At 43.1% G+C, this 72,089-nt stretch overlaps 1 protein-coding gene across 1 annotated transcript; it reads left to right on the top strand.

Annotated features, from left to right (window-relative positions):
* The first annotated feature begins 34,766 nt into the window (after positions 1–34,766).
* On the top strand, positions 34,767–53,472 carry LOC137374115 (galactosylgalactosylxylosylprotein 3-beta-glucuronosyltransferase 1-like). Its single transcript, XM_068039880.1, has 4 exons — positions 34,767–34,878; positions 46,976–47,502; positions 48,576–48,872; positions 53,386–53,472. Exons 1-4 carry the CDS (start codon positions 34,767–34,769, stop codon positions 53,470–53,472), a joined length of 1,023 nt encoding a protein of 340 aa, XP_067895981.1.
* The last annotated feature ends 18,617 nt before the right edge of the window (positions 53,473–72,089 follow it).

Here is a 72,089-nt window from a genome sequence, read left to right as displayed (position 1 = left end):
GAATTGTCACTGTATATTTTTCATGGCTCTGATACCCTTTCTGTAACGGGGTGCCCAGAACAACAAGAGGATATTCTCCGCATCCTTGATTCATTTTCTTGAGACAGATGCTCCACTGTACCCAAGTCTTGGAAACTTTTTCTCTCAGTGACTCCATCCCATATTTCAGACTGACCCTCAAAATGACTTGTCCTCTTATGGAACTAATCAGCAGGGGAGACTTCTGGCACTGACGCAAGCACACCAGGGTCCATCACATATAGAGACAATGCATCTTCTGTATCTTGTGCTACTCACCAGTTGACAGAGCAGTAACTCACTACTGCTAATCCTCCAGAAAGGGACACACTTAGAAATCAGGCAGGGGAGTTCATTGGTTTGTGCACCAGGGAAACTACATAGAACATCTCTGCCACATGTTGCCCACTAATTAAAATGAATTCAATATATTTTGCTGTCTGCCTTTCCTTTATTGTGCAAAAAGTAAGTGGCAATTGTCCAGAAAACAGGCATAAATAACTAGCTATCCGCTGATTGACTTTAAAATCTATCTATTTACAAAGTGCCCAGTTGCAGACCAGAATAACCATGCAATGGAATCCGTAATGTCATGTTTCCATGCATGCAGTGACTGGTCTGCTGCTGTCGGCTGCTACATAGCATGGATCTCTTGCCCTACCATGCCTTCCGTTGCTTGTCCAAGTACAATGTTCAGTACAATTTCCTCATGGTTGGCTGTAATGAGCAAAAAGCTGTGCTTTTATTCTTGTCACTTTTCTATGAATCCATCTTTGAGAAGAATCATTTCTCAGAGCCATGCTAACTAACCACTGAATAGTAGTCCATTTGAGATTTTTATTACTTTAACACATCACTTGTTTTTTTGTTAGAAATTTGCTGATAAAGGAAATATGGCTGCACTCATGAAAAGATAAAGCGTACATTTTGTGAGGTATCCTGCCTAGTTCCAGTGTATCATATTTGCCGGGCCATAAGATGCATCAGACAATAACACGCACCAGGATTTTAAAAAGAAATATTCAGGAAAAAAAATTTCAGTGCATATAGGTATTTAATATTTACATTTACCATTACAGAATAAAAACAACAATGCAGCATGAAGTTTTACTATTAACATTTATTATATTGAAGAACTGCAGGGTTGTTGTCTAAAGATTTTAGGTACACACTGGCCATGAATGAGACATCATGCTCCCAGTGCACGCTTGGAAAATTTAGTCCAAGTAGGTAATCCTGGCAGAACCATCCTGCTGGCAGCTTATTTTGAGCCTCAGCCCTGATATATAATTGTTTATTTCTGGAGTAACTATCCACCCAATTTCTGTAAAAGGGTCTCTACTCTGGCTAGTGGCCTCAGTCTCTAGGGTGTTATTGCCATGGATTTCCTCAAGGGTTCTTCTAATGAGCCACAATAAACACAGTTTCCACCAACCTTCCCCAAAGTAACATTGGCCATTCGAGTCAATCCCTGAGGAAATTCTCAACATTAATGCCTTTTTCTTTCTGGTTTCCTTAGCCTGAACTATAGCTGTCGCCCAACATTCCACCAAAATTTCGTCCTGATTTTCTTCTTTTACAGGGTTACTCCTTGCCCTGGTCCTTTCTCCAAATTCACAATTCATAACAAGAAATACATTGGGTGGTCCTGGGGCTATAATCTACACTGGTTGAGTGCAGAACCATAGAACCAGAGAAAAGTTACAGCACAGAAAGAGGCCATTCAGCCAATCATGTCTGCGCCGGCTGAAAGAACTTGTCGCCCATTCTAATCCCAGCTTCCAGCACCTGGTCCGTAGCCTTGCAGGTTACAGCACTTCAGGTGCAGGTCCAGGTACCCATTAAATGACTTGAGGGTTTCTGCCTCCACCACTGATCCGAGCTGTGAATTCCAGACACCCACCACCCTCTGGGAGAAAACATTTTCCCCTCATGTCCCCTCTAATCCTTCTAACAATCACCATAAATCTGTGTCTCCTAGTAATTGACCTCTGCGCTAGGGGAAACAGGTCCTTCTGTCTACTCTGTCTAAGCCCCTCATAATTTTGTACATGTCAATTAAGTCACCCCTCAGCCTCCTCTGTTCTAAGGAAAACAACCCTAGCCTATCTAATCTTTCCTCATGGCTGCAATTTTCCAGCCCTGACAACATTCTTGTAAATCTCCTCTGTACTCTCTCCAGAGCAATAATGGAATGTGGTGACCAGAACTGTACGCAATACTCCAGCTGTGGCCTAACCAGTGTTTTATACAGTTCCAGCATTACATCCCTGCTTTTGTATTTAATACCTTGGCCAATAAAGGAAAGCATTCTATATGCCTTCTTCACCACTTTATCTACCTGTCCTGCCACCTTCAGGGACCTGTGGACATGCACTCCAAGGTCTGTCACTTCCTCTACCCCTCTCAATATCCTCCCATTTATTGTGAATTCCCTTGCTTTGTTTGCCCTCCCCAAATGCATTACCTCACACTTCTCCGGATTGAATTCCATTTGCTACTTTTCCGCCCACTTAACCAAACCATTGATATCATTTTGGAATAAAAGCAAAATACTGCAGATGCTGGAAATCTGAAATAAAAACAAGAAATGCTGGAAATACGCAGCAGGTCTGGCAGCATCTGTGGAGAGAGAAGCAGAGTTAACATTTCAGGTCAGTGACCCTTCTTCAGAACTGACAAATATTAGAAATGTAAAAGATTTTAAGCAAGTAAAGTTGGGGGGGGTGGGGGGCGCAAGAGATAACAAAACAGAAGGTGTTGATAGGTCAAGGTCACAGAGAATAACTGACCAGAAGGTCATGGAGCAAAGGCAAACAGTATGTTAATGGTGTGCTGAAAGACAAAGCGTTAGTACATAAAGGGTGTGACTAGACTGTAAAGCACAAAGCACTCCAAGCATAAATATAAAAAATAATGTAAAAAACGAACAGTGGGTAGGCACAGTAGAAACAAACTAAACACACTAAAAAACCTAAAATAAAATAACCAAATAAAAAAGAAAAAAGAAAAAAATTACAAATACCCTTATAGTTATTTGGTTTTGAATAGAATGTGTGGGGAAAAGACAGTCAATGGAAATGCTGTATGTTGTTGAAAATATTTCAGTGGTTGTTTTCTACAATGCAACGCAGCTTTAAGATTCTTCCCCAAGCAGTTCATGAAACGCAGCACGTTGAAAACAGAGGGGCTGGGAGGGCGAGGCTGGGACTGCGCGGTACACATCCAGCAGGTTAGCACAATATAATAGGAATCCCACAGCAGATTAATGGTGCAGCAAACAAACTGCTAATGCAGTTGGAATCTGGTACCGCCGTCGATGTAGGCATAGAGGAGGTGGGGCATTGCAAGATGAGCTGCAGCCATTAGGAAGTTACATTCCCCTCATTTTTGCAAATTACATTCCCCTCATATCATTCTGGATATCATTTTTGGGGGGAGATGGTGGTGTAGTGGGAATGTCACCGGACTGGTAATCCAGAGGCCTGGGCTAATGTCCTGGGGACATGGGTTCAAATCCCAAATCGGAAGCTGGTAAAATTTAATTTCAATTAATTAAAAAATCTGGAATTGAAAGACAGTCTGAGTAATGATGCCATGAAACTATCATCAATTGTCGTAAAAACCCATCTGGTTCACTATCTCCTTTAGGGAAGGAAATCTGCCATCCTTACCTGGTCTGGCCTACATGTGACTCCAGATCCACAGCAATGTGGTTGACTGTTAGCTGTCCTCTGAAATGGCCTAGTAAGCCAATCAGCTCAAGGACAATTAGGGACGGGCAACAAATGCTGGCCCACCAGTGATGCCCACATCGCAAGAAAGCATTTTTAAAAATTCTGGAGTCTATGGCTATCGTCTTCACAATCAACTGCATGGCCAATTTTTGTGTCATCTGCAAATTTCCCAATCATGCTCCCACATTTAAGTCCAAATCGTTACTATATACCACAATCAGCAAGGAACCCAACATTGAACCCCGTGGAATGCCACTGGATACAGCTTTGTATTTGCAAAAACATCCGTCGACCATTACGCTTTGTTTCCTGTCACTGAGCCAATTTGGGATCCAATTCGCCACATTCCCCTGTATCTCATGGGCTTTTACTTTTCTGACCAGTCTGCCATGTGGGACCTTGTCAAATGCCTTACTAAAATCCATGTAGACTACATCCATCGCACTATCCTCATCAATCCTCCTTGTTACTTCCTCAAAAAATTAAATTAAGTTGGTAAGACACGACCTTCCCTTAACAAATCCATGCTGACTATCCCTGAGTAATTTTTTTTAATTCATTCATGGGATGTGGGCATCACTGGCTAGGCCAGCATTTATTGCCCATCCATAATTGCACTTGAGAAGGTGGTGGTGAGCTGCCTTCTTGAACCGCTGCAGTCGATGTGGGGTAGCTACACACACAGTGCTGTTAGGAAGGGAGTTCCAGGATTTTGACCCAGCAACAGTGAAGGAAAGGCGATATAGTTCCAAGTCAGGATGGTGTGTGACTTGGAGGGGAACTTGCAGGTAGTGGTGTTCCCATGCATTTGCTGCCCTTGTCCTTCTAGTTGGTGGAGCTCGCGGGTTTGGAAGATGCTGTCAAAGGAGCCTTGGTGCATTGCTGCAGTGCATCTTGTAGATGGTACACACTGCTGCCACTGTGCGTCGGTGATGGAGGGAGTGAATGTTCGTAGATGGGGTGCCAATCAAGTGGGCTGCTTTGTCCTGGATGGTGTCGAGCTTCTTGAGTGTTGTTGGAGCTGCACCCATCTTGGCAAGTGGAGAGTATTCCATCACACTCCTGACTTGTGCCTTGTAGATGGTGGACAGGTTTTGGGGAGTCAGGAGGTGAATTACTCGCCTCAGGATTCCTAGCCTCTGACCTGCTCTTGTAGCCACAGTATTTATATGGCTACTCCAGTTCAGTTTCTGGTCAATGCTAGCCCTTAGGATGTTGATAATGGAGGATTCAGCGATGATAATGTCATTGAATGTCAAGAGAAGATGGTTAGATTCTCTCTTGTTGGAGATGGTCATTGCCTGGCACCTGTGTGGCGCAAATGTTACTTGCCACTTATCAGCCCAAGCCTGGATATTGTCCAGGTCTTGCTGCATTTCTACACGGTCTGCTTCAGTAGCTGAGGAGTTGCGAATGGTGCTGAACATTGTGCAATCATCAGCGAACATTCCCCACTTCTGACCTTATGATTGAAGGAAGGTCATTGATGAAGCAGCTGAAGATGTTTGGGCCTACGACACTACCCTGAGGAATCCATGCCTTTCGAAGTGACAGTTTATCCTATTACTCAGAATTGATTCTAATAATTTTCCCACCACCGAGGTCAGACTGACCAGCCTATAATTATTTGGCCTATCCCTCACACATTTGTTAAACAATGGTATAACGTTCGCAGACGTCTAATCCTCGCCCTTATCTAGTGCTGGCTAAAAATGTTCTCTTGAATGCAGTTCAAGAATTTTGTGCCCTCTGTACCCTTCACACTGCTTGTATCTCAGTTGATGAGTCTATGACTCTATATTAGGGTAGTTAAAATCCCCAACTATTATTGCCCTATTGTTTTTGCACTCAGAAATTTGCCAACATATTTGTCATTCTATCTCCCTCTTACTATTTGGGGGTCTATAGTACACTCCTAGTAGGTTGGCTGCCCATAGTACCATAGAAAAATTATGGCACAGAAGGAAGCCATTCAGCCCATCGTGTCTGCACCGGCACTTTTTTATTTCTGAGCTCAACCCATATGGCCTCATTTGATGATTCATTTCGCATATCATCCATCCTCACAGCTGTAATTGATTCTTTAACCAATAATGCTACACCCCCTCCTTTTTTATCCCCCTCTCTATCCAGCCTGAAAGCTCTATATCCAGGGATGTTGAGCTGCCATTTTTGCCCCTCTTTAAGTCAAGTTTCCGTTATAGCAATGATATCATGCTGCCATGTGTCTATCTGTGTCCTCAGCTCATCGGCTTTATTTGCTATACTCCTTGCATTTAAATAAATACCTTTTAACACTGCCCAGTTCCTGTGCTTTAAACTATTTAACCTTTGCTTCTTCTGTCATTTGGAGTCACTCGCTAATTTTCTGCCTCCTGTTCCCTGCCCTGAATTTGTCCTATCTGAAACTGCCCTCAGGTTCCCATCCCCCTGCCAAATTAGTTTAAACCATCCCCAACAGCACTCGCAAACCTTCCTGCAAGGATATTCGTCCCGGTCCTGTTCGGGTGTAGACCGTCCAGCTTGTACAGGTCCCACCCTCCCTATAACCAGTCCGAATGCCCCAGAAATCTGAAGCCCTCCCTCCTGCACCTCTCCAGCCATGCATTCATTTGGTGTATTCTCCTATTTCTATACTCACAGCACGCGGCCTTGGGAGTTATCTGGAGATACTACCTTTGCGGGCTTGCTTGCTAATCTCTTTCCTAACACCCTAAACTCAGCCTGCAGCACCTCATCCCTGTCTCTACCTATATCATAGGTACCAATATGGACCATGACCTCGCCCTCCGGAATGTTCTACAGCCGCTCGGCGATATCCATGGCCCTTGCACCAGGGAGGCAACATACCATCCTGGAATCACATCTGCGACCACAAAAACACCTATCTGTTCCCCTAACTAAAGAATCCCCTACCACTATTGCTCTCCTGTCTTTTTTCCTCCCTCCCTGCACAGCTGGTGCTCTGGTCATGACTCTTGCTGCACCCTCCAGAGGAACCCTCTCCCCCATCGGTACTCAGAACTGAATACCCGTTAGAAAGTGGGATGACCTCTGGGGACTCTGCTTTCTTAGGTGGATGTGAAAGATGCCACAGCACTATTCAAAGACGAGCAGGAGAGTTATCCCTGGTGTCCTAGTCAATATTTATCCCTCAACCAACATCATGAAAAAAACAGATCATTTGATCATTGTCTCATTGCTTTCTATAGGCTCTTGTTGTGCACATGCTGTTTACTGCATTTCATACAATACAGCAGTGACTACATTTCAATTGAGACATTTTGAGGTCATGGAAGGCTCTATATAAATGCAAGTCTTTACTTTTTTTGTTCTCTTTCATTATTTTGCACCTCTATCTTTCAGAAACACAATTTATTTCTCTGATACGATTTTAACTGCTGCTTCCAGAAAAGTTTCAAAAAAATGCTTGGAAAATAGCTATAAAGTCTGTAAGGAATGGTTCTGATCATTATGTGTAAATGCATTTATAAATAACTTGTCTATGATTTTACAACAGGTAACTCTCTTCTATTCTGTAAGTGGTTACCCACGTTTTCTACTAAGCTAGAGAAATTCATAATGAAAGCTAAATAAAGAGTTTTACTACGAGAGGTTAACTTTAACACATACAACAAACTATGAAATAAAAACTGAAAGCACTGGAAAAACACAGAAAAGTCTGTAAGCACCTTTGAAGGAAAAGTTGAGTTGATATTTCAGGTGTAGACTCTTCACCATAACAGGTGTAGGAATGACTAACATATACCTTTGAGACACTAAACAATAATAAATAACACATTCGCTATAGCAGCAAATGTTTATTGTCTTTACTTTGACAGACTTCAGAGCCGGCACAGTGCATTGAGTCACAATCTCATCATTGCCATCCACCATGTAAACAGCGAATGTCACAGTGATTGAACAAATAGAAGAGTAATGTGTAAACAAAGAAAAAAATATTGGGCTGGGTTTTAAGAGCCTGCCACCGATCTCGGCAGTGAGAGCAAAAAATGATGCGGGCCGCATGCCAAAGAGCTGCCGCAATCTGCCACGCAGCGGTTCATTTAAATATCTGGGACGTCCCACCCCACCCCCTAATCACGTGGAGGATGCGGGCTGCTGTCGCCATAAGTGGCACCAGCTGCCTGTGCGCAGTCGCAGGTGCCATTTTTAAAGGGCTGCCAGCTCTGCCGGCATATTTAAATCTTTAAAGATACACCCCCAGAATTTATCAAATAAATTTCTAACGCACCTTCCCCCCCCCCACAATAACAATTACATTAGGTATTTATCCTTCTCCCATCAGAAACACTTACCTTTTAAATCTGACCTTCCCCCCCAGACTGCACAAAATTGAAAGTTCACCCCTTCCCACCATCCCCTACACCCATTCCGTTTATTTGACCCTGTCCCCCACTCCGCACTGAAAATCTTAACTCCTCCCCCCTCCGCACCAGCATCACGCTGGCTTTCTCCGGATGGGGAATTGAAGGCATGGGAGTGACGGCTGTCATGCCGAAGATTCCAAATAAGTTTATTGAAACTTATTTAAGTCATTCAGTTAAATATTTAGATTCAGTTCCCGTCGCTCTGCGGCAGGGGGGCTGCCATGGAGCCTCGCCGCTGCTGGGAGGATCAGGCCGGGCCCTCCCGGCATCGGACTCCATGGTGGACTGATGCCAGACCCATATCCGGCACCCCCTGGCACGGAGCCCAATGTCATGCGCTTGGTAAAATCCAGCCCATTGTTATTGCCAAAATGTGAAATTTGATTCGGAACAAACTCAGTCATTACCCTGTCATATATGCTACAGCAAACATTCTTTTTCCTGGTTGAAGAATCTATTCATTGTAGGCTGTAGAACAACCCAAACCTTGATCAACTGAACCCTAAATGAGAACAAGTACATAGCTGGTGCCCCTACATATGCAAGAATTCCTGTCAGCAACATGTGGCAGTTGATCACTAATAACACTAATTCAAGCTCTGCCAAATGACAGGGCATAAGTGTTTAAGTGCAATAATCCCAGTCTGCTGTATTCTGCTGGCAAAGGTGCTATTTATCATCTGAATACCAATGTTTACATATACAGAGTTTAGCATATTGAATATCAGCAAGGTTAGTTCTGTATTTATTCAAATAAAAGCAAATAGCAAAATCTTTTCATACATCATTTCATTATGACATAGGAAATATTTCCATATTTTATTTGTTTGTATTCAGCACCAGGGTTAAGGAAGCAGAATGTCATTTTACTAAGTTTCACAGTATGTATATTTAAAAAATATTGATGATGAAAGACAAACTGTTTTAGGTGTTATAGCATTTATGCAAACTAATATCTCACTGATAGTGCAATGCTTTCCTAATGGAGTAACAACCTTAAGTGTTGTTCAGACAATTGTGTGAGAATGATAAACTGGAAAATTCTGATATTGCAAAGGTTGCGAGTATATAGAAAGTTAATTAATTCTTAAGGTTAAAATAAGATTGAAATTTATTACTTTGTGCTTAGGGTTAAATAAATGGCTTTCTATTTTAAGTTATACCACATGAAACCAGCCTGAATAACATCAATTAAGTAAATAGTCTGCAAACAGATTTGAGTAAAGTACTGTGTTTGTTGAAAACCATCTAACTCTAGAATTACCGAGACATTAAGTAACAAATGCTAACACTGAGTTCGACCATTATTTTTCTTAATATAAAACAGAAAATGCTGGAAATAGTCAGCAAGGCAGGCAGAATCTGTGGAGAGAAACAGAGTTAATGGCCGGAATTTTACATCGGGTGGGAGGCCCTATCCATCGGCCAAAAAGTCAGGGCAAGTCCACTTCTGCTGGGCCTGGGCACCACGCCAGGATTTTACACCTCCCAGGTCCTTAATTGGTCTTGGGTGGGACTTCCACCCCTCGGAGGCAGCAAGTCCCACCTCCAAGAGCTGTTTGTCAATCAGCGGGCCGGCAGCTCTCAGTCCCAGCAGCGCCACCGGGAGCAGTGACCACTGCTGGGACTGCACCCAGCCAGAGCAGCAAGAGGGAGGAGGAGGCCCTTAGAAACATAGAAACATAGAAAATAGGAGCAGGAGTAGGCCATTCAGCCCTTTGAGCCTGCTCCACCATTCATTATGATCATGGCTGATCATTCAACTCAGTAACCTGTTCCCGCTTTCCCCCCATATCCTTTGATCGCTTTCGCCCCAAGAGCTATATCTAACTCCTTCTTGGAAACATACAATGTTTTGGCCTCAACTGCTTTCTGTGGTAGTGAATTCCACAGGCTCACCACTCTCTGGGTGAAGAAATTTCTCCACATGTCAGTCCTGAAAGGTTTACCCCATATCCTTAGACTATAATCCCTGGTTCTGGATTCCCCCACCATTGGGAGCATCCTTCCTGCATCTACCCTGTCAAGTCCTGTTAGAATTTTATAGGTTTCTATAAGATCCCCCCTCACTCTTCTGAACTCCAGCGAATATAATCCTAAACAACTCAATCTCTCCTCAGACGTCAGTCCCGCCATCCCAGGAATCAGTCTGGTAAACCTTTGCTGCATTCTCTCTATAGCAAGAATATCCTTCCTCAGATAAGGAGACCAAAACTGCACACAATATTCCAGGTGTGGCATCACCAAGGCAATTTATTGGCCACCTAAGGGCCTTGATTGGCCTGGCGCAGGCAGCCTGTTTTTTGCCACTGCTGCCCCTCGTAATATTGCAGCAGGGGCGGGAAGGCATTGGGAATGCCCGCCGCCGGCCTCCGACTCAACTTTACAATCCCCGCCCACCACCAGCCTGCTCCTGCAGGGGTGTGTAAAATTCCGGCCAATGTTTCAGGTTGATGATCTTTCATCAGAACTTTCATTAGTGTAGGATTAGTATAAAATGGGTGGTTGATGGTCGGCACAGACTTGGTGGGCCGAAGGGCCTGTTTCAGTGCTGTATCTCTCTAAACCCTCAACCTTTCTTCACAAGACATGCCCTCCAGTCCAGGCAGCATCCTGGTAAATCTCCTCTGTACCCTCTCTAAAGCTTCCACATCCTTCCTATAATGAGGCGACCAGAACTGAACACAATATTCCAAGTGTGGTCTAACCGGGGCTTTATAGAGCTGCAGCATAACCTCGCAGCTCTTAAACTCAATCCTCCTGTTAATGAAAGCCAACACACCATACGCCTTCTTAACAACCCTATCAACTTGGGTGGCAACTTTGAGCGATCTATGGACATGGACCCCAAGATCCCTCTGTTCCTCCACACTACCAAGAATCCTGTCTTTAAGCCTGTATTCTGCATTCAAATTCGACCTTCCAAAATAAATCACTTCACACTTTTCCAGGTTGAACTCCATCTGCCACTTCTCAGCCCAGCTATGCATCCTGTCAATGTCCCGTTGCAACCTACAACAGCCTTCCACACTATCCACAACTCCAGCAACCTTCTTGTCATTGGCAAACTTGCTAACCCAGTCTTCCACTTCCTCATCCAAGTCATTTATAAAAATCACAAAGAGCAGAGGTCCCAGAACAGATCCCTGCGGAATACCACTGGTCACCGAGCTCCAGGCTGAATACTTTCCATCTACTACCACCCTCTGTCTTCTATGGGCCAGCTAATTCTGTATCCAGACAGCCAACTTTCCCTGTATCCCATGCCTCCTTACTTTCTGAATGAGTCTACCATGAGGAACCTTATCAAACGCCTTGCTAAAATCCATATACACCACATCCACTGCTCTTCCTTCATCAACGTGTTTTGTCACATCTTCAAAGAATACAATAAGGCTTGTGAGGCATGACCTGCCCCTCACAAAACCATGCTGACTGTCTCTAATCAAACTATGCTTTTACAAATAATCATAAATCCTGTCTCTCAGAATCCTCTCCAATAATTTGCCCACCACTGATGTAAGACTGACTGGTCTGTAATTCCCAGGGTTATCCCTATTCCCTTTCTTGAACAAGGGAATAACATTTGCCACCCTCCAATCATCTGGTACTACTCCAGTGGACAGTGAGGATGCAAAGATCATCGCCAAAGGCGCGGCAATCTCTTCCCTCGCTTCCCGTAATATCCTTGGGTATATCCCGTCTGGCCCCGGGGACTTATCTGTCCTCATGTCTTTCAAAATTTCCAGCACATCCTCCCTCTTAACATCAACCTGTTCGAGCATATCAGCCTGTTTCACGCTGTCCTCACAAACAACCAGGTCCCTCTCACTAGTGAATACTGAAGCAAAGTATTCATTTAGGACCTCCCCTACCTCCTCCGACTCCAGGCACAAGCTCCCTCCACTATCCCTGATCGGCCCTAACCTCACTCTGGCCATCCTCTTGTTCCTCACATAAGTGCAGAACGCCTTGGGATTTTCCTTAATATTACCTGCCAAGACTTTTTCATGTCCCTTTCTAGCTCTCATAAGTCCATTCTTCAGTTCCTTCCTGGCTACCTTGTAACCCGCTAGAGCCCTGTCTGATCCTTGCTTCCTCAACCTTAAGTAAGCTTCCTTCTTCCTCTTGACTAGCTGTTCCACATCTCTTGTTATCCAAGATTCCTTCACCCTACCATCCCTTCCTTGCCTCATCGGGACAAACCTATCCAGCAGTCACAGCAAGTGCTCCCTAAACAACCTCCACATTTCTGTCGTGCATTTCCCTGAGAACATCTGTTCCCAATTTATGCTCCCCAGTTCCTGCCTAATAGCATTGTAATTCCCCCTCCCCCAATTAAATATTTTCCCATCCCGTCTGCTCCTGTCCCTCTCCATGACTATAGTAAAGGTCAGGGAGTTGTGATCACTCCCACCGAGAGATCTGCCACCTGGCCTGGTTCGTTGCCAAGCACCAAATCCAACATAGCCTCCCCTCTAGTCGGCCTATCTACATATTGAGTCAGGAAACCTTCCTGGACACACCTGACAAAAACTGCTCCATCCAAACTATTTGCACTAAGGAGGTTCCAATCAATATTAGGGAAGTTGAAGTCACCCATGACAACAACCCTGTTACTTCTGCACCTTTCCAAAATCTGCCTCCCAATCTGTTCCTCCGTGTCTCTGTTGCTATTGGGGGGTCTATAGAAAACTCCCAATAAAGTGACTGCTCCTTTCCTGTTTCTGACTTCCACCCATAATGACTCAGTAGACAAACCCTCCTCGACGACCTTCCTTTCTGCAGCTGTGATACTATCCCTGATTAGCAATGCCACTCCCCCACCTCTTTTACCTCCCTCCCTATTCCTTTTGAAACATCGAAACCCCGGAACATCCAACATCCATTCCTGCCCCTGTGATATCCAAGTCTCCGTAATGGCCACAACATCGTAGCTCCAAGTACTGATCCATGCTCTAAGTTCATCACCCTTATTCCTGACACTTCTTGCATTAAAATAGACACACTTCAACCCATCATACTGGCTGCAACTTTGCCTGGTCAACTGTCTAACCTTCCTCACAGACTCTCTGCACTCTGTATCTGCCTGTTCAACAGCTACCCCATCCACTGATCCGTAGCTCCGGTTCCCATCCCCCTGCCAAACTAGTTTAAACCCTCCCGAAGAGCTCTAGCAAACCTCCCGTCCAGGACATTGGTGCCCCTCCAGTTCAGATGCAACCTGTCCTTCTTGTACAGAAGGTATCCCAATGATCCACATATCTGAAGCCCTCCCTCCTACACCAGCTCTGTAGCCACATGTTCAGCTGCACTCGCTCTCTGTTTCTAGCCTTACTAGCACGTGGCACCAGTATCAATCCTGAGATTACTATCCTGCTCGTCCTGCCTTTTAGCTTCCAACCTAACTCCCTATATTCGCTTTTCAGGTCCTCATCCCTTTTCCTAGCTATTTCATTGGTACCGATGTGTACCACAACTTCTGGTTGCTCCCCCTCCCCCTTAAGAATCCCGTAGACTCGATCCGAGACATCCCTGACCCTGACACCCGGGAGGCAACATACCATCCGGGAGTTTCTTTCGCGACCACAGAATCTCCTGTCTGTTCCTCTAACCATTGAATCTCCTATCACTATCGCTCTCCTATTCTCCCCCCTTCCCTTCTGAGCCACAGAGCCAGGCTCAGTGCCAGAGGCCTGGCCGCTGTGGCTTTCCCCTGGTAGGTCCCCCCCCCCAACGGCATCCAAAACGGTATACTTATTATTGAGGGGAACGGCCACAGGGGATCCCTGCACTGTGAGCCTATTCCCTTTCCCTCCCTTGACGGTCACCCAGCTACCTTTATCCTGTAACTTAGGTGTCACTACTTCCCTATAACTGCTCTCTATCACCCCCTCAGCCGCCTGAATGATCCGAAGTTCATCCAGCTCCAGCTCCAGTTCTGTGAGGAGCTGGAGTTGGGTGCACTTCTCACAAGTGAAGTCAGCAGGGACACAAGTGGTGACCCTTATCTCCCACATCCTGCAAGAGGAGCATGCAACTGCCCTAGCTTCCATCCCCTCTGCTCTAAATTGACACAGAGATTAAGTAAAAATAAAGGAAAACCTTACCTTACCAAACCCTCCACACAAGAGTCCTTTTTTTTTGGTTAGAGGAGGAGGATGGATGGGAGACACTACAGGTGTAGTGTTTCGGGTTTAGCCACTGCCCGAATATATAAGTTCACTTACCCAGCAGTCCCCGTGTCCGCGTCTGCCGAATCACGAAGTAAGTACTTTATAGTGAATATACCTTCCCAGTTGCCCCCTGGCTCGCACTCTCACTGCTTCCGCTGTTCTGCTGAAGTGTAATTCCATTAGTGTATTCTTCACAAGTAGCACTGAAAGAGAACAGCAAGTACAATGCTTGCTAATTTGGAACAGTGTCAATCTCACTGCATATCCATGGTGGCCCTACTTAATTGTTCAAGCAAGCTCAAGTTCATACTGGCACTAATGCTGGGAACTTGCCTTCAAACGGTTTTGGGGAAAATTTAAGGAATCCAGCAACTTAGGGATGATGGTTAAGTGTTCTTTCTATCTTTCTTAAGGCTGCAAACATTTTCGATGTCTGGTTTAAGTTTTCTGGGAAGCTGTATTGGGATAAAAGAATTGACGATAAAACCCAAGGGAGGTACAAAGTAGAGAAAGAAGAGGAGCATCCAAACTCCATTTTCTCAATTGCAAAGAGGAATTGCTGCAGCATAAGATGGTGTGCAGAAGATTTATCTGTTTGGTATCTAGAGAATACTTTTCAGAGAATAATAGTGATGCATACCTGGTTGTTTTCGTATCTTCACAATGTTCCTTGAAGAACAATGGGAAGTAGTGGAGGTTTGCAGGCTGATTAACAGTCTGACAGGTGAATGCTCCTTCCAAAGCCATAACCATTTTTATACCGGCTGATAGGGTGGTTAGTTCTATACAGCTGTGGTGAGGGGACACTCATAACTTGCCGGATATCAATGCCGAATTTACAGTCAGAGCTCATGTCTTTACTCGCCAGAACTGTCTGGAATGAGATTGGAAACTCACCCCTTCTGACTTTGAGACAGGAATGCTGCCGTGAAGCCAAAGTCTCACCCAGCATATCTGCTAAGATGTACCAGCAAAAATGTAGAATGAAGGGGTGACATTCACTGCCATTGCTAGTGTCATCCCCATAGGTGTCCTTGAAACAGATGGAATTATATAGATATTATAATATCAAAGCAGACTGGTTTGATGTTTATTTTCCACACGACCAGCAATTCTAATCCCATGTACCATTTCTGCTCCCATATCCCTTTATCCCTCTTTCCTTCAACCCCTACCTAACCTATTCTTAAATGTTGGCATGGTCTCTGCTTTAATCAATAACATCAATATTACCTGCTCTTCTCCACAAGTATGCCTTTGTTCATTGTCTATCAATACAAGCATAAAGTACATCATTTGTGGTGCTATAAACCACCACAAAAACAGAAAATGCTGTAACATTCAGTAGGTCCAGTGGCATCAGTGGAGAGAGAAACAGAGTGAAAATTTCAGATCTGTGAAGTTTCATTAGAACTGAGAAAAGTTAGAAATGTAAACGGTTTTGAGCAAGTGAAAGGGGAGAGGATGGGAAGAACAACAAAAGGGAAGGTCTGTAATAGATAAAAGGGCAGCAGAGATTAAATGACAAAAGGTTTCATGGTACAAAGCCAAAGGAAGTGAGAATGGGACAAGTAAAATAACAAAAGATGTGCTTGAATGAGGTGTGAGTAGCAAGATAGCAGCCATCCAAACACAAAGTAAAGGGATTAACAACAAAACATGGGAAAAAACTGAACCAGCCCAAAAAAAATCACAAAACAAAATGGTAGCAGAGGTTACGATCTAAAACTATTATACTAACGTTGAGTCCGAAAGGCTGTAAAGTGCTCAGTTTAAAGATTAGGTGCTGTTCCTGGAGCTTGTGTTGAGCTTCATTGGAACACCATAACAGGCCAAATACAGAAAGGTCAGAGTGGGAGCAAGGTAAAGAATTGAAGCGACAGGCGACAGGAAGCTCAGGGTCCTGCTTGCGGACTGAACAGAGGTGTCCCACAAAGCCTTCATGCAGTCTGCATTTGGTTTTCCCCAATGTAGAGGAAATGATATCATGAGCAGTGACTATAGTATTCTAAATTGAAAGAAGTACAAGTAAATCACTGTTTCACTTGGAAGGGGTATTTGGAGCCTTGGAAGCTGTAATATTACTTATTCCTTTGGTGAAGACTCATAAGACTACAAGCAATATCCAAAGTAAACATGGGTTTTATTATACTTTAACTGGAACATTATATTTTATATATACCTATATATATATTTAAAAAAATAATATACAAGCTACATCTAAACAAGTCTCACTCGGTTGGGCTTCACTCACAACTCCCTGATCATGTGTGACAAAACATCACTTCCTCCAGTGATCTTCACTCACAGCTCCTTAAGGTGGTCTGCTCTTATGGTCATCCCACAACATCCCCCTTTTTTTCAACAACAAAAACTTATCTACAATAAACAATGATGTTGCAGTTTGGACTAACCATACATGATTAAAACAAACGATTATTTACAAGTAAGCAAATTTAACACTCCCTAAAAAACAGAGGAGGTTTGCTTATTCATCCCGATCTTGTCATTGTGAACCTCTTCCCTTGTTTGAAAAGCTTAGAAAAATGATGACTGGCAACATCACCAATCACCAGTGATCCCTCTGGCATCTGGGTACATGCCACAATGAACTGAAGCCTGGGGAGAGACTCCCGGTCATACCACCTCTCTGTGTCAAGACTCCCTTCCTTTGTGTCGTCGTTTGCGTGGACTGACCCAATACACTCGACCATGTACCATCTTCAGTGCATTATGAATCCATATATTGTGACAATTCATAGACCTCGGCTTACTGGAAGTCCTGCAACAGCTGGTCCATTTGTGTCCACAATATAAAACATTTGTGGTAGCCATTCGGAGCTCCCATAGCTGCACTGTAATGTTACAGTTCCAATGCACTTGATTGGAGAAACATTGTAGGCAGGCAGTCAATCTGTAGTGGGTCATACCATGGATTCCCATTTCTTTAAATACATGTCCTTCAGTATGCAGATGGGCAGAATATTTTCACTTGCTCCGGTGTTGATTTTTACTCTGAGCTTATGCTTGTCAATTCTCTGCATTTAATCCTGATCATGGTGAATGCCTCAGATTGCGGAATAGCATTGCCATGTTGATCCAAACAGACTATGTGGAATGCTTTCCGAAGGGATCGTTCCCTCCGCGACATCTTCGTCCACTCCTCCATTACCCCCACCACCTTGTCCCCTTCCCACGGCACCTTCCCCTGCAATCGCAGGAGGTGTAATACCTACCCACTTACCTCCTCTCTCCTCGCTATCCAAGGCCCCAAACACTCCTTTCAGCAGAAGCAGCAATTTACTTGTACTTCTTTCAATTTAGTATACTGTATTCGCTGCTCACAATGTGGTCTCCTTTACATTGGGGAGACCAAACGCAGATTGGGTGACCGCTTTGCGGAACATCTCCGCTCAGTCCGTAAGCATGACCCTGAGCTTCCGTTTGCTTGCCATTTCAACACCACCGCCCCCGCTCTCATGCTCGCATCTCTGTCCTGGGATTGCTGCAGTGTTCCAGCGAACATTAACACAAGTTTGAGGAACAGCATCTCATTTACCGATTAGGCACATTACAGCCTGCCGGACTGAACATTGAATTCAATAATTTCAGAGCATGACGGGCCCCCCTTTTTATGTTTAGTTACTTTTTCTTTTTTAATTTTTATTTGGTTACTTTATTTTAGTTTTTTAAAATTTGGTTAGTTTGTTTCTACCCACTGTTTTTTAAAAAAAACTTTTTAATGTTTGTGCTTGGAGTGCTCTGTGCTTTACAGTCTATTCACACCCTCTCTGGCTTTCAGCATACCATTAACAAACTGGTGGGTGGGGACGGAAGAGAAGAATTGGGGATTAGAATGTATATTTATGCTGTGACTCTTGCTCTGCCATTTCACCTCAATATTCAGACAGTCCAGAACAAGGTGGCATAACTTAAGAATTCATATGCATTTAAAAATAACAAAGGCCCATGACTTGCCTTGGGCTACCTGTTAATTGAAGTCTGAAAAGTTCCCATTTTTGACTATCGCCTGTCTGTTGTTGGAGAGTACATTTTCTATTCAAGGTATTTTTTCCCATTACGTGATTCTTTATCTGAATTGCTAACTTCTCATGCAGAATCTTTTTCTAAAGGTTTTCTGAAAATCTGAATATATAATTGAACATTTCTTCCATTCTGGTTGTAAAAATTTGAATTTTCCAGGTTTCCATTTCCTAATTCAATCTGACTGTTCTTTAATAAATTACACTTTTTCAGCTGCTTACTCTACATTGCTGAAAGTTGTTTGAAGACAGTCTCTACAACCAATCTTAAATGTACTGGTCTATAATTTCCAGCTGTAACTTTTAAATACTGGAATTATATTGACTGCATTCCAGTCCTTACACTCTCCTGAATTTAACAAACATACAGAAGTTCAGTGAAACTCTTCCTCATTTAAATCCTCTCTCCATTTCTGCCTGCACTTACTGCAAGAAACTCTTTATTGCTTCTGCTTTACTCTTTACCTTCAGCATCTCCTCTCTTTTGATTTCCATATGGCTTTCATACTTAAGTAAGGGTAGAAAGTGCTGGAAATACTCAGCAGGTCTGGCAGCATCTGTGGAGAGAGAAACAGAGTTCTGATGAAAGGTCACAGACCTGAAATGCTAACTATTTCTTGCTCCACAGATGCTGCCAAAGTGCTGAGTATTCCAGCACTTTCTGTTTTTATTTCAGATTGCCAGCACCCGCAGTATTTTGCTTTCACTTTGGCTTTCATACTTGTTCCCATACTGAACATCTACTTCTTAGATTTTTTTAAAACCTAGAGTATGCAGGGAGATGGTAGGCTACCACGTTGCGTGTGCAAAGAGGTGCTGCAAAACTGGGGCTGAAGGGGCACTGGAGCATGTTGTGGTCTGTATGAAGCAAGGTGATGAGATTGAGTGGTCACTAGCTGTGAAGCAGTGGGGAGAAGGGCTGGATCTCAGAGCAAAATATGGGCAATGGCCTGGGAACACAATGGAATTGGGTTTGGGATGGACCTTGGGCTATGATAGCAATGTGATGGAGGCACTATTGATGCTTGGCAGTACTCAGTTGGATTTGAGAGTTTGAGGGGAAATCTGAAAATGGGGAGAAGTTCAGAGGATAGAAATATGGGAAAATAGGGCTATGCTAGGGCATGTGTGTGTCTCTGTCTTTGTCTCTGGATCTCTTCCATAAATTGGGAGGATGTCTTATTTTAAAAAAGCTGACCATATTTATCAAGTAAAGTACTCCAGGGACCCGGGTTCGATTCCGGGTACTGCCTGTGTGGAGTTTGCAAGTTCTCCCTGTGTCTGCGTGGGTTTTCTCCGGGTGCTCCGGTTTCCTCCCACAAGCCAAAAGACTTGCAGGTTGATAGGTAAATTGGCCATTATAAATTGTCACTAGTATAGGTAGGTGGTAGGGAAATATAGGGACAGGTGGGGATGTTTGGTAGGAATATGGGATTAGTGGAGGATTAGTATAAATGGGTGGTTGATGTTCGGCACAGACTCGGTGGGCCGAAGGGCCTGTTTCAGTGCTGTATCTCTAATCTAAAAAAAAATCTAAAAACTGTTTGCCTTTGCTCCATGACCTTCTGGTCAGTTATTCTCTGTGACCTTGTCCTATCAACACCTTCTCCTTTGTTATCTCTTCCCCCACTCCCGCTTTACTTGCTTAAAACCTTTTACATTTCTAATATTTGTCAGTTCTGATGAAGGGTCACTGACCTGAACCATTAACTCTCCTTCTCTCTCTCCACAGATGCTGCCAGACCTGCTGAGTATTTCCAGAATTTCTTGTTTTTATTACATGGAATGCGTGCTTGCTGTTCGTACGAATGCAGCCTTCATCCATGTCCTCCTGGCAATCTGTCTCTCTGTTGACCTGATGTACCTGCTTGGGTTTTTGTTGTGTGTTGGCATACCTCTTGTTGCATTTGCCATCCTGGCTTGCAGATGTTCTCCCTACATGTGATCTGCCACCATTCCTGTGTGCAGTATCTGTGCTTGGCCTTCTGCACTGCCTTGCCCAATGTCCTCACATGCTACAAGTTTTGTACTGGTCCTGGTATGGTGGACAACTGCAAATTGAGTGAGTCAGGCCACATTTGCTACAAGGTTTAGCAGACTTCTGAGCCTTGGTTACCATACCAATTGTCATAGCCGCCTCTAATGCTTGTAACTGTTGGCGCCCAAACACGATGTATTCAAATTTCCTTCCATCCTTGAGTAGTGTATCTATGGTGTGCACTTTCTTCTTTTCTAGCAGGTCTTTTTGAAAGGTCTCTAATGGGATAGATGTGATTACTAGCTCTATAACCCGTTCTGACAATTTGATATCTGCGAAGTTGCAATATTGAGCTTTGTCCCGGCACCTTGCAACAAACTGGTCAAGGAGCTCATCTTTCCTTTGCCAGTAGGTCATAAGCTCAAACCTATGTACTCAGAAATTTACCTTCACTTTGAGTTGCTCCTCCAGGAATGTCCATTTCTTTCTAGAGTCCTTCTGATCCTCAGCTGACAATCCTGACATAGTGATCCATTTCAGGCCCCCGTTGCCCAGTGCGATCATAATCTTGGTAGCTCATTTCTCTGCTTTGCTCACTTCTTGATCCAGGAAACACAGCTCCATTTGCTGTTGAAACAGTTTAAATTCAGATGCTATGTCTGATACATTCCAATCTATAACTGGATATCTGAAAGCCATTTTTTGAATGATCCTGACTTATTATAAATATAGGCTTTTCACAGGTTTTCTTTTTCAGAGGCACACTTCTTTCTGTTTCCTTTTTAAGTCTGATTCTTTTTTTTGAAGATCTGCCCCTTCTAACAGTGACAGACTACAGCGTTTGTTGCTTATACAGCTTGTTTTTTTTAAACTGAGAATTCAACTTTTTGTTGACTAAGTTGTCTGATTTTTTTCAAAATGTGAACTGTCATTTTTTTTATAAAACTGAGAGCAGTTTTTAAAAGATGATTGAATCTTGCAATACCAGCAGCTGCCACAACCAGCCTTTCTCACTGTGCTGTGAACCACCAGTGGTGCTGTTGGGCTTTTCTGCTCTTGTTGGCTTAGGCCCCACCCATGAAGCAAAGAAAACTGGAAAGCCATAACAATAATGGCTTCAGCTACTGGTTTCAAATTTTTCGACCCACTCCCAGACCTGTTGAAAGCTCTGATTACCTGGCAAACTGCCTGCTGTACTCTGTGCTTGTTGTGGGGTCTCCTGTCAGCTGCTCTACAGGTCCTTCAGCCACTCCAGGTAGGCAACCTGCTGTTCCTTGTTCTCTCAGTGTGTTCCTCAAAATAAAAATCAAAGGTTGTCATAATGTAATAGCTGGTGGTCTTCAGAAAAAATATATCCCAAATATTGCCACCATGTAATATTACTTGTTTCTTTGCTGTGTGATCTATTGTAAGACTCATAGGACTACAAGAAATTTCTGAAGTAAATGTGAGCTACATCTAAACAAATCTCATTCTTTTGGGCTCCACCCACAGCTCCCTGGTCCTGTGTGACATGACATCACCTCCTCCGGTGATCTTCACTTACAGCACCTTAAGGTGGTCCGCTTTTAAGGTCGTCCCACAATAGATGGTGAAAAGGGAGGAGGTAAAAGGGCAGGTGTTGCCTCTCTTGCACTTGCGTGAAAGGATGCTGTAGGAAAGGAGGGAGGTGTTGGGGGTAACTGAAGAGTGGACCAGGGTGTCTCAGAGGGAACAGACCTTTCGAAATGCTGAAAGGGGAGGGGAGGGGAAGATGGGTTTGATGGTGGCTTCATGCTAGGGGTGGTGGAAATAGTGGAGGATGATCCGTCGAATGCTGGTAGGGTGAAAGTGAGGACAAGAGGAACCCTTTTGTGGTTCTGGGAGAAAGGGGAAGGGGTGAGAAGCAAAGTGTATGAAATAGAATGGACACGGTCAAGGGCTCTGTCAACCATGGTCAGAGGGAATCCTCAGTTGAGGAAAAAGGAAGATATATCAGAAGCACTGGTGTGGATGGTTGCATCATCAGAACAGATGTGATGGAGATGGAGAAACTGGGAGAATGGAATAGAGTCCTTACAGGAAGTGGGGTGTGAGGAAGTGTAGTCAAGGTAGAGATGGGAGTCTGTGGACTTATAGTGAATATTGGTTGATAGCCTATCCCCAGAAATGGAGACAGAGAAGTCAAGGAAGGAAAAGCAAGAATCAAAGATGGACAATTGAAGAGAAGGGCGGAAATTGGAAGCAAAGTCAATGAAATTTTCCAGTTCAGGACGAGAGCAGGAAGTGGCATCAATAGTCAGATGAAAGGCCACAGACTTGAAACGTTAACTGTTTCTCGCTCCACAGATGCTGCCTGACCTGCTGAGTGTTTCCAGCATTTTCTGTTTTTATTTCAGAGTTCCAACATCCACAGTATTTTGCTTTTGCATCATTAACTTAAACTTGATTTGCCAATTGCCATTCTCTTAGATCCCCAAATTCTCATGAAATTTTGTATAGTAAGAGCTCTTTCTTCATGTTTATTCTTTTGTTCAGTTCTTCCTGTTCTGTTAAGTCTTCAGAATAATTCAAATGCCATCAATGTTACAATGACTTAAGGGGAAGGAATTCACTGGGATGAATGTAAGAAAAAGCAGTAACATGTTAAAAGGGTGATCAGCGGTGATTTAGCGTGAATCATGGCAGCAGAGAAGCACTATGTGCCTCATCTCTTGTGTGAAGGATCTGACTTATAAGGAAAGACTGGACTTTTCAGCATATGAAGGAATCATTTGAGAACTGATCTAATAGAGCTAAGTAAGATAGTTAAGGGAATAGAGAGGCTGGATTTGAAGACTAATTTAAATTAAATTGTGAAAGTAGGACATGGGAACACAGGTTCAAACGAATAAATGACAAATTTAGAACTGATATCAAGAAATCCTTCTTCACACAAAGAGTGATCTATATATAGAATGGACTTCCAGGAAAAGTGAAGGTTCAAACCTTGCAATCTTTTAAGAGCCAATTGGCTACTGAAATGGGGGAAATTTTAGGATTTTGCGAGATGAATGAATTCGGATAGATCAAATAGTATTCCATATCCAGAATGATCTTGTGATCTTGTGTACAGACAAAAAATGGCTAGCTTTGGATTTACATAAGCATTATGGACTGTTAGCAGAAAAATATTTTGTAAAATTCTGGATGAAAAAAATGTTCACAAGAATGTAGATAAAGATTTTTAAAAATGGACAACTGGAAAATTAGAAAAAACACTATGAACTCTAGACCCTTTAAGAGCTCCTCACTCCTGGAGCTTCCCTTTGGCCCATTCCAATTGGTCAAGAGGAGCATTGTGCTCAGTCCTAGCCTAGGAGGATAGGCTGATATTGGATTGTTCTCAATAGCATTTAACCTGTTGCCAAATTAAGGAGGTCACATTCTCATCATATCTTATAACGGGCTCTGCTGATATTGATGAAAAAGGAAAGATGTGCATTTATATAGCTCCTTTCATGAGGTCAGAATGTCCCAAAGCGCTTTCAGGCAATGAAGCACTTTTGAAGTGTAGTCAACATTGTAATGTAGTATACTTGTCTACCATTCTGTTCTGACTGCTGAATTAGATTCTATCTTATTAAAACTGAAGCTGCAGTAAGCAGGATTTTATTGATAAGCTATGATGAATAACTTGATAAAAATAGTAACAGATTTTCCATGGCCTCACATGCATCATTGGAAAATCATGCATCTGCTGCTCATGACTTTTTATTCATTGCTTTCAATCCTTTCCCAGCCTAAGAACCTGGAGAATCGAACATAGAATATGTTGTAGGTGCAGTCAAATAAAGTAGTTCATTACAGTATAAAATGTGTCATTTGAAGTCTTCTGTAATAAGCAATAAGTGAACTGATAGTTCTTCTTTGTGCTTCAATTTAGTTTAAGGAACACCGGCTGTTGGATATTTGAAGCATTTTACAACAGCTGACTTAAAACTCAAGGATTAAAAATTTCATCAAAACTAACTTACTCTGGGCAGAATTTGTGTCAACCTCTCCTGTAATCCAAAACAATTACAATGCAATCAAGATGCATTAAAGATTAAGGATGCCAAATAGATTTGGGCATTCTTGAAGAAATGAGAAGTAAACTGTTTTCCAAATTGCAAAGACATTTGTTGATAATGATGTGATTCCAGTTCCAAGTAAGTCCCCAGGGCTGTCCAGCAAAAAGAACAAAAGATCAGTAACAGTTTAAAACATTGGCGGTCTAGCTAAACCTTATGCAATTCAATACTGTCCATAGAATTTATTGAACCCCTAGAGTGATTAAAGCTTGTTGAATATTGATGAATGCCAAAGATAGAAGTGTGAGGAGGTTATCCAAAGGTATATCCTCATGTACTGCCCACATGCACATGACTTTTACCAGGTCTGTCAGTTGAGATGGGACATGGTACTGTGGGCTCCTCTTCAATCTGTATCTGTCCAGAAGAATGGGGCTCCTCTTTCTCCATTCTGTAGCTGGGGTTTTCTGCTTGAGAACCAGGATTTCCCTCCCTTGCATTTAAATTTTAAATGGACTTTGAAAACAGCTGGCAGAAAACACATTTCTAGTCAATTAGGATAATTTCCTTGATAAATCTCTAAATTTTGTACAGCAGTCACTGACCGTTACATTTAGCGAATGAGGACTTTACTGTAGATAGTAATAATAGATTTCAAGCCTTGACCTTAATTGCTTGTTTACATCTTACTGAGCGTGATAGTGAGTTATTCCTAGGTATAAAAGATGCCAGTTCTGGTGAATTAGAGACAAGTTTAGAAGCAACAATATTAGAGTTACAATGTTAAAGAAACTTGGGGGAAGGACTAGGCCATGGGGTTGATTTTAACATGGCCTGCTTAATGTGCTCGGCATGAGGTCTGAGCTATTTTAAGATCTGGAACTCATTTCCATATTTCCAGTGAGGTTCAAGCATATTGTAGCACTCACATCTGGTTGGGTAGGGGTAAGAGGGGGCTTGCGCGGGGGCAGGGGGCAGGAATTCCAGTGACTCTGGGGAAGGAGAGAAGGAACGAGAAGTAGTTGTGGACAATGACATGGATGGATCTGCAAAGGGTAGGAAGACTTTGGAAGGGCCAGGAGGAGCAATCAGCACATGCTTCACTCAATGGTACCTCAAAATTGTGTCAGAGGACCCCAATAAGGATATTACAAATAGGTAGCTGGCTGTGTCACGCAATCAGAGGCTCTAACCAAAATGGCAGTGGACGGAAACTGAGAGGAAATGGGGCAGTGAGTGAATCATTGCAATTTTTGGAGTGCTTTCACCCAATTCCCAGCAGGCAAATAGAGTTAAAGTAGTTCCTCCCACACATTGAAAAAGCAAACTAACATATATGTAATCATCAACATTTGAACACGACCATCAGCTTATTAGTATTTGAGAAGAAAAATCAGCTCTGACCACTGGGATTGGAGAACGTCAGAACTGACCAATTAGATCTCTTGATAGGTGGGACTGGAGGCTGACAGAACTAATCAGATCAGACGGGTCTTAAGGTTGCCCGAACCAATTAGATCTATCAAAGGGCTAGACTGAAGGATGCCAGTCTCATCCTCATTAGTTGGAAGGTGTGATTGAATGTCTGTTGGAACCAATCAGATCATTTGGAAACTGGGACTGAAATCTATCAGAATTGAATACACATTACTAGACCAGAAATTGTGTAATTCTGGAAGCATAATTCTGTGATAATTCCATGGGTTAGAGGTGCTCGGATAAAAGGCAGAATCCAAATCCACCATTCAGAAGGAACCTAGAAATTGTAATGGGGAGTGGTGGTGGTGGGGGAGGGGGGGCAGAGGGGGGTTGCGGGGTGGGTGGTGCAGTGTGGGGGGCAGTGGAGGGTGAGGCTGATAGAGGAATAGGTGCTTCTCAGATTCAGCCAGTCTTTTGAGGCTTGTAAGAGAAGACATTCCAAGGCTACCCTGGGTATCCTCTCAGATGTCCCTTTGATAGGCTCAGTGGGACGTACAGTTGCCATGAGCAGGCCTAAGATCCATTCTGAGCCTAGAGAGGGCCACAAAGCTAAAAAGGGATTGATTGTCATTGTGACAGGAGCCTGCCAGTGTCAGATTGCATCTACTTATATTTCTGGCTCTAGCCACTATTCAGCCTGATTGGCTGCTTGCTCCCCTTCATGGAGTAGGAGATGACCACATAGTAAAGGTGCCCCTAGGTAGCAGTGATTATAATATGATCGAACTTCACATGAAGTTTGAGGGAGAGAACGGTGAATCTAAGAGTAGTGTTTTAAACTTAAAAAGGGCAATTATGAGGGCATGAAGGCAGAGCTGGCGAAAGTAAACTGGCAAATTAGGTTAAGGGATAGGTCAGTGGAGATGCAGTGGCAGACATTTAAGGAGATATTTCAGAATACTCTGAAAAGATACATTCCAGTGAGAAAGAAAGACTCTAAGGGAAGGATGCTCCGTCCGTGGCTAATTAAGGAAGTTAAAAATAGTATAAAATTGAAAGAAAAAGCATATAATTCCGTAAAGATGAGTGGCAGGTCAGAAGATTGGGCAGAATATAAAGAACATCAAAGAAATATAAAAACAGATAATAAGAGTTTCTCCAGGTATTTAAAAAGGAAAATAGTAAGTAAAGTGAGCATTGGTCCTCCAGAGAGTGAGTCGGGGGAATTAACAATGTAAAATAAGGAGATGGCAGATGAACTAACATATTTGGCATCTGTCTTCACTGTAGAAGATACAAATAACATCACCAGAAATAATTATGAATCAGAACGGAGGAACTTAAAACAATTACTATCACCAGGGAAAGGGTACTGAAAATACTATTAGAACTAAAAGCTGACAAGTCCCCAGGTCCTGAAGGACTTCATCCTAGGGTCTTAAAATAAGTGGCTGCTGAGATATTAGGTGCATTGCTTTTAAGTTTCCAAAATTCCCTATATTCTGGAAAGGTCCCATCAGACTGGAAAATAGTGAATGTGACTCCTCTATTCAAGGAAGGAGGAAGACAGAAAGTAGAAAACTACAGGCCAGTTAATTTAACATCTTTCATAGGGAAAATGCTGGAATCTGTTATTAAGGAGGTTATAGCAGAGCACTTAGAAAATCTCAATGCAATCAGGCAAAGTCAAAATGGTTTTATGAAAGGGAAATTTTGTTTGACTAATGCATTGGAGTTCTTTGAGGAAGTAACACGCAATGTGGATAAAGGGGAACCTGTGGCTGCATTACACTTAGATTTCCAGAAGGCATTTTTATAAGGTGCCACATCAAAGGTTACTAAGCAAAATAAGAGCTCATGGCATTGGGGGAGGGGGCAGGTGGGGGGGGAGGGGGTAACATATTAGCATGGATAGAGGACTGGTTAACTAACAGGAGACAGAGAGTAGGCATAAATAGGTCATTTTCGGGTTGGCAAGATGTGGCAAGTGGAGTGCCACAGGGATCAGTGCTGGGACCTCAACTACTTACAATTTATATCAATGACTTGGATGAAGGGACCAAATGTATGGTTGCTAAATTTGCTGATGACACAAAATAGGTAGGAAAGTAAGTTGTGAAGAGGACATAAGGAGTCGGCAAAGGGATATAGATAGGTTAAGTGAGAGGGCAAAAATTTGGCAAATGGAGTATAATGTGGGAAGATATAAACTTATCCACTTTGGCAGGAAGAATAGTAAAGCAGCATATTATTTAAATGGAGCGAGATTGCAGAACTCTGAGGGATCTGGGTGTCCTGGCACATGAATCAAAAAAGGTTGGTATGCAGATACAGTAAGTGATTAGGAAGGCAAATGGAATGTTGTCATTTATTGCAAGGGGAATTGAGTATAAAAGTAGGGATGTTTTGCTACAGTTGTTTAGGGTATTGGTGAGGCCATATCTGGAGTACTGTGTACAGTTTTGGCCTCTTATTTAAGAAAGGATATAAATGCATTAGAGGCAGTTCAGAGAAGGTTCACTTGACTGATAGCTGGGATGGGGGGAGTGGATTATCTTATGAAAAAAGGTTGGACAGGTTGGGTCTGTATCCATTGGAGTTTCGAAGAATGATCTTATGGAAACATATAAGATCCTGAGGGAACTTGACAGGGTGAATACTGAAAGGATGTTTCCCCTTGTGGGACCCACGAGAACTAGGGACACAGTTTAAAAATAAGGGGTTGCCCATTTAAGATGGAGATGAGGAGAAAGTTTTTCTCTCAGAGGATTGTGAGTCTTTGGAACACTCTTCCCCAGAGAGCGGTAGAGGCAGGGTCATTGAGTATTTTTAAGGTAGTGGTAGATAATTTCTTGACTAACAAGGGAGTCAAAGGGTATCAGGAGTAGGCAGGAAAGTGGAGTTGAGGCCACAATCAGATCAGCCATGATCTTATTATATGGTGGAGCAGGATCAAAGGGGCTGAATGGCCTACTCCTGCCCATACTTCATATGTTCATCTGTCCTTGAGTATCTTTTCACTCTTTTAGTTTTTGGTTACACTATTTATCCAATCTTAGTTTGATTTTTGTGTCACTAATTTTAGCTTTAAGCAATAAGCATACCTTTCCTCTTCTCCCTTCACCCACCCACACTCGGTGTTACTTCCATTGTTGCATTGTGCTCTGTAGTTCTGAAACTTCTATTAATGAAACAAAATTGGCTTCGATTCCTCACCATTTTACTTGGTTTCTTAATTGTAACAATATCTGTCAGCACTCAAAGAGAAGGTGTTCAGTGGGGGATCTCTGGTACTGGTGGGTGGATCACTGAAGCCATCATAAGAACATAAGAACTAGGAGCAGGAGTAGGCATTTCAGCCCCTCGAGCCTGCTCCGCCATTCAATACGATCATGGCTGATCTCATCTCGGCCTCAACACCACTTTCCTGCCCGTTCTCCATAACCCTTCAACCCTTTACTAATTAAAAATCTGTTCATCTCCTCCTTAAATTTACTCAATGTCCCGGCATCCACTGCATTCTGGAGTTGTGAATTCCAGAGACTCACGATCCTTTGAGAGAAGTAATTTTTCCTCATCTCTGTTTTAAATCTGTTACCCCTTTTCCTAAAACTATGACCTCTTGTTCTAGATTGCCCCACCAGAGGAAACATCCTCTCTACGTCTACCTCGTCAATCCCCTTAATCATCTTATATACCTCAATTAGATCTCCTCTCATTCTTCTAAACTCCGGAGAGTAAAGGCCTAAACTGCTTAATCTCTCTTCATAAGACAGCTCATCTCTGGAATCAATCTAGTGAACCTCCTCTGAACTGCCTCCAATGCAACTACATCCCTCCTCAAGTAAGGGGACCAAAACTGTACACAATACTCCAGGTGCAGTCTCACTAATGCCTTGTAAAGTTGCAGCAACACTTCCCTACTTTTATATTCTATTCCTTTAGCAATAAATGCCAAAATTCCATTTGCCTTCCTTATTACCTGCTGCACCTGCATGCTAGTTTTCTGCGATTCATGCACGAGGACACCCAGATCCCTCTGCATCGAAGCACTCTGAAGTTTCTCTCCATTTAGATAATAATTTGCCTTTCTATTCTTCCGACCAAAATGGATAACCTCACACTTATCCACGTTAAACTCCATCTGCCAAATGTTGGCCCATTCACCTAACCTATCCATATCCATTTGTAAATTTCTTATTTCTTTATTGCAACTTACTATCCCACCTATTTTAATATGCAAATTTGGTTATAGTACCTTCTATCCCTGCATCCAAGTCATTAATATAGATTGTAAATAGTTGGGGTCCGAGGACCGAACCCTGTGGCACCCCACTAGTTACATCTTGCCAACCAGAAAAAGACCCATTTATCCTGACTCTCTGTTTTCTGTTGGGTAGCCAATCCTCTATCCAAGCTAATAAATTGCCCCAACCCCATGTGATCTTACCTTGTGTATTAACCTTTTGTGCGGCGCCTTCTGGAAGTCCAGGTATACTACATCTACAGGATCCCCATTTTCCACTTTACTTGTTACATCTTCGAAGAACTCTAGCAAATTAGTCAAACACAATTTACCCTTCATAAAACCATGCTGACTCTGATGGATTGCGTTTTGACTTTCTAAATGTCCTGTTATTACTTCCTTGATAATGGATTCTAACAATTTCCCAATGATAAATGTTATACTAACTGGTCTATAGTTTCCTACTTTCTGCCTCCTTTTTTTGTGTGTGTTGAGTGTCACGCCAACCTACTTTGTTGAATGATAATTTTCTTTAATCTGCTGACTGGAGATCTGAATTTATACTTTTTGAAGAAATTTAAAAAAGAACAGATAAAAAAAATTACTTTTCTGGCAGCTTAGGGTGAACATGTAATTTGCAACACTGTATCCTACATTGCAAAGCCTGTGAGGAGGGAGACGAAATGTCTGCTCATTCCCCAGAAAGAACCAAGACCCAGGAAGTTTAAGCAAGAAGAAATACTACTAACTACAATGGCTGAATCACTGGGTAACTGTCATGTGATAAGCTCCTCCCCATCTATGATTTTAAGCTTGTGTTTCTCTGCAGCAGAAAGGAGAAGCTTCTGGACTCTGACACATGCAGACTCAAGTGGGGGTCCCTCTCTCTCTCTCTCTTACAAGCTTTGAGCTCTACCTGTTGACTGACCACCTTTGCATACTCCAGCTACAATCAGAAATCCCACTGGAGGAAATCATCCGCATTGCTGTCTCCAAGAGACCCACTGAACCAGTCATCGACCTCATCAAACTAAAAACGTCAGGACCACTGAATTCAGCAAGAAGCCAGCTGAATCACCATATGCCACAGATTGTATACCCATTTTTACAATGGACTCTCACTCAACAAATCTACCTTTCCCCACTCTGTAACCTATTTGTGTGTGTAAACCTCTAGGGTGTGTGAGAGTGAAAGTTGGCGTGTAATTCATTATTTTCATTAATTCGGTTTAGATGCAATAAAGTTAACCTCTTTCTTTGTTAAACTTGAGAAAACCTTTCTAATTGGTTCTTGTTATGATCATAGCAAGTAAGTAATCAAACACCTACTGAATTGGCCAGTACATCCACTTTAAAAAAAGAATTAAACCTGTTGTGGTCAAACAGAGAGAGGGAAAAGAGGGAACCCCTTTGACCCTTCCTCACTTAACCGTAACATGAGCAAGATTGAATAGGATCTTGGGTGGAACAGAGTACAAAATTCAGAGTGATTCTTGGGACTGAATTTTCTTCCACCGAAACAAAATTCTGCAGATGCTGGAAATCTGAAATAAAAACAGAACATGCTGGAAATACACAGCAGGCCTGGCAGCATCTGTGGAGAGAAAACTCAGTTCTGATGAAAGGTCATTGACCTAAAACATTGGGCTGAATTTTATGACTGCAGTTGAAGTCCCACAGCTGGAGCAGAAAGTGGGAGGTGAGCCCGCTTCAGCCAGCAGTGGGATCTGGGGAGGTATATTCCCGGCGGTGGTCAATTAAATGGCCGCTGCCAGGGCTGCCATCCCTATTAAGGATGGTGACCCACCCCCAAGAGCTGCCGGCCCAATCAGAAGGCTGGCAGCTCAGGAACTTCAGCAGCACCACTGCTGACAATGCCCATTGCTGGGGATGCACCTGGAGCGTGAGGGTGAGGGTGAAACTTAGGTGGAGTTGTGCTGAATCCACAGGTTTCTGCCCCATTTTGGGTATGTTGAAATTTCCGACTGGGATGGAGGGAAGGGACGGTAACATCATCTGCCTACGCTCTTATGTCTCAACAGCATGTTGGTGGCACATCTGAGGGTATTTCCAGGTTATTCCTGACATTCTACCAAGCATGTTGATACCGCCTTTAATGGTTCCCAGAAGGCATGAGTTCCGTGCAGGGTCTACTAAAAGCCCCAGCAAAAATCAATCCCTTCCAGTCCCAAAGTAGCTCTACAGAACTACAGAATCTTTCCTCTTTCCTCTTCAGTCTGATCAGAGCCCTGGAATGGCCTCCTCAGTGGTATGCGTGGGTTTTTCAATCTGTCGAGTCTGTCAGATTTTGTTAACTGGACATGAAACATATAAGTACAATGTCAATAAGTAATGTTTGCAACATAGCTAAGTAATATGAATCAGTTTCATCCGAGAAGCACTGGAAGGTTACATATATGTACTATTTCGGTAGTTATGCTACAAAATGAACTATGTGAGTAACGTTTGAATGAATTGAGCGTAGCATCTGAATTCACTGATTGAGTCCCAGTTTGTAACTCACTGTTACTGAAGTGCTGTTTTATGGTTATTTTATGTTATTTTTGTACCTGATTAGATACAGTGCTGTAATATCCACCATAACTAACTATAACTATTTTCTAAAGACACGAACAGTTTTGTCATTTGACAGATAAGGGTTAAATAGTATTGTTGATGAACATCCTTTGGGTAAATCTCCTCACAGAAAGATCTGCTGCTATGATATTTGGAACTTATATAACCTGGGAATTACATTGCATGATTTGATTGCTCTACAAAGAGCCAGCAAGACTTTATATTGTACAATTGCATTAAGTGTTCATATCAAATTCCCTTGTCTGCAATTTTAACACAGGCATTACCACTTTTCAAATAAATGAGCCAACACTCAATAGCATTCGCACTTCTGAGTCAGAAACTTGTGCCAACAAATCCCACTCTAGGAACTTGATCACATAACTGGTGCAGTACTAAGAGAATGCTGCACTGTCAGAGGTGCTGTCTTTTAAATGAAACATTAAACTGAAAATGCATCTGCCCCCCCAGGCATAAAAGATGCCATGGTTCTATTCAAAGAAAAGAAGACAAGTTCTCTTCAGTGTCCTGGCAAACAGCCTCAAATAACATCACTAAAATAGATTATCTGTTCATTTATCTCATTGCTATTTGCAGGAGCTCACTGCGTGCAAATTTGGCTGTTGCATTTCCCAACATGACAATAGTTAAATTAAAAAATACCTCATTGACTATAAAGTGCTCTGGGACATCCTGAGGTTGTGAAATGTGTTATATCAATCCCAGTTATTTCTTTAAAATTTAGAATTAGAACATTACAGTGCAGTACAGGCCCTTCGGCCCTCGATGTTGCGCCGACCTGTGAAACCATCTGACCTACACTATTCCATTTTCATCCATATGTCTATCCAATGACCACTTAAATGCCCCTAAAGTTGGCGAGTCTACTACTGTTGCAGGCAGGGCGTTCCACGCCCCTTCTACTCTCTGAGTAAAGAAACTACCTCTGACATCTGTCCTATATCTATCACCCCTCAACTTAAAGCTATGTCCCCTCGTGTTTGCCATCACCATCCGAGGAAAAAGACTCTCACTATCCACCCTATCCAACCCTCTGATTATCTTATATGTCTCTATTAAGTCACCTCTCCTCCTCCTTCTCTCCAACGAAAACAACCTCAAGTCCCTCAGCCTTTCCTCGTAAGACCTTCCCTCCATACCAGGCAACATCCTAGTAAATCTCCTCTGCACCCTTTCCATAGCTTCCACATCCTTCCTATAATGCGGTGACCAGAACTGCACGCAATACTCCAGGTGCGGTCTCACCAGAGTTTTGTACAGCTGCAGCATGACCTTGTGGCTCCAAACCTCGATCCCCCTACTAATAAAAGCTAACACACCATATGCCTTCTTAACAGCCCTATTAACCTGGGTAGCAACCTTCAGGGATTTATGCACCTGGACACCAAGATCTCTCTGTTCATCTACACTACCAAGAATCTTCCCATTAGCCCAGTACTCTGCATTCCTGTTACTCCTTCCAAAGTGAATCACCTCGCACGTTTCCGCATTAAACTCCATTTGCCATCTCTCAGCCCAGCTCTGCAGCCTATCTATGTCCCTCTGTACCCTACAACATCCTTCGGCACTATCCACAACTCCACCGACCTTAGTGTCATCCGCAAATTTACTAACCCACCCTTCTACACCCTCTTCTAGGTCATTTATAAAAATGACAAACAGCAGTGGCCCCAAAACAGATCCTTGCGGTACACCACTAGTAACTAAACTCCAGGATGAACATTTGCCATCAACCACCACCCTCTGTCTTCTTTCAGCTAGCCAATTTCTGATCCAAAGCTCTAAATCACCTTCAACCCCATACTTCCGTATTTTCTGCAATAGCCTACCATGGGGAACCATGGTACATAAAAATGTACATAAAAATCTGATTTGAACACACTAAACATTTTTACACATTATTGCACCATTTAGTTTTTAGATTTATAATTATTTATGAATTTATAATTACATTTTGCAAATGTACTTTCAGGATTTTCAACATGTTTCATATAATTGAAGGTACACATTCAAACACAAATGTTTCTTCCTTTCAGATTGATCTCATCTTAGTTATGTTATCTTTCTGTTACATTTGAAGGTACGGATGAAGAAATGAGGCACTTTTCCTACAGTGAGTTCACAACAATATGCCAAGACGAAGAAACCTTCTCACTGCAATCCTCATTGTTTTACCTTGGACCATACTCTTAACCATCTGGCATCAGAACTCAGGGGTTTTCTACCTTGCCATTCAGAGAAGTAGGTGATTCTTTGTGCCTCTATGTGACCTTTATAGACTTCATTAGTGATGAATTAAGGATGACCTTCATGTTCCTGGCCAATACAATGTAGAAAATATTTTGAATTTATTTCTTGAAATAAACAAGGCAATCAGCTGTCAGCTAGTCAACCAACCAGTTTCATAGCAACCACTTTCCCGAATACACAGAGCCTCACCCACCCGGGAGAACATATCAGAAAATCACCAGTGTATCCCCATAATTTTCTAAATGGAAAATTAATAGCAGCACCTCTGCAATTTCCAGAAACGTGCTGTTCCACTTTGCTCTGGTAACTTTCCTTCAGAATATCAACCAGTCAGTAGAAAACAGTTTTATTTGTGGAGGACTAAAACTACCAAAATCAGAGGTGTCGTACCTTGCGGTCTTTGTAAAACGCTTGTGTGCAATACATTAGGTCCTTGCACTTGAGGGAGCTTCAGAGACTGTGAAAGAAATGTACACCATGCAAAACATACAATACTACATACACATCAGTTCTTTGCCTGATTGTGTCATCCCATATCACTTGTTTGCATTGGTATCAGGTAAGAATCAAGAATGACTTCTTGATTTTTATTTCCTCAATGAAAGAAATGTACCTGTGTTAAAACACATGCCAGTTACTCTCTGCACTAATACTAATAGTATTTCATTGAGACAACAGTGTTGAATATTTCTGGCAGAATATTTTACGTCTTGATGGAAACATTTCTGAACTTGTGCAATTCAAAATGAACACAGCAATTCAAAAACACATGGAGAAATATGTTTTGGGGGGAAAAGCACATTTTAAATTTAGAGATAATGGGCAGAATTTTACCAGCCAGATGAAGGCTGGTTTGGGAATAAGCAGGGTGGGGAAGTCCTGGAAATTGATGTTAGATTGGGATCCCGACATGATTCTGCCCTCTTCTGGCTTTCCCTTAGGCAGCATTGAAGGCGAGCAAGGAACACCCTTGGATCTTGGAAAGTTTACTGCAGCTGTACAGGGCCTTGGTGAGACCACATCTGGAGTACTGCATACAGTTTTGGTCTCCTTACTTAAGAAAGGATGTAATTATATTAGAAGCAATTCAGACAAGGTTTGCTCAACTGATTCCTGGAATGAAAGGATTATCTTATGAGGAAAGGTTGAACAAGTTGGGCCTGTATCCATCAGAGTTTAGAAGAATGAGAGGTGATCTTATTGAAACATATAAGATCCTGAAGGGACTTGATGGAGTGGATACCGGGAGGATGTTTCCTCTTGTGCGGGAGACGAGAACTAGGGGACACAGTTTAAGAATAAGAGGTCTCCCTTTTAAGACAGAGATGAGGAGAATTTTGTTTCTCTCAGAGGGTTGTTTGTGGAATTCTTTTCCCCAGAGAGCACAAGGGAGTCAAGGGTTATGGGGGGCAAACAGGAAAGTGGAGTTGAGACCACAACCAGATCAGCCATGATCTTATCAAATGACGGAGCAAGCTCAAAAGGCCGAATGGCCTACTCCTACTCCTATGTTCCTACCTGTTGGTTAAGGAATTATAAAGTGGTTGAAGTAGTTAAGAAGCCAACTATGAGCTGCTTTAGACCTGAATCCTGGATTTCTCAGCCAAGCAACCTGTTTTCGGACCTGTCAGCAATTCGTTAGGGTCTCCAAGTCGAGTGCACAGTGGGACGATCTTCTTCGGTGAAACGGACAAGCTGTGAAAGCTTTGATCACTTACACAAAAGAGCTCCAGCCATGGCCATTGAGAGACTGCTGTTCAAAGCACTTCTCTCAGAGAGGGCTCTCACTGCTTGACAGGTGATTGCCAACTTCTTGGAAGGCACTTCACCTGCCTATCACATCACTCACCTTTAGCTGCACTTCCAGCTGCCAGCCTTCAACATGGCCTGGGAGTACCTTAGGCAGCTCCACCTTGCTGAGGATCAAGAGCAGAGCCCACATCACCACCAGCAGGAGCACCAACTGCCTTCTCCTCAACTGTAATGTCCCTCCACAGGGCAGATGGGATGGACACCGAGATCCAGCTGGAAGGATGCAATATCCGCAACACAGGGTCAAAAGACGGAGGATCAGCTCTCTGGACATGTGTGAGCACCAGTGCCTCAGGTCACTGTGGACATCTGCAGTCTCCTGGAAAAAAACCTCCTTCCCAATGGAGCAGCTGGGCACACATTGCCAATGGCCAACAAGGTGCCTGTCACTGGAGGCCCACCCCCACCACCACACACCCCACCTCCCACCCCCTATCAGGTCTCCGCCTCTCTCCGCATTGTGTGTTCTCCTCTTCTGAAAAGTGAGAAAGCAGAGAGATGTGAGTGTTCATAATGGCTTGTGTGGAGAGGAGGAAAGGACACTATTTGTGGAGGTTGATTTTTAGATTTTTTTTTAGATTTTAGAGATACAGCACTGAAACAGGCCCTTCGGCCCACCAAGTCTGTGCCGACCATTAACCACCCATTAGTATACTGATTTATACTAATCCTACACCAATCCCATATTCCTACCACATCCTCACCTGTCCCTATATTCCCCTACCAGCTACCTATACTAGGGGAAATTTATAATGGCCAATTTACCTATCAACCTGCAAGTCTTTTGACTGTGGGAGGAAACTGCAGCATCCGGAGGAAACCCACGCAGACACAGGGAGAACTTGCAAACGCCACACAGGCAGTACCCAGAATTGAACCCGGGTCGCTGGAACTGTGTGGCTGTGGTGCCAACCACTGCGCCACTGTGCCGCCTCTGTGAGACATGGGTGCAAGAGGGCAATAGATTGACTGTGAGTGTGAGTGTTGGCTCTGCTGATGGGGATATGAGTTGCCTGCAGAGAGAGGAATGAGTGGAGCTGCAAGGTGTGTTGACCCAAGCAGGGCTGTGCAGAAAAATGCTGGGCAGGTTAGGGTGTGAGACTTGGCACCTGAAAGTGTTATGCCACTCATCTGTCATGCCCTCCTGAGGTCCTCTTGGTGGTTCCTCGGCCACTTCCATCCAAGTCTGCTTGGTTGGAGATGTTGGCCTGTTCCTTCTGTCCTTTGGAAAGCTCACCTCATTGCAGGCTCTTAGATCCCTCAACAGGACCTCCAGGTAAGAGTGAGAGACCCAGGAGCAGCCTTCACAGCTCTCCTCTCCATTTGTGTGGATACTAGAACTTCAAAAATCCAGGTGCTGGTGAGCCATTGTAACCCATGTCGTAGTCCCTTTAATTAGAAATCCTTCCTTTGACAGAATGGATACATAATCCCACCTGTCCTCCCTTAGTGGTCATGGAGCACAGAGGTGGGACAACAATTAGTTTGTTCTGGAAAAGAGCAATGACTGTGTGCGCATATCAATGAGTTGGGTTCCAGACCCGAAAATAGTCCCACCGTTCCAGCAGAGAGGATGATGAGAAGATTCAAGCCAATAACTACTTAATGTTGAATACAGAGACAATGGACGATTTAATATCTTAAATCAATTCCTCCTCAAATTCCACTGGAGTCAATGTGTACATGATAATGCTAATTTTGGTCCAACATTTCTTTTAACAATGTAGTTTTGGTTACCTACCCATCTCTGGGGAAGAATACTTGTCCTGGCATTAGTGCATCAGCCTTAAACAAATGGTCAGACATGCTTAAAAAATATCTTTGCAAAGACAGTTTGAGACAAGTCACCCATACCTAGAGACACAGGGGTGGATGTTCCTCTTTAGCACCCAGGCGTAAGACCTCGGTGGGGCATAAGCACATGTTCTAAATTTAGGCACAAACTGCAGACAATTTTGCATAGATTACATTAAATATATAATGCAGAAACAGGCCATTTGGCACAACTAATCTGTTGGCTGTGGGATCGCTTAGCCCTGTCTATTGCATGCTGCTTCCGCTGTTTAGCATGCAAGTAGTCCTGTGTTGCTGCTTCACCAGGTTGACAGCCCTTGTTTGGGCCTGCCTGGTGCTGCTCCAGGCAAGCTTTTCTGCACTCTACATTAAACCAGAGTTGATCCCTTGGCTTGATGATGATGGTAGAGTGGGGGATATGCCAGGTGATAAGGTTTCAGATTGTGGTTGAATACAATTCTGCTGCTGCTGATGGTCCACAGAGCCTCATGGATACCCTGTTTCGGGCTGCCAGATCTGTTTTGAATCTATTCCATTTAGAATGGTGGTAGCGTCACACAACATGTTGGAGGGTGTCCTCAATGTGAAGATGGGACTTCGTTTTCACAAGGATTGTAGGTCTTCACTCCTATCAATAATGTTATACTTCCAAAAGGCATTCGATAATGTGCCACACAACAGGCTTGTTGGCAAAGTCAAAATCCATGGAATAAAAGGGATAGTGGCAACATGGAGACAAAGCTGGCTGAGTGACAGGAAACAGAGAGTGGTGGGGAACAGTTGTTTTTTTCGCCTGGAGGAAGGTATATCATGGGGTTCCCTCGTGTTGGTACTAGGACCACGGCTTTTCTTGATCTATATTAATGACCTAGACTTGGGTGTGCAGGGCAGTATTTCAAAATTTGAAGATGACACAAAACTTGGAAGTATTGTAAACTGTGAGGAGGGTAGTGATAGACTACAAGTGGACATAGATGGGCTGGTGGAATGGGCAGACACATGACAGATGAAATTTAATGCACAGAAGTCATAGAGTCATAGATTTTTACAGCACAGAAATAGGCCCTTCGGCCCAACGAGCCTATGCCGACCATCAAGCACCTGTCCTAACTAATCCCATTTCCCCGCACTTGGCCCGTAGCCTTGTATGTTATGGCGTTTCAAGTGCTCACCTAAATATTTCTTGAATGTCGTAAGTGTTCCTGCCTCTACCACTCCTTCAGGCAGTGTGTTCCAGATTCCAACCACCCTCTGGGTGAAAAAAATTCCTCCTCAACTCCCCTCTACACCTTCTGCCCCTTACCTTAAATCTATGCCCCCTAGTTATTGGCCTCTTGGCTAAGGGAAAAAATTTCTTCTTATCTGTCCTATCAATGCCCCTCATAATTTTGTACACCTCAATCAGGTCCCCCCTCAGCCTTCTCCACTCCAAGGAAAACAACCCCAGTCTATCTAGTCGGTCTTCATAACTGAAATGCTGCAGCCCAGGCAATATCCTGGTGAATCTCCTCTGCACCCTCTCCGTTGCAATCACATCCTTCCTCTAGTGTGGCGACCAGAACTGTACACAGTATTCCAACTGTGGCCTAACCAGCATTTTATACAACTCCATCATAACCCCCCTACTCTTATATTCTATGCCTTGGCTAATAAAGGCAAGTATCCCGTAAGCCTTCCTAACCACCTTATCTACCTGTGCTGCTGCCTTCAGTGATCTATGGACAAGCACCCCAAGGTCCCTCTGACCCTCTGTACTCCCTAGGGTCCTACCATCCATTGTATATCCATTGCTTTGTTAGACCTCCCAAAGTGCATCACCTCACACTTCTCAGGATTAAACTCCTTTTGCCACTGCTCCGCCCATCTTACCAGCCCATCTATATCGTCCTGTAAGTGTGAAGTGATACATTTTGGTAGGAAAATAAAGATACAATTCTAAAAGGGGTACAGGAGCAGAGTGATCTGGGGGCATATGCTTGAAGGCATCAGGGCTGGTTGAGAAAGTGATTAATGAAGTATACTGGATCCTGGGCTTTATAAATAGAGGCATAGAGTACCAAAGCAGGGAAGGTATGCTGAACCTTTATAAAACATAGGTTCAGCCTCAATTGGAGTATTGTGTCCAATTCTGAGCACGACACTTTAGGAAAGATATGAAGACAATGGAGAGGGTGCAGAAAAGATTTACGAGAATGGTTCTGGGGTTGAAGGACTTCAGTTACGTTGTTGATTGGAGATCCTGGCACTGTTCTCCTTAGAGAAGAGAATGCTGAGAGGAAATTTGATAGAGGCGTTCAAAATCATGAGCAGTCTAGACAGGGTAGATAGGGAGAAAGTATTCCCATTGGCGAAAGGATCAAGAACCAGAGGAAACTGATTTAAGGGGAATGGCAAAAGAACCAAAGGCGTCATGAGGAAAAACTTTATTATGCAGTTCGTGGTTAGGATCCTGGAATGCACAGCCTGACAGGGTGTTGGAGGGAAATTCAATCGTGGCTTTCAAAATTTGTAGGACAACAGGGAAAAGGCTGGGGAGGGGGATTAACCGAGTTCCTCTTGTAGAGTGCCAGTATGGCCACAAAGGCTGAATGACCGCCTTCTGTACTGTAACCATTCTATAGTTCTATGTTTCTATGTATAGCTAGTTTATTAATATATATATCTAGCTTGTCATAATCTATGTCTAGTTTGGCATATACTATGTATATTTGATTAGTCACTGTCTATATTTGATGTGGTATTATCTATATCAGATTTGGCAGATTTATATACCTGGTATAGCACTTTCGCTATCTCATTTGATAATATCTATATCTGGTTTGGCACACTTTGGGTGGCATCTTCCCGGTCCCACTGAGGCAAGTTTGAAGGCAGGACTGGGAGCAAAATTGCAGATTAGGGAGTTGGGTCGGCAACCCGACATGAATCTGCCTTTGTACGATTTTACCAGTGGCAGGGTCATACCAGCACCTGCTACTCATCTGGGACTGGTGGGTAGCCAATTAGTGGCAATTGTGGACACTTGGTGCAGATTGGGGGTGTTACCAGGATCATACCAACTGCAGAAGGGCCCCCTTCTGAGGCCAAATCCTGGCAGATTGCTGGTGGCAGCCTCCCGGCAGCAGACTGGGTGGGGGGCGGTGGAAGCTATCAGGCTTCCTTTATCTCCCCCACCGGAGCCACATGTGCCATAGGGCCACCACTGTGGCCGCAGGTCATCATGTGGAGCGGTTTCCCCTCCACAGTGATGGCCTGGCAGCTGTGGCCATGCTTATTTTTCACACATTTTTTATGTCTTCAGAAGACGACTCCACCTTGTGATACTCTCACTGTCTCCCTTCTACATTGGCAGCGCCCACCTCTCTCGGTGGGGCTGCCAGCCCCCCAGAACCTCAGGCGATCCCATTGCTCCTCCCTCTTCTGGAGCTCACCCATTTTCCCTAATTGGACAGGGCTCCTGGAGACAGCCTCTTAATTGGCTGGCTCCGGGATGATCATGCAGGCATTGGGACCCACAGACCATAGGGGTCAAAACCGCATATGGTCCCAGGTGGCAGTTAAAGCCAAAGAGATAAGAGTCTGCCCTCTACATCTGGCTTGGTATTATCTACATCTGATTTTGTACTATCCATATCAAGTTTTGCACTATCAATCATTGGTTTGGCAAGATCTATGTCTGGCCTGGTAATGTCTTTATCTGGTAATGTCTTGTAATTGGTTTGGTACTACCTTTATCTGCTTTGGTAATATGTATACCTGGTTGTCTGCTATCCATATCTGATTTGTTAATATCAATATCTGGTTTGGCACTGTCTATATCGAATTTGACACAATCTATATATCTGGTTTGGTAATATCTATATCTGGTGGCCCAATCTTATCTGATTTGGCACTAACTTTACCTCATTTTTCTATTCATTCATGGGATGTGAGCATCACTGGCAAGGCCAGCATTTATTGAACATCCTCAATTGCCCTTCAGAAGGTGGTGGTGAATCACCTTCTCGAACCGCTACAGTCCCATGTAGTGTAGGTACACCCACAGTTCTATTAGGGAGGGAGTTCCAGGATTTTGACCCAGCCACAGTGAAGGACAGTGATATAGTTCCAAGTCAGAATGGTATTATCTTGAAGGGGAACTTGCAAGTGGTGGTGTTTCCATGTGCCTGTTGTCCTTGCCCTTCCAGTAGTGGGCGCCAGTTTGGAAATTGCTGTCTAAAGTGCCTTGGTAAGTTGCTGCAATGCATCTTGTAGATGGTACACACTGCTACCACATTGCATTGGTGGTGGAGGGAATGAATGTTTAAGATGGTGGATGGGTTGCCAATCAAGTGGGCTGCTTTGTCCTGGATGGTGTCGAGATTCCTGAGTGTTGTTGGAGCTGCACTCATCCAGGCAAGTGGAGAGTATTCCATCACACTCCTGACCTGTACATTGTAGATGGTGGACAGGATCTGGGGAGGCAGCAGGAAATTACTCACCACTGAATTCTCAACCTCTGACCTGTTCTTATTTATGTGGCTGGTCCAACAACAATAACAACTTACATTTATATAGCTTCTTTAATGTAATAAAACGTCCCAAGGTGCTTCACAGGAGCATTATAAAACAAAATATGATACCGAGCCACATAAGGAGATACTAGGTCAGATGACCAAAAGCTTAGTCAAGGAGGTAGGTTTTAAGGAGTATCTGAAAGGAGGAAAGTGAGGTAGAAAGGCAAGGCGGTGTAGGGAGGAAATTCCAGCATTTAGGGCTTAGACTGCTGAAAGGAATCAGTTTCTACCAATGGAGGGTGTGGCTAATTAGTTATCAACTGCTCTAGCAACCTCTTGTGGTTTATTCTGCACTGATCCATCAGAATTGGAATTGCTGCTGATCTCAGACTGCAACTGGCATCTGCAACCTCTGCTGACTCTGCTCATCTGGGTCCAATGTCACACTGAGACTTGGATCAGCCAGCACTGCAATGTTATCCAGTCACAGCATCTGCGAGTCATTTTCAAATCATCACCAAATTTAGGGATAAAGTGGTATTTAATAAATTTATTAAAATTCAGATACAACTCTAATAGTGGAGCGATGAAAATTGCAGAAGCGCAAGAGGCCAGAATTAGATGAGTGCAGGTATCTCGGAGGGTTGTGGGGCTTGGAGGAGATTACAGAGATAGGGAGGGGCGAGGCCATGGAGGGATTGGAAAACAAGGATGAGAATTTTAAAATCAAGACATTGCTTTGCCAGAAGCCATTATTGGCAGACCAGCCAGGAGAGTCAAGTCTAGAGGCGGTGGCATAGTGGTAATGTCACTAGAGTAGTAATCGAGAGCCCAGGCTAATGCTCTTGGGACATAGGTTTGAATCCCACCACAGCAGATGGCGAAATTTGAATTCAATTAATAAATCTGGAATTAAAAGCTAGTCTAATGGTGACCATGAAACCATTGTCGATTGTTATAAAAACCCATCTGGTTCACTAGTATCCTTTAGGGAAGGAAATCTGCCATCCTTACCTGGTCCGGCCTACATGTGACTCCAGATCCACAGCAATGTGGTTGACTTTTAAAATGCCACTCAATTCAAGGGCAATTAGGCATGGGCAATAAATGCTGGCCCAAGCAGCAACGCCCACATCCCACAAATGGAAAAAAATGCATGAATGAGGATTCCAGCAGCAGATGAGCAGAAACAACAGCAACTTGTATTTATATAGCACCTTTAACATAATAAAACCTCCTAAGGGACTTCACAGGAGCATTATAAAACAAAATATGACACCGAGCCATATAAGGAGATATTAGGTCAGATGACCAAAAGCTTGGTCAAAGAGGTGTGTTTTAAGGAGGAAAGCGAGGTGCAGAGGTGGAGAGATTTAGGGAGGGTATTCCAGATCTTGGGACTGAAGCAACTGAAGGAGCAGCCACCAATGGTGGAGCGATTAAAATCAGAAATGCTCTGGAGACCAGAATTAGAGGAGCGCAGATATCGTGGATGGTGGTGGGACTGGAGGAGATTGCAGAAATAGGGAGGTGTGACACCATGGAGGGATCTGAAGACAAGGATGAGAATTTTAAAATCAAGACATTGCTTTGCCAGAAGCCAATATTGGTCAGCAAGTGCAGGGTGATAGGTGAATGGGGTTTGCTGTGAGTTAAGACACATGCAGCAGCGCTTTGGATGACCTCAAGTTTATGGAAGGTCACATGTTGGAGACCAGCCAGGAGTGCATTGGAATAGTCAAGTCTAGAGGCAAAGAAGGGACGAAGTCGGGCAATGTTACAGAGGTGGAAATAGACATTTGTAGTGATGGGGCACATATGTGGACAGAAGCTCATCTTGGGGTCAAATATGACATCAAAGTTACAAACAGACTGATTTCGTCTCAGACAGTTCCCAGGGAGAGGGATGGAATCAGTAGATAGGGAGCGGAGTTTGGAGTGGGGACCGAAAACAATGGCTTCAGTCTTCCCAATATTTAATTGAAGGAAATTGCTGCTCATCAAGTACTGGATGTCAGATAAGCAGTCTGATGATTTAGCGACAATGGAGGAGTCGAGAGAACTGTTGGTGAGGTTGAGCTGAGTGTGGTCAACGTACATGTGAAAACTTTGTGCTTTCAGATGATGTCACTGAGGGGCAGCATGTAGATGAGAAATGGGGGGAGGCCAAGGATAGATCCTCGGGGGACACAAGAGGTAATGGTGCGGGAGCAGGAAGAGAAGCTACTGCAGGTGATATTCCGGCTACAATTGGATAGATACTAATGGAACCACATGAGAGCAGTCCCATGCAACTGAATGACAGTGGCGAGGCATTGGAGAAGGATGGTGTTAACTGTGTCAAAGGCTGCAGGCAGGTCGAGAAGGATGAGTAGGGATTAAGTTTCTGGCCAATGGTGACCCCCAGGATGTTGATAGTGGGGGATTCAAGTGGAGATGGTGAGATTCTCTCTTGTTGGAGGTGTTCATTGCCTGACACTTGTGTGGTGTGAATGTTCCTTGCCATTTATCAGCCCTGAAATTTGTGCAGGTCTTGCTACATGCAGGCACAGACTGCTTCAATATCTGAGGAGTTGTGAATGGAACTATACACTGTACAATCATCGGTGAATATCCCCACTTCTGACCTTATGAGAGAAGGAAGGTCATTGATGAAGTAGCTGTTGATGGTTCAGCCCAGGACATTGCCCTGAGGAACTCCTGCAGTGATGTCCTGGGAGAGATGGCCTCCAACAACCACAACCTTCTTCCTTTGTGCTAAGTCTCAGTTCAGCCAATGGAGAGTTTTCCCCCTTATTCACATTGACTCCAGTTTTGCTAGGGCTCCTTGATGCCATACTCGGTCAAATGCTGCCTTGTTGTCAAGGGCAGTCTCACCTCACCTCTGGAATTCAGCTCTTTGGTTCATGTTTATGATAACTACACTGCATGCACTGAGCACTCTGTCCTGTCTCACAATTCAGGGCACCATTCTGCAAGTACGGACACAGCAAACCTCATCAATCTGTGTTTTGTACACAATAATGCAATGGTTCCTTCAGTTCCTTCTTAAATACTTGCGAATTAGCTATTGTTCCATTCAGTCATATACTAATGTGTATTGGGCTGGGTGGTTCAGTGTGTTGAACAGAATCATTCCACCTCTTGGTATCCATGTTCAAATCTTGTCCAGTGTCTGCTGGTTGCAGATTGAAATGAGTTCATCCAGTTCCAATCCAATTCCTCATGGGTGCGTGCTTACAGCACAAAACTGCCCCTAGATAATAACAGAAGAGAAAGCCAAGGATGAGATGAAGACATTGAGTCCATGGTAGCTCATCCTTGTACATTGTTAGTTTGCTTCTAATAGGTAAGTTCATGTTCACAGTATTCATATTATGTGTTAGCACTGCATACTTCCAATGTGCAACTGGTTGCAACCCTATGGTAAAGTTGATGGATTAACTACAGCTAACCACCAGGAAAACCCGGTAAATTATGGATCTTCCCTCAATCAACGTAATTTAAACAGATTATCTAGTCATTATCTCATTGCTGTTTTAGGGAGATTGTTGTGTGAAAATTAGTTACTACCTCCTACATTACAACAATGAACACACCTCAAAATTGCTTAACTGGCTGTAAGGTGCTTTGAGATGCCATGAAAAGCACTATATAAATGTAATTTCTTTATTTCTAAAGACCCTGATTGTCACATATTTGATATTGCCATGACAAATAGGAAAAGTGCCATGCCAGATGCAGCAGATTTTATTTTTACACTGAATATGTAAAATAAACAAAAACACACAAAACAAAATCAGAACTGATGTACACTGTCATACAATTTGTTACAGTCTATGCTTTAAAAGAAAACAAGACAGATCAGCGTTGTTAGTCTCACTGTGCTCAGATTGAATGAAAGATATTCCATTAACAATGCTGTTTATTGAAAGGTACAAGACCTTAGCAATTAACTTGAATATCTCATACTGTTTCCTTTTCAGAGGAGCCTGACAATGGAACTAAAAGAGCACTTGTCAACAGCTCGCATAGCAAAGAGGAACAAGGTGGCTGTGTTCACCAGGATGCAATACTTACTCAGCAGTTCATCAAACTGGAATACATATACACTAGACCACCCCAGTGGTCCCAATCCTTACCGACCATCTATATCATAACACCAACCTACACTAGACCAGTTCAGAAAGCAGAGCTGACCAGGCTAGCTAACACTTTCCTCCATATACAGAACCTGCATTGGATTGTGATTGAAGACTCTCCTCGGAGGACCAGTTTAGTAGCAGTGCTGCTAGAAAAGAGTGGATTGAACTTCACCCACTTGAACGTGCAAAGCCCAAAGAGTGTGAAGCTGGGCCTCACTAAATCATCTTCTCGCACTCCAAGAGGGACCTTGCAAAGAAACTTGGGGCTGCGCTGGCTGAGAGAAAAATTGAGCCCTAATGACTCATCAGAGGGTGTGGTTTACTTTGCTGATGATGACAACACTTACAGTTTGGAACTCTTTGAGGAGGTGCTTTCTTTTAATCTAAAATAATCTTTGTATCAGAACTGAAGCATTTAATTCGTATGTTCTGTAGTGAGTACTGATTTGTAGCCTTTGATTACCCAGTCGCTGTATATTATTGTTTAGTACAGACTGTATCATTATAATCAATATCTAACAACCACTGTTAGTTTATCCCTATTAGTAAGACTAGTTATGCAAAGTTGTATTTTGACCATTCGCTTATTTTTAAAAAAGCATAGTATTAATTCAACAATACAGCAGGGACAGGCCAGTGGTTACAATGCTGCAGTTTTGAGTTCTTGAATTTAAGTTGTTGATTTTGCAGGCATTTGGGCCTCTAGATTGAGAATTTCATCGATGTTAGCCTATGGGTAGGGAGAGGAATCGTGTTGCATGCCACTGAAGTTTAACACTGGAAGGATGAGTATTCAACAGATGTTTGGAGTTATGTGTTGGAGTTATGTTGGAGTTATATTGAGTTATAATCCACCGTGATTATTGTCACTAATGAAGACAGCATGAACCCAGAGGGCTAGTTTGAGGAGAAGAAACTGGAGAAAATAACACAAATATAATTTGATAGTTTTGGTGCCAGTTATTGACAGTGGCACTAAAAGCCAGAGTCAGGTCATGCTCGGACAGAATTCACTATCAGAAATCAGTATTCCTTTTTAGAGACAAACTTACAAATCTTCTCAATAGGTGTAGATTCAGCACCTTTTATTGAAATAAGGACCACACGATTTATAGATGAAAACAGACCTAGGAATTTTCAGAATAGGCAAGATGATATGGGGTAAAGCATTTAGCCTTTGAATAGTTGTAAGACTTAGTATAAATAGACAAGGAGACAAGCAGCCACAAGCCTCAGAGACAGGCACACTTTCAGACTATCAGTCCTGGGTTGCTAAGTTAACAGATTTGCTAAACAGTAAATTGAAGATTCAAATAATAGTTTGTTTTTAATTTTACATTTTGTAAGCAGCAAAATCTTATCAACTCCAAAAAAAAAGAAGTTTGGATAAAGCACTCATTGCAAAGTGTATATAATTCATCCTATTATTTATATTTTTCAGATGCGATTCACAAAAAAGGTTTCAGTATGGCCTGTAGCTTTTGTTGGTGGACTGCTATATGAGTCTCCCAAATTGAACACTGCAGGAAAAGTCATTGGTTGGAAAACTGTCTTTGACCCAAATAGGCCTTTTGCTATCGATATGGCAGGGTTTGCAATCAACGTTAAGTTGATACTCAAGAAATCTTCAGCCAACTTCCAGCTGTATGGAGTCAAGGGAGGATACCAGGAGACAAGCTTGTTGCGGGAACTTGTAACTTTAACAGAGCTGGAGCCTAAAGCTTCAAATTGCACTAAAGTAGAGTAACGTTCCAGTTGGGCTTAATTAACACGGAGAGTTTACTTTTTCTCAACCAAAGCTGTGGGGCATGTCTCACTCTATCAACTAATATCAAATTATTATACATTGAAACTCAATCAGGGTAAAGAGCAGTACTGCCCACTCACACTGCAGGGTTTGAGTCGATGTGCAAAGCAAACATTGTGGGGAGATACAGAAGTGAAATGTATGTTAGACATTTGCCTCCCATTCAAGCAGGAATATTGCCAATGATATGTATGATGTATTTAGTACTCAAACACAATTTGCTTTGGGCTTTGTTTTCCATTAATGAAACCATTTTTCAGGTGCAATCTCAGGTGTGTTCCACTGTTAGGTTTCTGTCAATACACTGGTCAATGTTGATTTACCTTTGATAACAGTTTCACACTTCTGCAGTGGTTTAACAGCCATTAACTGGTGTATGTAATACCCTGCAGGTAAGACAATGGCAGAAAATGTACAAACAGACCTACTTTTGACGTGGGCCTCATTGGATCACAACCCAGCCCTAGTACGCAAGTTGTGGGAAAGTATCATGAGTCATGGTTGCAAGACATAGCCGTATCTCCCAGCAGCCAGCTGCAGAGCTTCCTCATCCCTTGGAACAGATTGGCAATGCAGGATCTGCGCGGGTGGTGTGAGTTGTGGGCACACCCAGGGAAGTGGTCATTTAACATGTATTTGCCTAAGGCAGGGGTCAAATAGCACCTGTGCATGAAGGGATTCAAAGTTCATTTGATTTAATTATTCAAGTGTTGGATGGTGAATAGCAGCATAGGTACAATCGCTGTTTCAATGGACTCCACAGGACCATGCAAGTTGGTAGTGGCTCTGCTGCTTTTGGATTTGCAGGTGCTGCTGCATGCCAAATTAAATGACATGTGGAGCATAAATACTGGCATAGATCAGCTGGGCCGAATGGTCTGTTTCTGTGCTGCAGATTCTCTGGGCTGAATTTTATGGGCCCTTTAAGGATGGGAATGGAGGCAGGGGGGACCATAAAATTGTGTCGGAAAGCGGAAATGGAGTGCCCGTTGTTTTCCAACACCTTCCAATTTAGTCTGGAGTGGGACCGCCTCAGCGGGAAGATACCACCAGGTAAAACCTGGCAGCCTCCTGGCAGGATTGGGGTCCCTTCTTTGCGGTCAATCCAGGGCCCCCGGAGGGCCCCCCAGTGGTCATGACCATCCCCCCAGGAAGACCTCCCCACCCTCACCACCCCACCCTGTCACTGGGGCCTGCCTGACTGGCCCCAGTGACCCTGGCCCCACTTACCTATCCCAGGGTCCTCATCAATCTTCTACTCTCAATACTGCAAGGCTTCCTCTCCTCCCAGTGGTGCTGCCGGTGCTGCAGAGCTGCCAGTCCTCTGGTTGGCCAGCAGCTCGGAGGCGGGCCCTCATCCATTAAAGGGACAGCATCCCCTCCAGTGGCCAGTTAATTGCCTGCCCGCCGTGGAATTGCAATGGTGGTCTGACAGAGAGCTGAGGCAGGGTCTCCCCCCACCTTCCACAAGCCGCATGGGACCCCTGTCACCAGACTAAAATCCAGCCCTAGATAGTAGTGGGCACACACAAGTAGCATACAATCCCATTGATGAACTAGTGGGCATGCATCAGTTCCCTGCTGAAAGGTTCTGTGAATAAATAGTAACTCGCCCCTATGATATTTCCTCAGAGAATGGAAGTAGTCGACCAATGGATTAGAATTGAGAGCTGTAATTGAGACAGTCACAGGAAGGACAGTGCTGACTGAAGACTGTCCCTGCAATTGGTCATACAGGAAGTGGCACAGCTCAGTATCCATCTCCCTGAACTACTGTACCCTTTGCACACACTGCTGCTTTTAGTAGTGCAATGAATGTGTGCTATTTTGAGTGTAGCAGTCATGCACAGGTATACTTTTCCTTAAGTAGGGAATACTGGTGGGAGGAATAATCTTTAGCCTTCTAAACATTTCTTCCCAAAAATCTAACGGGAACATTGTAAACTGAAGGGAATTCATATTTCTAATCTGGGACTGCAGCCTTTCACCACATATATTAATGACTTGGATGAAGGAATAGACAGTCGTATACCCAAGTTTGCAGATGGCACTAATTTGGGAAGCACAGTGAGCTGTGTAGATGGGAGAAGGAAGTTACAAAGGAACATGGGTAGACTAAGAGACTCAGCATAACCATAGCAGATGGAGTTCAATGTGGCAAAATATGAGGTCATCCATTTCAGATCTGAGAAAGACAAATTGGAATATTTTCTTAATGTTTAGGAGCATGTGGAGGATGAGAGAGATTTAGATTAGGTTCCCAAATCACTAAAAACTAGGCGGCACAGTGGTGCAGTGGTTAGCACCGCAGCCTCACAGCTCCAGCGACCCGGGTTCGATTCTGGGTACTGCCTGTGTGGAGTTTGCAAGTTCTCCCTGTGTCTGCGTGGGTTTCCTCCGGGTGCTCCGGTTTCCTCCCACATGCCAAAGACTTGCAGGTTGATAGGTAAATTGGCCATTATAAATTGCCCATAGTATAGGTAGGTGGTAGGGAAATATAGGGACAGGTGGGGATGTGGTAGGAATATGGAATTAGTTTAGAGATACAGCACTGAAACAGGCCCTTCGGCCCACCGAGTCTGTGCCGACCATCAACCAATTATTAATTAGTGTAGGATTAGTATAATTGGGTGGTTGATGGTCGGCACAGACTCGGTGGGCCGAAGGGCCTGTTTCAGTGCTGTATCTCTAAACTAAACTGAACATAAACTAGTGCACAGGCACAAAAAGTAATCAAAAAAGGCTCATGGAATGTTGGCCTTTATCTCAAGGAGATTGGAATACAAAGGGGAGGAAGTCATGCTTCAGTTATACAGAGTCTTGTTCAGACCACACCAGGAGTACCATGTTCAGTTTTGGCCACTGATTCTCTAGAAAGATATCTTGGCCTGGAAGGGGTATAATGCAGATTCACCAGAATGATGTGCTTATAGGGTGGGCTAATTAAGTTGTTTAAACAACATCAGAAACAATTTATATTTATATAGCACCTTTGATGTAATAAAACGTCCCAAGGTGCTTCACAGGAGTGTTATGAAATAAAATATGACACCGAGCCACGTAAGGAGATAATAGATCAGATGATCAATGGCTTGGTCAAAGGGGTAGGTTTTAAGGAGTGTCTTAGAGGAGGAAAGTGAGGTTGAGTGGCAGAGAGGTGTAAGGTGGGAATTCCAGAATTTAGGGCCTAGGCAACTGAAAGCACAGCCACTAATGGTGGAGCAATTAAAATCAGGGATTTATGAGAGGCGAGATTTAGAGGAGCGCAGATATCTCTGGGGGGGTATGGGGCTGAAGGAGATTACAGAGATAGGGAGGGGTGAGGCCATGGAGGGATTTGAAAATGGTAAATAGATTTGATTGAGTAGATACAGAGAAACTATTTCCTCTGGTGAGGGAAATTCAGAAATTTGGTCAAAATTGGAGCTAGGGCATTTAGGACTAAAAGCAGGAAACACTTATTCACACAAAGGGTAGTGGAAATTTGGAACTCTCTCCCTTAAAGGTTGTAGATGCTGGGTCAATTGTAGTTTTAAATAATGAGATCGATAAATTTTTGTGTGGTAAATGTATTCAGGGAATATGGATCATAGGCAGGTAAATGGAAATGAGGTACAGATCTGCCATGCTCTAATTGAATGGTGGAACAGACTTGATGGGCTGAATGGCCTATTCCTGGGTCTATGTTCCTATATTTTATACAAATTACTGGATACAAAATTCTATTACATGCAAGGGGAAAGGAGTAAGATTGCTAGGTAATCTCAGAGCAATATCTAATCAGATATGAATCAAAGGATTTTAATAAACACGAAACACATTCAGGATTACAGCTTTAAATATAACAATACTCTATTGTATTTTTATCAGCCATACTTCAGGGACTGTTCAGTGAGAAATAAAGATGTTTCTGAAAAAATATCAAATTATTTAACAGCTGTAGATTTTGTTACAGGTTTTAATGCCTGAATGCAGCTGTTAAACTAGTTACACAGTATGATCCATTGATATATGAATTTATATGTACAGAAATTTTTAAACATTAATACACTAGGAGTTCACTATACTGTAGTTATGTGGACAGATATGTTATACAAATGTGTATTGGTGCTAATACAAAGAACTTAAAGTGGGACACAGGTTAGACATATCACCTTCGCCAAGATAGAAACCAAATGGTGGGCACCATAGGGTGGAGCTGGCAATGGGATTATAATTTGATTTATTGACCTTTAGTAACCTTAATAACATTTAGTTACACATCATCAGACACAGAGAAGGTGGAAAAATGAATTTTGATAGACAAATCACTGAAAACCCCCCAAATGACTACTCCAACACTAGATGGCAGGAATCTCTCCCAGTTTGTGTGTCTTACTAGTGTCACACTACACACAGTAAAGTGGTAATGTTGCCATTGTCGTATGTGATGATTGTTTTACAGATCCTGGTGTGGCACACTCGGACTGAAAAACCAGTTCTAATAAATGAAGGAAAAAACGGATTTACTGATCCAAGAATGGAGGTGTAAACTACACTGAGACACTGTAAGTCCCATTTTCTTGCAGCAGGTTGAATAGTTAATATTTAGTTATTTTGCTAACAAATGTTATCTTTGGGTCTGTGCTTCTACTCTCTGGGAGTTAATGGAACTGGTAGCGTGACAGTCCTGAACAGAGCAGAAATATTGTGGAATTTGAATTTATCCAGATTCACGGGCTGAACTTTAAAATGCCGGTGGTTGCGGCGAGCATGTGTTTGCTCAATTTGAAAATCGCGTTCTCGGAGGTCGGCACTGGGTCCAGCTGCCTCCGCAACGCAAAGCAATTTTGAAAGGGATGCTGGGCGGCACCAGGAAGCCCGGATGCCTCCAATTAATTGGCTGTTGAGCTTATTGAGGAGCTCATTGAAAGGCTTCTCAGGAGCAGTTTGGAATTTTCAATAAGAATTCATGGGGAAATTGCCATGTCTGGAACACGGCAGGGTGTGGAAGTCGTGAACATTGCGGGGGGCCAAGAAGGCTATTGGAAAGGCTGTTTAAGATATTGTGGAGGTGGAGAATAAAGCTCAGCTGCTCAAACAGTGCCACAAAGTAGCCATCGCTGGAGCTGAAAGACTTGCATTTGTTAGTGGCGAGTGGCCGGAATTGGAGAGGGACATGAGGCCACTGGCATCACTTGGGCAGCTGGGGTTGGCAGGAGATGACCTGCTGAACGAAGGAACCCCAGCTGAGGGAGTTCAGATGGGAACAGGCTACTCTGATATTGGACAGAGCAGCCAGGATGAGCCACGGCAGATGCAACCTCCTGGACAGGAGGAGACCAGAAGAGCACAGCAGGGAACTGCAAGGGGAAGACGGCGCGACCCAAGACATCGGGTCCACCACCCAAGAGTCAGCTACCTGCAAATGACAGAGTGCCAGTGCAGTGGGAGATTGCGCCCATCCAGGTAGATGGTCTCGGATATTTGTGCTCTGATCCACAATGATCTGAGACCTCATGGCCCCCATGGCAGTCCCTTTCCTGCAGCCGTCAAAGTCATCATCCTGAATTTTTATTCAACTACGTCATAGGAACATATGTACAAACATACGAATTAGGAGCAGGAGTAGGCCACTCAGCCCCTCGAGTCTGCTCCGCCATTCAACAAGATTATGGCTAATCTGATTGTAACCTCAACTCCACATTCCCGCCTCCCCCCAATAACTTTTCACGCCCTTGCTTATCAAGAATCGATCTACCTCTGCCTTAAAAATATTCAAAGACTCTACTTCCACCACCTTTTGAGGAAGAGACTTCCAAAGACTCACGACCCTCTGAGAGAAAAAAATTCTCCTCACCTCTGTCTTAAATGGACGACCTCCTATTGTTAAACAGTGACCCCTAGTTTTGGATTCTCCCACAAGGGGAAACATCCGTTCCACATCCACCCTGTCAAGTCCCCTCAGGATCTTATGTTTCAATCAAGTCGCCTGTTACTCCTCTAAACTCCAGCGGATACAGGCCTAGCATGTTCTACCTTTCCTCATAAGACAACCTGCCCATTCCAGGTATTAGTCTAGTAAACCTTCTCTGAACTGCTTCCAACGCACTTACATCCTTCCTTAAATAAGGAGACCAATACTGTACACAGTACTCTAGATGTGGTCTCACCAATGCCCTGTATAACTGAAACATAACCTCCCTACTTTTGTATTCAATTCCCCTCACAATAAACGATAACATTCTATTAGCTTTCCTAAGTACATGCTGTACCTGCGTACCAACCTATTGCGATTCATGCTAACATTCAATCATAAGGTCAGAAGTGGGGATATTCATTGATGATTACAAAATGTTCAGCACAATTCGCGACTCCTCAGATACTGAAGCAGTCCGTGTAGAAATGCAGCAACACCTGGACAATATCCAGGCTTGGGCTGATAAATGGCAAGTAACATTTGTACCACACAAGTGCCCGGCAATGACCATCTCCAACAAGAGAGACTCTAACCATCTCCCCTTGACATTCAATGCCATTACGATCACTGAATCCCCCACTATCAACATCTTGGGGGTTACCATTCACCAGAAACTGAACTGGAGTAGCCATATAAATACCGTGGCTAAACGAGCAGGTCAGAGGCTAGGAATCCTGCGGCAAGTAACTCACCTCTTGACTCCCCAAAGCCTGTCCACCATCTACAAGGCACAAGTCAGGAGTGTGATGGAATGCTCTCCACTTGCCTGGATGAGTGCAGCTCCAACAACACTCAAGAAGTTTGACACCATCCATGACAAAACAGTCCACTTGATTGGCACCCCATCCACAAACATTCACTCTTCCACCACCGACACACAGTGGCAGCAGTGTGTACCATATACAAGATGCACTGCAGCAATGCACCAAGGCTCCATAGACAGCACCTTCCAAACCCGTGACCTCTACCACCTAGAAAGACAAGGGCAGCAGATGCATGGGAACACCACCACCTGCAAGTTCTCCTCCAAGCCACACACTTGACTTGGAGTTATATCGCCGTTCCTTCACTGTCACTCTGTCACTCTGTCTCATACCATAGATCCCCATGTCTTTCAGTACATGTCCTTTAGTATACAGATGGGCTGAATATTTGCACTTCCTCCCGTGTCAATTTTCACTCTGAGCTTATGTTTGCCACTCTTCCTGTGGACGTGTAATCCCAATCATGGCGAATGCCTCAGATTGTGAGATAGCATTGAAAGGTTGATCCAAATTAACTATGCGAAATGCTTGCTCGCTGTTCACCCAGGTGCATTCTTCATCCGTGTCCTCCTGGCAATCTGTCTCTTTGCTGACCTGATGTACCTGCTTGGGCTTTTGTTGGGTTTGCCATCCTGTCTTGCAGATGTTCATTCTGCATGTGATCTGCCAACATTCCTCCTGCACTGCCTTGTCCAATGTCTTCACATGCCACAAGCTTTGCACTGGTCCTGGTATGCTGCACAACTGCAAATTGGGTGAGTCAGGCCACATTTGCCACAAGGTTTAGCAGACATCTGAGCCTTGGTTACCATACCAATTGTTGTAGCCACTCTCAACACTTGTAACTGTTGGTACCCAGTCATGATGACTTCAAATTTCCTTCTATTATTGAGGAATGCATCTATGCTGTGTCCTTTCTTCTTTTCGAGCAGGTCTTTTTGAAAGGCCTCTAATGGGATAGACGAAATTACTAGCTCTATAACCCGTTCTGACAATTCGATATCTGCGATATTACAAAATTGAGCTTTGTCTATGCACCTTGCAACAAACTGGTAAATGGACTCATCTTGCCTTTACCAGTAGGTCATAAGCTCAAGCCTATGTACTCGGAAATCTACCTTCACCTTCAGTTGTTGCTCCAGGAATGTCCATAGCTTGCTAGAGTCCTTCTGATTCTCAGTTGACAATCCTGATGTATTGATCTGTTGCAGGCCCTTATTGTCCAGTGCAAACTTAATTTTGGTAGCTTGTTTCACTGATTCATTCACTTCTTGATCCAGGAAACACAGTTCCATTCGCTGTCAGAACAGTTTAAATTCAGATGCTATGTCCCATACCTTCAAATCTATAACTGGATATCTGAAAGTCACTGTCTTAATAATTCCTGCTTTTTATAAATATAGGACTTTTTACAGGCTTTCTTTTTCACAGGCACACTTCTTTTTGCTTCCTTTTCAAGACAGATTTGTTTTTGCAGGACTGCCCATTTTAAGAATGAGAGACTACAGCTTTCATTGTTTACACAGATTGTCTTTTTTAAACCAAGAGATCAGCTCATTGTTTACACAGCTGTTCAATTTCATTTAAATTCAGAGAGTTTTTTTTAAAACTGAGAGACAGCTTTTCTTAAAAGAGAGCTGCAGCTTGCACTACTGGCAGCTACCACAACCAGCCTTTTACTTTGTGCTGGATCTCCTGTTGTGCTGTCAAGTTCTTCCCACTGTTTTTTGGCTTATGCCCTGCCCACGAAGCAAAACAAATGGGGAAAATTAAAGCAGTAATGGCTTCAGCTACTGCTTTTCAAATTTCTCTAGCTACTGCCAGACCAGGTGAAATCTCCAATCTCCTGGCAAATTGCCGACTGTACTCAGAGTTTCAAAATCTCCCGGAGTCCTGTCTGTAGCCTAGCTCGCTGCACTATTGTGGGGTCTCCTGTCAACTGCTCACTTGCCATATCTTCAGCCACTCCAGGTAGGCAGCCTGCTGTTCATTGTTTGCTCTTGGCGTGTTCTTCAGAAAAAAAATCAAATGTGACCATGAGGTAATATTTGGTGGTTTTTAGGAAAAAAGCCCAAATATTGCCACCATGTAATATTACTTGTCGCTTTGGTATGTGAATTATTGCAAGATTTGCAGGACAATAGGCAATATTCAAAGAAAACATGGATTTTACTATAAATTTACTAGAACACATACACGCACACACACACACATATATATATATATATATATATATACACACACAAACAGTTATTGCACGATCACACCTACACATGTCTTACTCTGTTGGGCTCCACCCACAACTAACTGGTCATGTGTGACATGACATCACTTCCTCTGGTGATCTGCACTTATAGCTCCTAAGGTGGTCCGCTCTTAGAACTGTCCCACAACAGCCATTGCTGGATTCCCTCAGGTTCAAGCAGTCACTGATTGCACCCACCTATCTATCAAGGCAACGACATACCAGCCAATCAGATTCCTGAACAGAAAAGGCTACCACTCGTTGAATGTCCAGCTGGTCTGTGACCACAGGAAGCAAATCTTGCAGGTCTGCACTCGGTTCCCAGATAGCTGTCATGACTCCTTTTACCTGTGAGAGTCCAGGTGTCGCACCTCTTCAGGCCCACATCCAGACTCCATGGGTGGCCATTGGGGGATAAGGGTTATCCCCTGAAGATGTGGCTCCTAACGCCTGTCCACTACTCAGGCACAGATGGAGAGAGGCACTACAACCAGAGGCATCTCCTAACTTGGATCTGCATTAAACAGATCATTGGCATCTTGAAAATGCTCTTCTGTTGCCTGGACCAGTTAGGCAGTGCCCTCCAATACGGGCCAGCCCTGCACAACATGACACTGCAAAAAGACCTGGAGATGGATGAGGAGGAGGGCCTGGAATACCATTCTACCTCAGAGGAGGACTAGGAGGAGGAAGAAGAGGAGGAAGAAGAGGAGGTAGGGACCCCTCCAGCAGAGCTGGCGCCCAGGCATCGGAGGATGACTACCTATGCCATCCCAGACCTCAGGGTGAATGGCAGCCTGGATGGCACTGTAAGGGCCATGCTGATTCAGCAGCGTTTTATCTGATTGCCTCTGAGCCCTTACAACAGGTGACCCCAAAATTCACCTTCCAGCACTGACAGCTATCGTGCTGCAATGACCCATATCTGTTAAGTCTCATTGCCACCCATGGCCATGGAGAATAAGGTTTCCACTGCCAACCCTTTCCAACATCACAGAGCATGGAAATACAGCAATCCCAGGCCCCCACCCTTGCACAACCACCTCCCCCCACCCCCCCACCTCAAGCCTTCAACCCTTTTTTGACATGAAACATCAACACATATCAGTTTGAACACATAAACAATTGATATTGCAATGAAAAGAAAACAGCAGACAAATGGAGAAAACAGCACCCAGATGACCAGTGAAATCAATAGCATGGTGCCTTTCTTTCTCTACCACTTCTACGGGGTGCTCCCCCTGTGACAGAGGATGAGGTGGAGGCAGTCTGCTCCCTACTCTCTGCTTCCGGCTGAGATGCCCAAGGCCTCCGTCCTCATCTTGGAGGTGCCCATGGGGGCCCCTCCACAGGCTGCCACACCTGCATCATTGCAGGGGAAGCCACTGTCACAGAGCCTTGTGGATCAGCTGCTTCCTGAATCAGAGGGGGCGAGGGGCTGAAGGGTGACACCAGTGCCCCGAGAGGTGTCTCCTTCATCTGCCACTTTGACTGCCTCAGCCCTTTCCTGCCACCCTTGGATGCTGGTCGCTGCTGGCACCACTCTGAGCATCTCAGTGCCATCAGCGGTCTACGTTGATGTCCCACTGTTCCTGTGCATATCAGCATGCTGCTCCTGTACCCACTCAATAAAGGTAGTATTTTTTCACTTCATCCCCTGAAATGTTCGGGTCTTAGCATGCTTGTCTGCCCATTTTTCATAGTTGTTTGGGATGCTTTAAGGTGCTCCTCAGCCACATTGCAAACTCTCATGAGTAATTCCTGGAACACGGATACATAATCTAGGACAGAAGATTCATCCCTCCGTTCTAAAATCTTTTCCTTAATTAGTTTTAGTGGCCCTCTTATCTCATGTCCGTAAACTAATTCAAAAGAACTAAAACCTGTGGACTCATTAGCTGAATCTCTAGTGGCAAACAAAAGAAATTCTGGCCCTTCATCCCAATCATGGGGATATTCATGACTGTATGCTCTAATCATCGTTTTGAGGGTCTGATGGTTGCTTTCTAAAGCTCCCTGTGTCTGTGGGTGGTATTCTGAAGACTTTAACTGTGTGATACCCAGATTACCCATATCTTTTTGAAATATTTTAGACATAAAATTGGAACCTTGATCCGACTGAATTTCAATCAGTAATCAATTGGTAAGAACTGAGTTAATTTCTCTATCACTACCTTATCAGACATTGTTCTCAAGGGAATGGCCTCTGGGACTCGAGTAGCCATATCCATGATAGTGAGTATCTATTGGTGTCCCGCATTTGTTTTTGGTAAAGGTCTTTCACAGTCTACCAACACCCTACTAAATGGTTCCCCAAAAACCGATATGGGAATTAGAGGTGCCGGTTTTATGGCAGGTTGCGATTTTCCCACAATCTGGCACGTATGGCATGTTTTACAAAACTGCACCACATCCTTGAAAAGATATGGCCAGTAATAATGTTGACTTATACGTGATTTGGTCTTCTGGATCCCCACATGCCCCGCCATAGGAATTTCATGCGTTAACCTTAATAATTCCCGGCGATACTTGGGCGGTACCACTATCTGTTGAATAACCGTCCATTCTTTGTCTGCAGGCCTATGAGGCAGTCTATATTTCCTCATCAGAACCTCATCTTTAACATAATAGCCTTCTGGAACTCCTTTTGTCTTAGCTTCTGTTAGAGCTGATTGTGCCATTTTATTTAACTCTGGATCGACTTGCTGAGCTGTGATCAGAGAAGATTTATTAAATATTTCCTTTGGGTTATCTAAATCCCCAAAGAAAGTTTCAAATATTTGGCTATCTGTGGTGCCAATTTTACCTCCGACAATGGAACTTATTTAGCCATTGCTCGGGCTATTACACAAGAAGAAATAATTTCTGGAACTTTTTCCTGTAACTGTTCTGTCTCTTTAACTTCACTTGTTTCCAGTGGCTACAGGAGATCTACTACTTTTGCTGTGGCCAAATCAGTCCCCAGGAGTAGATCAACTCCATCTACCGGCAAACTATGGACAACTCCTACAGTTACCATTCCAGACATTAGATCACACTCTAGGTGCACACGATACAAAGGTACGGGTATATACTCCCTGCCAATACCATTCATTAAAACTTTAGCATTCAGTGCACTCTATGGTGGAAATGTTCTGCCTTTCCCCAGCAAAACAGTTTGGGTGGCTCCTGTATCCCTAAGTATAACAATAGGTTTGCCTGCCTCACTTGAGGGATAAGAAGTTACTTTTCCTTTCGACAAGAATTCCCTTTCACTTTCAGGTATTTTATTCACAACCCCTTCATTCACATTGGTTTTTGTATCTGGCTTTACAGCTGCCGTTAAAGCTACAGCCTGATCTGCTGTACTCTCAGTCAGAGCCCCTTTCTCTGCATTGACTTTGTGTACCCCAATAAGTCCCATGGGTTTACCTCGCAACTTCCAGCATTGTGCACGAAGATGTCCCACCTTGTGACAATGGTAATACTTAGGCTTGCGGACCTCACTTCCATCCTCAGCACCTTCCTTCCCAGCCTGAGGAGGCGATCCCGGGGCTTTCCCAGCCATCCCTTTTTGTCCCCGGCTACTTGCCTTCCTTTCACCCTCACACCTTCTATCCTTCTTGGGTTTGTGGGGGTAACAGTGTCTGGTCCTTGAAACCTTCAGGTTATCTACATGAATTCTCACCAATGGAGGGAGTGAATTTTTAAATTCTTCCAGGAGAATTAGTTCTGTAAGGTTCTCATATGTGGCTTCCATCTTTAGTGCCCGTATCCAACGATCGAAATTAATTTGCTTTACCCTCTCATATTCTATGTAAGTCTGCCCAGCCAGTCTCTGGAGGGTCCAAAATTTCTGTCGGTAAGCTTCAGGGACTAACTCATACACAACGAGAATAGCCTTTTTTGCCATCTCATAATCTGCAGAAGCTTCTTCAGAAAGCATGGCATAAACTTCATGAGCTCTGCCCATCAACCTGCTTTGCATATGCAGTGTCCAGCTTTCCTTTGCTCATTTCATTTGTTTGGCTATCTTTTCAAAAGAAATTAAAAATGCCTCTATGTCCCCTTCCTCAAACCTAGGGAGGGCTTGCACAAATTCAAACAGCTCTCCACTGGATCCTGGACTGGAGTCAGATCTTTCCCCAGCAGAACTTTCACTGGAGTCAAGACCACCCCTTTGTCTTAGTTCCATCTTTGAAAATTTGAATTCCCTTCCTTCTCTTTCACTTTCTTTTTGAAATTCAAGTTTAAATTTTTCCATTTCTATTTCTTTGTCTTTTTCCTGTTGAAGCTCAAGTTTTTCCATTTCTTGTTCCTGCTCGAGTTTTTTCATTCGTAACTGAATTCTAGGTAATTCAACTGCACTACCCTCTGATTTGCCTTCTTCTTCCAATTTCAAATGTTGGACTATTACTTCAATTATCTCTGCTTTTTTAGCTCCTTGTTTTAATTCTAACACCAACAGGTCTGCCAAATCCTTTAGCTTAACCTTGGTTGCATTTTGCAAGTTGCTGAGGGATACATCCTCCTTCCCCAGAAAAGTTTCAGCAACTGCAAAAGACATTCCGGTGGTGTAGACTTTATTACACACGAAACCTGGTTCTTTTACTTTCCTTTTTCTACTTACAATTGAATGTTGTCAGCATTGGGTTTAATCACGACAAGAGCCCCCAGGTGAGAGGAGTACACTGTTAATTCAGTCCCACTTCTCCACATATATTCAAATGTTCCCACTTACCGAAACCATCAATCAGATACTTTATTTCTCCCCCCAGAATAAAACACACCAACCATATTTCTTTAATAAACAACAAAATTATCCATTTATTATAAACCAAGTCTTAACCAATAATAAAGCAAGCATACACTTGAATTGAAATATTAAAGCCTCTTATTTATCCTAGCCCTCATGCGTACACACATACGTGCACAACTGGTTAACCGGGAAGAAAAGGGATTTTTGTTTAAAGCTATTACGTAGAAAGAGAAAGAATTTTAAAAAACCCACTTAGGCTGAAAAGACGGTATGGAAGGAAGTCCTTTGTTCTGGCGAGGTGTCCCAAAGGCGAATAGGCTGCTGCCACTAGGAATCTTCCTAGAACAGTTCTTTCCAGGTGATGTTGAGGAACAGTCTGGGAAGGCTTTCAAAAGATGCAGCTACAGAAGGCCTCACATAAATCATACATCAGGTGTGCAGCAACAAAGATTTCAATTCTCACATAGTCAATGCAAAGTTCCTTCAAAGATGCAAGGTTTCTGCAAACATGCAGGATTTCTTCAAATACAGGTGGCAACTGGAAGCACACTTGACAAAGGATTTGCTTTTCAAGAGAAAGATGGGCTGGCTGTATCTTTTGTTCTCCTTGCAGGTCAATAAGCAAACTCCAACTGCCTGTTTTTAACAGTTCAAAATGAAACTAAAACCTTTTCAGAAACAAGTCTTGTGACAGCCATAAATCTTGACTTGTCATGTCCCTGTATATAGCTCTTCAAGCCAAAACACAACACCCTGCTGGGTTCTTTCCAGTAAAACTTGTTTACATTCAGTCCAAACCTTCTGGTAACATTTTTTAAAATAACTACAAAGTGCAGCCTCTTCAGTTTTAAAATATAGATTCTCAAGTTTTAACAAAATAATGGAAACCCTTGTAACAGTTTGCTTTCCGATAATTCCATGTCTTTGATCGCATGCTCACCTCTAATTACCCTTCTCTTCCTGCCACCTCTATATCTATTAGCTATTGCTATTCAGCCTTACTCTCTTCTGTCTCCCAAGGAACCTCTGTATTGATCTGCATTTTAGCATCATTTTCTCTCTTTTCAGAGCAGGAAGAATAAATTGAGAAATGCTGTTGAGAGGTGAGGCTGGTTTCATCTTACCTCAGGGAGTAGATCAATTCCAGACTGTAGGTGAGGCTGGAATCACCTCTCAATAATGCCTCCCATGCAATAAACACTACTTAATCTGCAGGTACATCAGTGGACTGGGAGGGAATGTGGACCTTGGAATGTAAGGATGGAGGGGGATAAACTATCTGCACAGTGGGCAAGCATTTTCAGAATTCCAGCTGTTTAACATCACCATCCAGGCATCTGGCAATGTCCAGTTCCTAAATGGTGTACAAAACAGCAATATAACCTATATACCGGATGACTCAGTGGGTTAAATCTGTTTGAGCCTCAGAACTTGGATTTGAATCCAGTCCACATATTCGGGAGGAAATCTTAGATGAGATTCAATGTTGTAAAATGAATCAATTTTGAACCATTTCAGTCAATTCACTAATCAATAATAGCCCACAGCCAAAGCCTGCCCACCTACCCCCATGTCAGAACTTGGTACAAAATAAGTTGTGAGTGAAAGGCTCCCTGAAGTGAAACGGAAATATTTGGGAGTCATTTATGCAAGGTTGTGGTGAGGACATATTATTGTGATGCAGTGATACACTATGTGTATCTGATTCCAACATTGGGTACAATAAATTGAAAATGTTTCATTTACTCATCAGATATTCATTCCCCACCTTGAGGAACATAACATTTAACTCACTTTTAAAAGTTAGATTTTTTAAAAGCTGATAGTTATCTGCCTGTAAATAAATATTATCTATTAGCTGGCAAGTCTATAATAAGATATGAAGTGTCAACAAATGTCTGTATATAACTATTGATTGAAACTAACTTATTTTTATTCATTCATGGGATATGAACATCCCTGGCTAGCTCAGCATTTATTGCTCATCTCTAATTGCCCTTGAGAAGGTGGTGGTGGACCACTTTCTTGAACCACTGCAGTCAATGCGGTGTAGGTACAGCCACGGTGCTGTTAGGAAGGGAGTTCCAGGACTTTGACCCGGCGACAGTGAAGGAACGGCAATATAGTTCCAAGTCATAGTGTGTGACTTGGAGGGGAACTTGCAGGTAATAGTGTCCCCATGCGTCTGCTGTCCTTGTTCTTCTAGGTGGTAGAGGTCGCAGGTTTCAAAGGTGCTGTCGATGGCGGCTTGGTGAGTTGCTGCAGTGCATCTTATTGATGGTGCACACTTCTGCCATTATGCACAGGTGGTGGAGGGAATGAATGTTGATGGTGGTGGATGGGGTATGAATCAAGCAGGTTGCTTTGTCCTGGATGGTGTAAAGATTCTTGAGTGTTGTTGGAGCTGCACTCATCCAGGTAAGTGTAGAGTATTCCATCACACTCCTGACTTGTGCCTTGTAGATGGTGGACAGGCTTTGGGGAGTCAGGTGAGTTACTCGCCGCAGAATTACCAACCTCTGACCTGCTCTTGCAGCCACAGTATTTAAATGACTGTTCCAGTTGAGTTTCTGGTCGACGGTAATCCCCAGAATGTTGATGGTGGGAGATTCAGTGATGGTAATGCGTTGAATGTCATGGGGAGATGGTTTGATTCTCTCTTGTTGGAGATGGCAAGTGTGGCGCAAATGTCACTTGCCACTTATTAGCCCAAGTCTAAATCTTGTCCAGGTCTTCATATGGGCATGTACTACTTCAGTATCTGAAGAGTTGCAAATGGTACGAAACACTATGTTCAGTGAACATCCCCACCTTTGACCTTATGTTACAGGGAAGGTCATTGATGAAGCAGCTGAAGATGGTTGGGCCTAGGACACTGCCCTGAGGAACACCTGCATTAATTTCCTAGGACTGAGACGATTGGCCATCAGTCATGACAAAGTATTTGGTGAATCTTCATGGAATAACATAAATCAAATCAAAACTAATTATTGTCTCACTCACTAATGAGGCTCATCGCCCTCCCCAGTGAAGTTAATCTTGTAACACTCCATCCATAAATGGATGCCAATTTCCATCATGAACGGAAACCAGTACCACAATTTTCTCCATATTTGGGTTTGCACAGCCCAAGGGTAATAGGGTAATTAACAGTGAGTTGCTTACTGGAGGATACATGAAGTGCCCACCACATCTCCTGTCTTGCAAGCAATTGGCAAAAAAAAATGTTACATGGGCTCAACCATTGTTCCAGATCATTGACAAATAATATGATATACAGAAGTAAAATGACATGGGCTGATACTAAACAACACAATATTTATATGAGAAAACTAGACTCAGTTTACAGGAGATTAATGTGTACTTCTTAAAAAGTTACTTTTTATTTTAAAGTTTCTCAGAATGTAACAGTTCCTTTGGATGAATCAGCCGACCCTTCTCTCTTTATGGTGCCACGTGTAAAGAATATGAGTCACACATGCTCAGGGAGCCTGGTGTTTTCACCAGACTATCAAACAGAAATGGGTCGACCACCCCGCAGAGACTCTTGAATGTAAAGCCATTTCTTTTGAAGTCCTCGACACTAGTAACACTTCTCATATGTTGGCTGCCAATGGGATAATGACTTACAAATGAAATCTTCTCCACATTCAACCTGCTTGTTCCAAAGCCAGCCAATAATGAGAAATTATAATTCCATCTGTCAAAATATTCCATCTGTTAGCATTTTACACCCGCTGACCCACCTATCAAAGGGAATTTTCTTCAACTAAATTGTGGACAGCATCCTTACCTGGTTTAAGACAGAGGGTTTGATTTTCAATCCAGGGTCGGGAACCCAAGACCCAGATAATTTCCAGATCTCAACCCTGCGCCGTGTCCATCTTCAAATATAGATGCCCTAATTGGGCCAGAGGTGAGCTGGGTGCCCAATTAGGGGTGCCAAGCTCTGCCAGGAAGTGGGAGCTGCCTGCTGAGCACAATCCTCAAAGGCAGGCTGCAACCATTACGGGGCCTGCCACTGCCTTGCAAAATAGAGGAGGCAGAACTCTGGAGGTCCCGCAGCCTCATGGTGCAGAGAAGTGGCCAAACAGCGAACTAAAAGATATTAAACCTAATCTGAGCCAAATACCCTTAGTGCCAAAACTTTTTCATCAGAGAAAACATTGCGTGATGGCACCCCACATTGCACCCAACAGCTGTGTACTAACATGCACCAGACTGTTCAGGTTTGTCAATCTGCGATTCAAAACTCTACCTTCTGGCTCTGCCCAGCTCATTAACAAACTCCTCAAGGAGTTTAATGGGCTGTTAATTTGAAGTGAACGTGTTCCCAACTCCCTCCCCCTCCACCCCAGCTCCCACTTTGAAAGTGGCAATGTGGCCTGAAGATGTTGGGACACTGACACATCATCCAAAAGCGTTATTTTCAAAGTGTTCCCGCTCCAGTTCTCGCCCCAACAAGCAATTGAAAATCCTGCCCAGAGTGTCTTTGGTTCACCATTTGGTACTTACCAAAACAAAAATAGCTTCCATTTTAAAACCCTGCCATTTCAATTATATAAAATAATCTTTGAACACTGCCTCCTCAAGGGGATAACCTTACTGGTAAAGTCTTGCTGCCGCCTATTATGTGCTATCTTATCCTGGAAAAGAGTCATGATTGTGAATTAGTGCCATGAGAGGTGTGTTTGTATGTATGTAATGCCTCACATGGTTGAAGAGCTGTGAGGTGTGTCCGAAGAATGAGTAATCCTGTAAAGATGCAATAGTGTTGGGTGTGTGAATGTCAGTGTACAGTTAGATGGTGGATGAAGTGCGTTGAGGTTGTGATGCTGGTGGTGTAGTTATTGAGAAGGGTTTCTGAGAGATGGGATCTTACCTTCACTACTCGTGTCACGCCATTAAATTTCTTGCAGCACTGGAGGCATGTCCTGGTGCCAGGGCTCCTGGGTGTCACCTCCCAGGCGATCTCCTCCTGCATCCACTTCATTAGTTGCCTGTATGGGCTCCTTCTCCCCTGCAAGTAGAGGACATTCCTCCTGCTTTGTACCTCCTCCACCAGAACCTTTAGTGCTACACCAGAGAACCTGGGTGCCCTTTCTCTGGGTCCTTGAGACATTCTTCTGCATTGGTTTCTCTGCCAGCTAGCGCACTCCATACCTTCAGTGGAAGCAGGTAAGTGCAGGCTATATATATAGGTCCAGGAAAACAGTATCTAATCAGCACTTCAGAGCTAAACTTACAGTTGTCAGTTTTCGTACTTGCAGGCACATTTAGATCATGATAATCATCAATTAACCTGAAAATCCACACTTTCAACAGGGGTGTCTTATTAACACAGCGCCCATTTAGCACCCGTTTTCACCTTTTGACTAAAATAATTCCCAGGAAATGCCAACAGGGAATGCGTTGAGGAAAAGGAAGGCATAAAATTCAGATGGCAAAGTAGGAAAGAGCAGGCAAGGAGTAAAATCCTCAACTGATAGTGAGCAAAGTCACGTGAAATGGATTGTGTACCTGCTAGCTGTTAACAAATATATATGTGGGAAGTCTACATCATGATACTCAACATTGAGACTTCTGCGTATCTTTCAAGTATTTTTGAATGTTGTAATGGATGCCATTTAATTTAACTTTCCTTCATGTCTTTGAATAGATTTGCAAAGGAACCAACTGAAGTAAAAGGATAACTGAGATAGTGTTCTACCTGAGACCACACAGACTTAAGCCAGATTCCCAGTGACATGATAACGCTGTATATGGCATTTCCCTAATTTCACACCATGCAAACACTCAATCCCAACAGCAGCATCAGGAAAAAGGAGAGGGAGGTTGCATGGGAGCAGTTAGATAGGAAGAAAGGTCATTAGAGAATAAATCTCCTCACAACGTTCTCATGGCCAGTTACAGTGAGATTAAAGCCTGAGCATTTTGAAACATCATAAATAACATGAATAAAAACAGTTCTCTACTAAATATGCTTTTATTTCAAATTGCTAATCTGCATATGGATTTTGTGGCCCTGCATTTCCCTTATAAGTCCCCCATTTCGAGTATGTCGCAGAGGCATCTATTCTGTTGCCAGTGCCACCCTCTGCTGCAGGTGCACAAAAGCAGCCAATGATGAGCCCCTCTTCTAATTGTCACTCCCTTTTAAGGGAGGATATTGGCTTCCAATGCATACTTCATTACAGTATTGCATCTGAGATCAGTTCCTCCATCCCTGGTGTATCATTCCTCCTTCATTTCTGGTTTATTATAAGCTTCCTGTATTTACTGGGCTCCATGCCAGCACACTATTTGAGATGACAAGAAGTCCGCGATAAGGTTGCACATTTAAAATAAAAATGTTCCAGAGAGATCAAGTGAGGCAATGTTGCTTTAACTTTATTGTGATTGCTTTGTGAAAAGCTATCAGTAGTTCCTTTTAACCTGCACATAGTTTCCAGTATTTCTGTATGAATGGGAGATTTTACTGGTTCCCTTTCACTGCTTGTAGCCCTATTTTTAATACACTTGTTTTCAAACAACATTTAAATTCTTCCAGAATTATGTAATGTTTCAGGTAAATTTGGAGACCAGATTCAATTTCAGCCTCACATGGATACCGGGAGAATTACAATTTACCTGTAGTCATCTGTAAATTAAACCCAATGGTTTAATAGCCCTGGAAGCTCTCTGTAACAGTTGAGAAAACTCCAAGCTGTGTTGCCCATCATCTGACACTCACCTGGCCAACACCTTTCCTCTGTTGTACTTTTGTAGCTATTACTCTGGGCAGACTTTTGAAGTATTTATTTTAAACTCTGGCCTCGGTCAACAAAATAGACTAAACTGAGGTTTTTACTGTGATTTACACTGCAGCTTTATTATCAACAAATACTCATTCAGAAAAGTCCATCGTTAAATAAAACCTTGTGTAAGTTAGTGGATGTGTTGACATACTATAATTGAATCTGGAGTAAATATTTAACTGGATAGTTCAAAAAGGACATCCTGTTTTGTCAGATCCCTATTGCTATGTCAGGGAGAGATGTAGTACAAGCTCAGAAACAGCTCTCACAGGCTCTCCCAGCATAACAAGGGCTTGAAAACATGACTGTAAACACACACAGAGACTGGTGACCTGTGATATTACCATGTGAATTTGTCAACTATGGGTTTACAATAACACAGTGGTTATGTTACTGGACTAGTAATCCAGTAAATGCGTATCAAACTGTTGCAGTGGTTCAAGAAGAGGGTCCAACATCACCAATGTCTCAGGGCAACGAGGGATGAGAAATAAATGTGACGCCCGCATCTTGAGAATTAAGTATTGCTACCACAGCAACAAATGAAGTACAATATTTCCCTCTCCCTCTTTTGAATGCACTGAATCAGGTTAAGGTACTGATCCATAGGAGTCTGCAGCTCTCCAGTATCTCACCCAGTCGCAATTTTCCACATGTGAGCCCAGACTAATAATGTACTATTTTACCATGGCGGGGTGTTGGGACTGGGGAGAAGGGCGCATCAAAGACGAGCTTGATTCTGTCTTTTCCCAATGCCTACACACACACACGGGAGTCAGGGATGATCATGAGGAGCGGGAACCATGGCTGTTATTTTTTTCCCTGACTGCCTGCAGTTACTAAGGCCAACTGAGATGTTTCCACCTCTGGTGCAGCTCAGATAAGCTAACTTACCACAGACTAGTAAACAAACCCGAGATCTTCCTGATCAATATGGCTCAACAGCACAATTGAATGTGCATCTACCCATGAAACTAAACTGTTTCATTTATGACTGTTTAGAGTTACAGGTTTGAATAATTGCGTCAACACAGAGGGCCTAGAATAATACAAATGCCATACATTGATCTGTGTAGTCAGTTGTTTTTACAATGTTCAGTTTTTGAAGATTTCAATATATGCTTTCAGTAATTTAGCTCAGATCAGGCATCATCCCTTGACAGATTTGTTATTTCTCATTTTAAATTATTCGCTAGAATATACTTTGCGGACTAGATTTTTTCAATTTCAGACATGAACAGGTGGACAATTCCCCAGCACTGAATTGGAATTTATGCAATAAGAGGTATAGAGATCAAATCCATGGAAATTTGAATAGAATTATACAGAATGTCTGAGTTCTAAGATTACATTGCATGGTGCGTGATCAGAGGAAATACAGTGGTATGAATAAAACAAACAGGAAAATAGGACAAAACATTGTTCACTGACCAAATAGACAACAAAATGAACATTTCTTGCACCATTCACTACCAGCATAATATCGTCCTATATTATTTTTTGGGAATAAATTGTGTTTAGATTGTCACTTGGCTGTTTAGTTTATGTGGTGTCGGGAAGTCAACAGCTCCTAACCTGAGTCAGGTCATGTGGGGATTGGCAACTCTGGTTGGATGTATTCGCAGCGGTTTCATTGCATGACCTCCTGCCCCACTATCATCCCATCCCACCCAGTCAGACAGCCGTTTTACCCCCATCTCCAATAATTTTATCACTAATAACTGTAAAGTGTTCAAAGCAAATGGGAAAAGCCACACATTTTTTTAAAATGCCCCAATGATTTTTCCCCTAGATTGCTGGACTGAAGACAATTCTGCAGAATTTTCCTTCTGTTAATCATGTCTCTCTTTTTTTATTATTTTCAGGCATTTTGTGAAGATCCTCTGCCGATTGACTGTCACCTCAATAAAGTTTGAAGCCATGCTGCACTTCTGTATACGCTATTTTTAAAAGTTAACAGGTCTTACTAAGTTACTCTGGGTTTTCTTTTAAATTATCAACAATAGTGTGTAGCTGATTATTTTCAGCCCCTTCCTTGGTTGACTTTTCCCTCAAAATTGAATGCTGTGCACCAGTTTGACAAGAATGGAATGTTTCTTCCAAGAATTAAAACTTAGCCTCTACACTGCTGGACTGTCGCTTTTGAACCTTACTCCACCATTAGGGGAGCAGGAAGTACAACTCTTTTGTTGTTGAAATTTGATTCAGCATAATCCACAATCAATTATTGAGTGTTGTATCAACATTCGGAATGTTGCGCATTTCTGTCCTGCAAGATTATATCACTTGGACTGAAAGATCTCTCTCAGCCCTTCATCACAAGTTGGCATCAATAATGATTAAATCAGCCATTCAATTGAAAGAAAAGCAATCTTAAAAGCCCCTTTCAGTCAAATAATGTTCATTTGTCCAGTTAATCATTACATCAATGCTGTACAATTCAAGGTACATTGTTCCAAAAAGCTCAGAATTGCTTTCAATGGATTGAGTTATCGACAGTGCCATCAGGGTTTAAAATGTCTTTGGCATATTGGATGTCAATTTGAACAGAGTGGAAGCATTATTTTAATGAGGAGACATGAATTTTAATATACTGATTTTGATGAAATTTTACATTAACTATTGCTAAATATTAAGTTTTACAT

Source organism: Heterodontus francisci, chromosome 10, assembly GCF_036365525.1.
Source record: "Heterodontus francisci isolate sHetFra1 chromosome 10, sHetFra1.hap1, whole genome shotgun sequence".
Taxonomy (NCBI): Eukaryota; Metazoa; Chordata; class Chondrichthyes; order Heterodontiformes; family Heterodontidae; genus Heterodontus; species Heterodontus francisci.
This window is presented reverse-complemented; position numbering and strand designations above follow the sequence as displayed.

Bases quoted from the DNA above. Each gene is read 5' to 3' on its own strand.
- LOC137374115 (XM_068039880.1), top strand. From the start codon at position 34,767: ATGCCAAGACGAAGAAACCTTCTCACTGCAATCCTCATTGTTTTACCT. The intron at 34,879-46,975 runs GTAGGTGATTCT...TTTCCTTTTCAG, and splicing joins CTACCTTGCCATTCAGAGAA to AGGAGCCTGACAATGGAACT. The intron at 47,503-48,575 runs GTGCTTTCTTTT...TATATTTTTCAG, and splicing joins GTTTGGAACTCTTTGAGGAG to ATGCGATTCACAAAAAAGGT.